General features: G+C 40.9%; 2 protein-coding genes and 1 long non-coding RNA gene across 4 annotated transcripts in view; 1 reads left to right on the forward strand and 2 right to left on the reverse strand.

Annotated features, from left to right (window-relative positions):
* Positions 1-9,177: 9,177 nt before the first annotated feature.
* Positions 9,178-18,155, forward strand: LOC138967158 (uncharacterized). The gene is made up of 3 exons (XR_011455857.1): positions 9,178-9,696; positions 15,089-15,166; positions 17,762-18,155. It is a non-coding gene; the product is annotated as an uncharacterized lncRNA (long non-coding RNA).
* An 11,947-nt stretch (positions 18,156-30,102) lies between these two features.
* LOC138967163 (negative elongation factor D-like) lies at positions 30,103-45,437 on the reverse strand. Its single transcript, XM_070339673.1, has 16 exons — positions 45,301-45,437; positions 43,400-43,530; positions 42,281-42,390; positions 41,657-41,763; positions 41,165-41,272; positions 40,578-40,730; positions 38,886-39,016; positions 38,425-38,545; positions 37,972-38,038; positions 37,524-37,636; positions 36,491-36,627; positions 35,966-36,080; positions 35,305-35,400; positions 34,055-34,195; positions 33,324-33,453; positions 30,103-31,432 (listed from the first exon to the last, which is right to left on the reverse strand). Exons 1-16 carry the CDS (start codon positions 45,343-45,345, stop codon positions 31,401-31,403), a joined length of 1,737 nt encoding a protein of 578 aa, XP_070195774.1. The 5' UTR covers positions 45,346-45,437; the 3' UTR covers positions 30,103-31,400.
* Positions 45,438-55,541: 10,104 nt separating this feature from the next.
* LOC138967171 (transcription initiation factor TFIID subunit 4-like) overlaps positions 55,542-72,089 on the reverse strand; it is a 22,489-nt gene continuing 5,941 nt past the window's right edge. The window contains exons 3-12 of one of the 2 annotated variants that reach the window (XM_070339692.1): positions 72,023-72,089; positions 70,208-70,329; positions 69,342-69,431; positions 68,703-68,876; positions 67,626-67,897; positions 62,838-63,010; positions 62,022-62,278; positions 61,305-61,472; positions 60,629-60,688; positions 55,542-57,181 (exon numbers count right to left, since the gene is read on the reverse strand). The exon at positions 72,023-72,089 is cut by the window's right edge and continues 117 nt beyond it. In XM_070339692.1, coding sequence (XP_070195793.1) covers positions 57,068-57,181; positions 60,629-60,688; positions 61,305-61,472; positions 62,022-62,278; positions 62,838-63,010; positions 67,626-67,897; positions 68,703-68,876; positions 69,342-69,431; positions 70,208-70,329; positions 72,023-72,089 — 1,497 coding nt within the window. In that variant the 3' untranslated portion in view covers positions 55,542-57,067. Of the gene's footprint in view, positions 57,182-60,628; positions 60,689-61,304; positions 61,473-62,021; positions 62,279-62,837; positions 63,011-67,625; positions 68,006-68,702; positions 68,877-69,341; positions 69,432-70,207; positions 70,330-72,022 lie in introns of both variants that reach the window. The other variant, XM_070339685.1, reaches the window with a different exon arrangement.

Here is a 72,089-nt window from a genome sequence, read left to right on the forward strand (position 1 = left end):
ATCAAGTTGTCTTACCTGCCAAAACAAGGCACGCTGTATGTTGGTGTTTTCAATCTAAGCTGTTTTAAAGGCAAAATCCTCTCATTCAGTTGGAACTGTTTTGCCCTACGATCTGTCATCTGTGCTGGCTCAGTTTTACATGGGATAAGACCATCTCCCCACTCGGGAATTTTCCAAACATCTACATATCTCATAAACACAGGGAAGTAAGCGCTCTAATAAAAAAAAAATGCATACGACATGTGCAAGTGAGAAATATGCGTAACCAGTTTCCTGGCACTTGAGAGAATAACAAGCATTGAAATGAACAAGCGACTTTCATCATCATCTTCCAAAATTAATCTACAACCTGGCTGCTTCAAGTGAAGTAAGAATTACATGATGAATCAATTACTAAAAACGGTACTGGCGTCAATCTGTGAAATGAATTCATAAAAAAATTCACAAAGTATGTACAAAAACCAGCTTTGCAGTTTGGTTTTTGGTATGTGTCTGAGTGCAGGGAGGGTGTTAACCCATGCACACTGGACGGGCGCGTAGACTAGTGGTTAGGACGTCGATCTTCCGTGTGTTTAGTTCTGGTTTCGAATCCCTACCGCAGCTGGTCGGTTAAGGGTGGAGATTTTTTTGATCTCCCATGTCATCTTTTGTGCTGACCTGCTATTGCCTTATCCCCCTTCATGTTTACACGCAAGCACAAGACTTATTATAGGCACGAGAAAGATCCTGTAATCCATTTCAGAGTTCGCTAAGTTATGATTATATTCAGGCGAAAACACCCAGCATGCATCCCCCATACTCGATGTATGACTGCCTAAATGGTAGAGAGAAAAAAACGTAATACGCGTAAAAGCCTACTCTGTACTACGAGTGTGCGTGGCAGTCGCAGCCCACGAACACAGAAGAAGAAGATGAAAAATCCAATGTAAACGCCTGGACAGAACCGAATCCTTTACATGGGAAGGACTGTGTCTTTAAAGGATCCATGCTGACTTTACACGTGGCAAGAGCATTACCTTTGACATTACCTTTGACATTTTAAAGGAGCAGTCCTACCCGTTTAAACGTTTCGGCTCATCCCCTCCGATTTGGTCAGGCTTTTACATGGAATAAGACCCTCCCCTCCATTCGGGCACGTATCAAAATTAACGATTTGACTGCCTCCTGTGCAGAGTACATGGTTTTCTTTATGAATTACATTCTTAAACAGCCACAGGGGGCTTTAAAGAAATAAATTCATTAAAAAAAATCATTTATGCACAGTAAGCAGTCAGGATGTCGAGTTTTGATATATGTGTCCAGGTGGAGGGAAGGGTCTTATCCCATGTAAAAGCCTCGCCTGATCTGAGATGGTGTGCAGAGCTGATTTGCGTGGGAAGGACTGTGCCTTTAAAAGTTCAGAAGGACGAAACACAAACAGCGATGTCTGATTAGGTTGTAGGGACATTTCTGGCTGTTGATGTGAAATTGATTTTGTCTGCGAATGCTTTTATATCAGCCCTTTAGCACTTGTATTGTTGTCACGAGCAATCTAAATAAGGGTGTTTAAAGAGAGATGGTGGTAACTGTGGGGGGGGGGGGGGGCAATGCGCGCGTGGGTGTTGTTGTTGTTGTTGTTTTTGTTGCATTGTGCAGGCGTATTTGCGTTTATCCCTGGCAACGAAGAACAGCAGGAAATCAACGACAAAATCACTAGGCTCTCACACTACCTGCCCTATAATCTCACATTTTGCCCTCCGCCTCACTGCGCCGCCAGCCAGGCTTTCAAAACAAACTTCAGCTGTCTGCCAGAAGGAGGCATCTTCTCAGAAACAGCCGGAAAAGTCGTGCTCAGTCGTTGTCGATGGAAGTGGCAATGCAAAGCTAGCCATTTTTTTTTTTATAAACTTCACCAAGACATTAGTGCGACAAATTTCGCACTCAAATTAAAGCATTAATTCCCGTGTCGTTTCATTCAAACTTACTATGCTTGTCACCCCACGCACCGTGAAGACTGGATCTTCGGCGTACTGTGCGCGGAGGAGACTCAACCACCCTGAAAGGACAGAAAGGCGGCGGGCATCCATCAACGTTGCTGTGGGAGGCGTGTGGTACCTCACAGCACAGTGAGACAGGTAGATCGTATTAAGTACGGTACTTCAGCACACAGAGGGTGCAATGACCGAGCCGCGGACGAGCGTCTGTTGTTCGACCTCTGAAGCAGGACCCCCGCCGGCCTCAGTCGGTTTGTCGACTAGGGTCGGGTGAAGACGGTTATGTGTGGGTCACATCTTCTTGCCCCGTCCTCAAGCTGCTTGGGCGACTGAACTGTTATGTTGTTTTACGCCCTCACGGCGCATGTTCCCGTGTGTCACCCCGACTTTTAGATGAGGTACGCAGGTGTATGCGTGTTTAGGTGTAATCAGCCACCTGCACTTATGGCAGAATGACCGAGGTCTTTTACGTGCCACCGTGGTGACACGGGGGTGGGACATGGATACCGTCTCTGAGTCTACACATAAAGTTGACCCGCGTGCGTCCCGGCCTGGATTCGAACCCGTGACCCTTGGGATCACAAGTCCAGTGCCCCATCTACCACCTGCAGCCCACAAGGCCCCCTGCATGTTGAGGCGAGCAAAGCCATCATCCTAACGTACAAGGGCTGTTCGGTCCCTCAAGGGGCTGGCGGACTTCACTGCTGCTTCGGTCCAGTGAAGACGGGTGCAGTGGCGGGGTGGTAAGACGTCGGCCTCCTAATCGGGAGGTCGTGAGTTCGAATCCCGGTCGCTTCCGCCTTGTGGGTTAAGAGTGGAGATTTTTCCGATCTCCCAGGTCAATTTATGTGCAGACCTGCTAGTGACTTAACCCCCTTCGTGTGTACACGCAAGCACAAGACCAAGTGCGCACAGAAAAGATCCTGTAATCCATGTCAGAGTTCGGTGGGTTATGGAAACACGAAAATACCCAGCATGCCTACTCAACGAAAGCGGAGTGAAGCTGACTATGCTCTCAGAGTATAGTGTGGGGAACCCAAATGGGCAAACGAGCTCACACGTAACCAGACAATTCTGGAACGCTGAAGAAGAAGAAGAAGGTCCAGTGAAGAACGACCCTTTGACCTGAGTTACTAGTGCTTACTAGTGCCAAAATCTAGGGTTACCATTTTCACGTGAAAATTAGTAATTAACAGTGTTAATTACTCATTTTGATTTTGGCCTCGTTTTCAGTCACAGTAGTCGGTGTACATGTATCCCCCACCTGGGGGTTTGCTGCACCCCCATCGCCACATGACTTTTGGCTTCTGCGGATTTCCAAGTATCATAAGAGTGAGAGAGGACTGCGCAGGATGATGACCAACATCACTCTCCTGTCCCATCCTGAACTCAGGTCAAAATGAGTTCGGCTCATTCTCTCCCTGACAGGATGCCTTGAGTTTCCTTGTCTGGCAAGGAAACCGATTTTGTTTAACATATTTAGAGCTTTTTGTAATGTATTATTGATATAAGCAGATTCGCGATCGTCGATAATGATTTTTCATGGTGTTTTGTAATTTTTAAATTACAAAGGAATTGATATGTAAGACAGTTTCAAGCGAGCTATTTTTCGCGGCTGTATTTACTGTGCAAACAACTCTAAATATGGCAAAAGTGTCACGGGATATTAAATCAACCGTTTGGTTTCGGCGCTCACTGGAGCAGACGATTTTTTCTGTAACCAGTTGACAGTGATGAAACCATATATTACAGTCTCCTTCCGGCAGCAGTCCCAAAATTTCGACTTGTTTTGACCTTAGAACGATGTCTTTATCATAACTGTGAAGAACAGAACGGAGATCACTGTCGAAGTCGGCCAATCTGCAATCATTTTCGTCTTGCGAACACTGATCTCAAATTTAGATCAGTGCTCGCGAAAAACATATGGGAGATAACTCTGTATTCGTGTTTTGATAGATTCGCGTAGGACTGTAGCGTCCGGTCAGAGAGACAACTGGCAATAGCCGTGGAGCGATGCTTATCAGAATGTCTCCTGTCCCTGGTCTAGTGGTAAGGCCAGGACAACTTGGGTTAGGCAGCGATGCCTTTCTCTGTCCTTCTGTGGTTGGGTCTCCTCCGCACAGTCCGCTGAAGATCCAGTGTTGGTTTAGACAGTATTTTATTCATAAACACACACATGATAATACAACAACATGTTTACAAAGGAGCACAAGTTTAAAACTTATAATAAGTGCTCACATAATCATACCTGTTATTTCATGGCGGGATATGACTAACAAGATATGACGACCGCTCTTTTTCAACAAAAGAGCATATTGAACAGAGGAGTGGATTAAGGAAATAAACAAAAACAAAAAAAGAGAAAAAAAAACAATTAGGAAAACTTAATTTCCATATCGAACAGTAGTAGTAGTAAAATTAATTTTAAAAGTCCTACGGTTTTAAGCCATTAAGGACTTGAGTGTTTGTCCGCTTTTAACCATATCGAACACAATCTGTGTCAATACCAAAAACAAAAACAAATGTATCGATTGGACATTGGATTTCCCTTCTTTGAGCCATGTGACGTCAGAGGCCTACAAAACTTCATATTTGGGCGTTTCAGGTTAACCGAAACTTCAAAGGAACTACTTACTTCATATTTGGGACACGCGGATTAACCCACAGATCAAAACACACGTCTGCAAAACTGTAAAAATGAAGCGATTTGCAGATCTATCTCGGGAAGAAATTGAAAACAAAAGACGACTTTTAACTCCGATCGAATACCAACACACTTCAGCTGAACAAAAGATGAACATGGGAGACACCCTCCATCAGCATATTGCAGGCAACACACAACTCCAAGTTTTGCCGCGACCAAATTCAAACCCCTCGCGAAGTTCACTCAGCTCTGTCGCACACACAGCCACCGGCCGAGTCGATATGCGCGGGGCAAGTAGTTTCGACATGTCCTTTGAAGATATGAATTTCTTCCTCAGTGCAGAAAATGAACCTGACATGCCACCATCCACGACAATGCAAGTTCTGCCTACTTTCCACAACTGTACCATAAACAACTTGAACATCACAATAACAAAATAAGACCAAACGTGTTGATTGTCTCTGCTGTTAACCCCACAAGCTTACTCAATGAACTCGTCCAGTCTTGATCGCGAGACAGGGTGACGACAAGTGTGTACAACAGTTACTGACACTGACAGTGCAAAGAGATGTAGCAATTAAATTTGATGTTTTATTTGATGTTCATGAATTTTCCGTTCCTTTGATTATGTTCTGAAGAAAATGTTGCGATAATCAAATATTCTAATGTTAATTGAAGGAGTTGAATAAACTTTTGAAGTTGCACTATTTTTGTGGCGCATTGAAGTGTATGTGTTTGGTGTAAACAGGTGTTCTTGGTGTGTGTGTTTGATTGCATGTGTGTGTGCTCGTTCAATCGTCAAAACAACAACAAAGTCAGTACCTGAAAGGAATTCGATCGATAAATAAATGTTATTTGCGTTTTTGACCAAAATATGACATTTTACACAGATCTCGACAGTCATTGTTCACCTCGACCGCTATCGCGGTCTCGGAGAACAATGACTGTCTCGATCTGTGTAAAATGTCATATTTTGGTCAAAAACGCAAATAACGTATAATAAAAAACGAAAAAGAAAACACAACATAATGTCAAGAAGTAGATGGGCCCCAAGTAAAAAAAAAAATTTAAACCCATCAAACTAAGGTGTCCCTAAGCGGTTTGATTTCTCAATATAGCTTTGGACAACAACAAAAATAGCATTATTTTCAAATAATTATGGAAATGTTCGAATCACCTTTCAGGAGTGTGTCAATATTTACAAATTCTGGAGATAATGTACCGATTGTTGCGGTTCTTACAAAACTAAACAGGGGACGTGATAACAAGTAATGTAAAACAGTTTCAGCAAAATAACCACTAGAACATTTCGGGTTGTTTACTAGGTGGCGATTAAACATATCATATTTTAAATAATTCATTCCAAGTCTTAACCTGCTATGCAAAACTTCAGTTTTACGATTTGGGGAATAATAATATGGTGGAATTGAAGTATCAGAAGCTGCTAAATGTCGCTTGAACAGACCAACAGAGAACCCGTGTTCACATGTGTAGGGTGACAAGAGCTTTTGGAATATCACTAAGAGTTTGAGACTCGTCGGCTACCTACGTATAACCTAGCATAGCCGGGTTGTCAAGGTGGTGGTGGTGGTGGTGTGTGTGTGTGCTTTGTGTGTGTGTGTGTGTGTGTGTGTGTGTGTGTGTGTGTGTGTGTGTGTGTGTGTTTGGCACAATTTAGCATTTGGTGTCAGTTAAAACAAAAAAGCTCTCTCTACACAGCAAGCAGGCTGTGGGTTTTGGTTATGTGTAGGCCTGCTACAGTACTATTGGTACAACTCGGTGCTTTTATCACATTGTAAAGGCCGCGTGTGAGTGAGTGTGTGTGTGTGTGTGTGTGTGTGTGTGTGTGTGTGTGTGTGTGTGTGTGTGTGTGTGTGTGTGTGTGCTTGCGTGTGTGTGTGTGTGCTTGCGTGTGTGTGTGCTTGCGTGTGTGTGTGTGTGTGTGTGTGTGTGTGCGCGTGCGTGTGTGCTTGCGTGTGTGTGCACTTGGCTGTGCGGCATGCGTGCGTCAGCGCGTCTGTGCTTGTGCGATCTGTAGCTGTCTGAGATGGAGGAAGAAATGAGATGTTGCAACACGGTGTTGTTTAGCCGCCTTTATGTATAAAGCGGCTATTAGGTTTCACTGTGTCTGTTTGGATGTTTGTCCGTTGTCCCACGACAGTTTAGACTTGTATCTCTGGTACTCTGGGGTCAATTGAGCTCAAATTTGGTGAGTAGCTTGAAATTGTGGGTTCCTAATATTAGCTTTACACGCCTTTACGCGCCCAGTCAGGGAACTTTTTTTTAAAAAGGATTTAAAATGAGGATGAGTGTCTCAACGTTACACTTGACGTCGAAGAAATGTGCTAGTGAGACTTTTGACCTTTATTCAAGAAGTAGGGGTGCTTTTACAAAGCATGGGTGTGTACACTAGTCAGATAATATATATTTTTAATTCGTTTCAGTTGTTTTCAAAGACGTTTCCAATTTTATGTGAATGTGTACGTCAACGCGTACGTCTGCGTTTTAAACATCTTAACTGACACCCCGACAAGGCGGTTCAAGGGGTTGAAACTAATGCTACTCTTACACAGTGCCGAATTGCCCTTGCGAATAGCAATGATCGAGACATGGTCGCATGACATTCGTAAATGTTCATAACCATTCGCCACCATTTGTCTCTTGTTTTGAACATAGCAACATGTTCCTAATATTCGCAAGGAAGTCATTTTCTTAACATTTGTGCAACGTATTCGTAAGTATTCGCAAGACATTCATAATCATCGCAATGTATTCGTAACGCTCGCAAGGCATTCGCAACCATTCGTTATGCCTGTCTTACACTGTGCCAAATATCCTTGCGAACATTCGTATTCATTGCAATGTATCCGTAACGCTCGCAAGGCATTTGCAAACATTCGTTATTCCTGACTTACACTGTGCCGAATATCCTTGCGAATATGGATTCGTATGCATTCACAATAACCGGAAGACATTTGCAAGCACTCGCAACCATTTATAAGACATTCGCAAGGATTCGTAAGGCTTCGAATGGTCAATATGTGTCCTGTCCATTAGTCTCTTTTTTTTGCCAAATACAACATGTTCATAATTATACACATTTCTTGCGAATGTCTTACGAATGCTTGCGAGTGCTTGCGAATGTGTACCGATCATTTCGAATGCCTTGCGAGCGCTACGAAAACCTTTACGATGATTACCGGAATGGCTTGCGAATACTGAAGAATATGCCTTCCTTGCGAATTGTAGGAGCCTGTTGCTAATATTCGCAACAAGAGACGAATGATAGCGAATGGTTAAGAACATTTACGAATGTCTTGCGACCATGTCCCGATCATTACGAATTATTGGCGAATTCTATTCGCAAGGAAAATTCGATACAGTGTAAGAGTAGTATTACGAACAATGCGAATTGCAAAATCGCTTTATTCGTAAAATGATTGCAAGCACTCGCAACACTCGCAAGGCCACTCGCAACGTTCCAAATACATCTGCAAGACATTCGTATATGGATTTGTATGCATTCGCAATGATCGGTAAGGCTTCAAATTTTCAATATGTGTTCCTGTCCATTCGTCTCTTTTTTTGCCGAATACAACATGTTCATATTCGCAAGGATATTCGGCACAGTGTAAGACAGGCATGAGAGAGCCTAGTTTTTGAAGAGTACACAATAGCTCAATGGGTAAGAGCGCTCACGTGAAAAGGCAAAGGTGCCGGGTTCGAATCGCGTCATCGCCCAAACATTTGTTAGTTTATTATTTTCATCCGAGCATGCAGGATGCAGCTGACTATATTTGCTCGTTTGCGATCAGCCTGAGACTCTCTCTCTTTGTCTGGACACAAGCGGACCACCATCTGTCTGTCTGTCTGTCTCTTTTTTTTGCACTCTTTACTCTCTCTCTCTCTCTCTCTCTCTCTCTCTCTCTCTCTCTCTCTCTCTCTCTCTCTCTCTCTCTCTCTCTCTCTCTCTTTCTCTCTCTCTCTCTCTCTCTTTTTGTCACTCTCTTCTTTTTTTGCACTGCGTTCTCTCTCTCTCTCTCTCTCTCTCTCTCTCTCTCTCTCGCTGCGTTGTTATTCTGTAGCATTTCTCTCTCTCTCACTGTCTCTTCTTTTTTGGGGGGGTTGCATTCCATTATCTGGGCACAAGCGCATTACCGTGTGTCACTGCTCGAGCTATACATTCGTGCTGTCATTGGTCAAGGTATGTTCCTGCCTTGGAATCGGCGTTGGGATTTTTGTTTCAGATAGACTTGACATTGATATCAAAGTGATCGTGGAGAGTTATTTTTATTCTGCTGTATAAATAGAAAATATACACAGTTAAATGTGCATAATTATTCTCCTTTTTGTAAAACTTATTCTTGTAAGGCAAATGTGCATTAGTACCACTTCTTTGATAAAGTGATGCATGGTTCATACAAGTTATCTTTTGCTAACTAAATGTTTGATTTGCATCACAGATTTCCTTGTGTTGGTGTTCCGGTTGCACAAGTCTGCACACACACACACACACACACACACACACACACACGCGCGCATACGCAAAACAGACTGAAACAGAACTTTATTTTTATGTCTTTTATCTTCCTCTCTCTGTTGCTGACCTCTCTCTCTCTCTTTCTCTCTCTCTCTCTCTCTCTCTCTCTCTCTCTCTCTCTCTCTCTCTCTCTCTCTCTCTCTCTCTCTCTCTCTCTCTCTCTCTCTCGTCTCTCTCAGTATTAGGTTTAAAACAGTTTTGCGTGACGATGATGTTGTTATGGATTACTTTTATCGATCGGAGAACTCTTTCTGCAAGGCTGGATATTCTTGTCAGTGTGAATTTGTGGCTGTAACAGCAGTTTTGTCTAAAAAAAAAATTCAATCTAAAAATGTTAGGTCACCGAGTTTTCGCAGTCGCCTGAAGCCCACAGTTTTTGAACCCGTCTGAAATATCGTGCCGTAAATTCAGCCTCGCGCAGGCGCTTGAAACTATCGACCCAATGGTCTTTATAAAGGACAGACAAATAAAAATAAGTATGAGTCAAAGGAAAGACTTAGTTGCGAGTGCGTTGGATGTGATCTCTGGCAATAATTAAGGTCAGTGACAGTAAGTCATTCATTTGTCTCCTAATTATTTGTTTGTCTGTCCACCTTTGGATCCAATGTCTTGTTTTGTCAAAAATTAAACGTTCCAAAAACTAACCAAAAACCAACCGTTCTTGTTTTTTGGTTAAAGAAAGAGTGAGTGAGTGAGTGAGTGAGTGAGTGAGTAAATGAGCGACGCATTAATACAATTCATTATTTTAAATCTTTGGTTTTTCAAAAATAATGTATACATTTAATATTAAATATGTGTTTTCTGCCTACCTGTTTGTCTGTGTCGGTCTGTCTGTCTGTACTTTTTCCATAGCACTCTTCCCTGTGCAGCACAAACAAGTCGCGTAAGGCGAAAATACAACATTTAGTCAAGTAGCTGTCGAACTCACAGAATGAAACTGAACGCAATGCCATTTTTCAGCAAGACCGTATACTCGTAGCATCGTCAGTCCACCGCTCATGGCAAAGGCAGTGAAATTGACACATTTGTTTACAAATTTACCTGATCCAGACGAACAGTTTATGATGGAGTTAAATAATATTTTTTTCAAATTTCTTTGGGATGGAAAAAGAGATAAAATTAAAAGAAGTACGGTCACCCAACCCTATGAAGATGGAGGATTAAAGATGGTTGACGTGAAAAGTTTTCTGTCATCTCTAAAAATCGTTTGGTTAAAAAGAGTTGATGGCCTTACTGGATTAATATCAAGATTATTTAAAGGTTGTTTAAAGCATGTCCATCTGTTACAACAATTAATATGAGAGGAGAGGAATTTGCAAATGTTTTGATGCAGAGAATGGAAAACCCGTTTTGGACCAATGTTTTTAAACATTATAAGAAACTACATGGAAAATGTGACCCTATAACCTTTAACGATTTTGTATCAGAATGTTTACATTATAATGTTAATATTCGGAGAGATAAAAAGACAGTGTGCATTCAAAATTGGATCGACAATGGAATAGCTCAGATTGGTCATATTTTGGGACAAAATGGATACTTATCCTATAATGCGTTTAAAATCAAATATCCAAATGTGCGAGGCGATTTTGTATTGTATCAAGGTGTAATCCAGGCTGTTAAGAAATATCAGAGAAAAATCGGCTTAGAATTTGATAAACATTTTATTATGACAGAGCCCATTGTGTGGAAATGTATTTGTAAAGGTAAGACACAACTTATTTACAAAAAACTGATTGAACATACTACGGTCCCAAAATGTATCGAAAAATGGTCTGAATCTTTAGACTGTTTGTTAGATAAGAAGGCTATTTTTCAACATGTTTTTAAAACAACAAAAGACACTTGTCTGAGATGGTTTCAGTACCGATTATTGTACAGAATTTTGCCCACAGAAAGGTTTCTATTTTTGCGAAAAATTGTGGATACGTCATTGTGTACATTTTGTGGTAGAAATGAAGAAACCCTTTTACATATGTTTTGGGAGTGTGATAAAGTGCAGACTTTTTGGATAGAATTTGTAAATTGGCTAAAGGCGAACTGCACCCATTGCAACAATTTAAAACTGTCTAAAGAACTGGTTCTTCTTGGAGTGGCGAACAATGTAGTCACCGATAAAGCTTTTGATGTGTTATTAATCTGTGCCAAACACCATGTATATATTTCCAAAATGAACAAAAAGACCCCTCATTTTCAGACATTTAGTAGAAACTTTAAGCAAAGATTTATTTGTGAAAAGTATAACGCAGTTGTGAATAATACAGTAGATAAATTCTACAAGGATTGGCGCCTGTATATGCACGTTTTGATGTAACCCTTAGGTTTTTTCGTTCCTAAAACCTTTTGATAATGCGACCACCAAACCACTGAACATCCCCCCCTCCCCATTCCATCCTCCCACCCCATGTATGTTGTAATTGTCCAAGTGTGTTTTTCTGTTATATGATTCTGTCCTTTCGGTTAGGTGATGTCCCGTAATGTACAGCATATTCATGTAAAAAAAAAATGTACAAAAAGAGAATAAAAAAAATAAAATAAAAAAAAAGAAATTGACAAGAAGAGCGGGGTAGTGGTTGGGCTAAGAAGGATAGCACGCTTTTCTGTACCTCTCTTTGTTTTAACTTTCTGAGCGTGTTTTTAATCCAAACATATCATATCTATATGTTTTTGGAATCAGGAACCGACAAGGAATAAGATGAAAGTGTTTTTAAATTGATTTGGACAATTTAATTTTGATAATAATTTTTATATATTTAATTTTCAGAGCTTGTTTTTAATCCGAATATAACATATTTATATGTTTTTGGAATCAGCAAATGATGGAGAATAAGATAAACGTAAATTTGGATCGTTTTATAAATTTTTATTTTTTTTTACAATTTTCAGATTTTTAATGACCAAAGTCATTAATTAATTTTTAAGCCACCAAGCTGAAATGCAATACCGAACCCCGGGCTTCGTCGAAGATTACTTGACCAAAATTTCAACCAATTTGGTTGAAAAATGAGGGCGTGACAGTGCCGCCTCAACTTTCACGAAAAGCCGGATATGACGTCATCAAAGACATTTATCAAAAAAATGAAAAACAAGTTCGGGGATTTCATACCCAGGAACTCTCATGTCAAATTTCATAAAGATCGGTCCAGTAGTTTAGTCTGAATCGCTCTACACACACACACACACACACACACACACACACACACACACACACACGCACAGACAGACAGACACACATACACCACGACCCTCGTCTCGATTCCCCCTCGATGTTAAAATATTTAGTCAAAACTTGACTAAATATAAAAATGAGCAATATTAAAGGTTAAGAACTAGATTGTAACACGCACTGTCCATACCAGTGTATAGATAATTAATCATGATCCTCACCAGCAACCCAATTTTCTTTATGAAGGAGGGGGGTACAGGTGAAGATGGGTAGGGAGGGATAATATACGATCACTGCACAAACTAGTTCTCCTTTGCGGAAGAAGGGTAGAAGGGGTACTATTCGATGACTGCACAAACTAATTCTCCTTTCAAGAAGGGGAGGGGGGGGCCGGAAGGGGTACTATGCGACGACTAGTACATATAATGTTATCTTCGAAGATGTGATAGGGGAGGCGGTAGGAAGGGGTAATATACGACAACTGGTACCCATTTTTTCACCTTTGAATTTAGAAGAAGCGGATGATGATATCCCTTTACACTACCACGTGCTTTGGGGTCAGGAGTCGACGCGATCATGTGCCGAAGCTGACCTTTCGTTGACCTCCCCTGACCTCATCATACTCAGTATTGGCCTTCCTCAGTTGACCTCACCATATTATTGGTTAAAGTAACGCTTGATGTATATATATAGACTCTATATATGAACTTGATTTCATTCTTAATTTAACTTGCAATTCAGTAGCTATCCTTATCTAGTTAAAGTCAAATAGTCCTTGTATTTGCATGGCAAGAAACGCACTTCAAGTTGTCCTTCAGCTGAAAGGCCATTGGTGGACGTTTGAAACAAAATATTTAAAAAGAAATCAAAGTAATTTTTTTGTAGTGCTCAAGAAAAAACGTTGTGAAGGACGATAAGTATTATCTTCTGTTTAAATGACTTCTTTCCAGCCTTTGCGATGTGAGCCCAGCTGTACAAGTACATTTTAATAAATCAATACAAAAAATTAAAACATGAAAAAACATCAAATTTATATCTGAAAAGAGCCCGCGCTCAAAGTCACCTTTTACTGAATATAATTCTTTGAACGCTTGTGCTTCTTAAAATGATCACACTCATTGGACAAATGAGTCTGCAGTGGCCGGTTCTCAGGCGCACAATGATGACCTGGTCTTTTCTGGAGAGTTGATAGTAACTGTCTCTAGGGTTGTAGTGAGGGTGTTCACCACATGTTCTCAAAATTCCACATTGGGGACACGCCTGTATGCCACTGTGGCATCGCAGACATGACAGTGGAACACCTCCTCCAACACTGTCCAATCCACCAGAAACTACCCTTGTAACAGTACCCTAGTACTAATCGTCCTCTACCGCTTTTCATCTCTATAAAAGTAGCTTTGATTTTTTAATTTTTTTAAGATTTATTTTTAAACGTCCACCACTGGCCCCTCAGCATTGACTATATCTTCACATTTATTAGGAGGGCTTTTACTTTTATTTTCATTTTTACTTTTTTGCGACCCCTCTCTCTCTCTCTCTTTCTCTCTCTTAATCCTGTTTTTGTCTTCTAATCCTGTTTTTGTCTTCACTCTCTTCCCGTCAGTGTCAGTAAACGATTATGCAAATTACCACAGATTGGTCAATAGGTAGGCTTTAACTCGCACTGAGGGAATCTTTCCACTGGAACACACAAAAATACCAACGGCCTGGTTGCTTTCTGTGCAGAGTCAGGGGACATTTTTCGCCACATAAACCTCTTAAAATGACACCCGTGTCACCGATCAGTCTTCAGCTGTGCGCGCGTCGCGCAAAACAGATTTTCACCTTATGTCGGTTACTACAAAAGCTGAATTTATCACACGCTGGTTGTTTTATTGCAGCTAGTTTCGAACTTTAAAACTAAAACTGTGAAAGTATGAAAGCAGGTGACTTTAACCTGTCAGTATTAACTCTTTTTCCAACCGTTTCACGTCTTGGTCCATCCGCAGAAAAAGACCATCGCTTTCTTATCTCCGGTACAAGCACTGGACACAATTTCTTCACCCCAAGATTCAGTTGAAACTTAGATCCTAAATATAACCAGTTATCTCTCTTACGTTTCACCATTTAATAATTATTTGTAGCAACTCTGAGACCAAAGCGTTTTTCGTCCCTTTACGTAGGCCTACTGAAGACATAGTACCGCAGACTTCATTTGGACTCCCTCACATCTGGCTTTGTGATCCTACTATCGTTGCGGTTAACAGCAAGGAATCACGTGGTTTCTCCGAGCTATACTCGGGGTGGGGGGGGGGGGGGAGGGGGCAGAATAGGGACCGAGTTTTTCAGTCAAATTTGTGTCTTCAGGCACGTAATATGGATTCAGCGTATGTCTAAATAAATCCTATCATGTTTCCCGCGTTTTCGTACAATACAGATGAAAGAGCCTTTCTCTGGAGAGCCATTCTATTTTCCGAGTGTGGACTTTGAAACACAAAAGTTGTACATTACGTCCATAGCTGTCAGGGAGTGTACTTAAAACGTTCAAGGTCACAGGGAGGTGGTCGGGGTAGAGGACAGCCAGGCCGCCACCACGTGTAGCTCGACTGAGGGAGCGACTTGAGCTTGTAGCCTGGGGGTGTGAGATCTGCGCACTTGGCCTCGTCACCAGCAGACCTGTAAACTGACAGAACGTGATGGATGCATTCGCATTAAATCTACCACCTATCTCTCTTTTTACTGTTAAACACTTTGCGTTGAATTGCCTTCTTTGTCCCTTTGACCAGAGTTGACAAACCGAGTACAGCCGACCTTGAAAGGGGAAGCATTCAGTGATGGCACAAAACATGTCAACCCATTACATAGTAAGTGCGAATCCTCTCTCTCTCTCTCTCTTTCTCTCTTTTTTTTTTGGGGGGGGGGGTAATAGAATAACATCAGTCTGACAGGCCCAAGTCTTAACAGCCTTTAGAGACTAGGACGGATACAGGGCCGTTGCATAATGCACCTGTACTTGGCGTTGTGTAACGCTGTAACGCTGCAACAAAACAAAACAAAAACCGTGTCACTTTGTAATCAGTCATCGGCTGGATCTGTCGTGGGGCCCTGTCGCCGGAGACTGACTTTGATTATTTTGCATCCTCCCTCTATCTGGTTTACCCTGGCACAGCAGTCAATCTGGACTGTGGTTCCTTTTGACCAGGGCAACGATTCTGGCCCGCGTTTCGAGCTTTCGAACTCGTGGGAAAGATTCTCCTGGACGTTGTTTTGGGCTGTTTTAGAGTACAGTCCTAATTTCCTTATCGGTAATGTCAAATTTGAGACGATTACTATGTGGAAAAGACGATTTCTGGAAACAAATCAGAGAGAGAGACAGGGAGACAGAGAGAGACAGACAGACAGACAGACAGACAGACAGACAGACAGAGACAGAGACAGAAAGAGAGACACAGAGAGAGAAAGACAGAGAGAAACAGAGACAGACGCAGAGACAGAGACAGACAGAGACAGAGAGGCAGGAGTAAAGAAGAATATTATCAACAGCGCCAAATCAACGTGACTTCAGAGGGGCACATCTTTTATCCCCTGTGTTTCATCCCGGGCAAATCCTTTTTAACCTGCGGAATAGTTGCGCCGCTTGGAAACAGTGCGGCAAACACTGACACAAGGCCACCGATCAGTGGAGGCAAGCTATCATGGCGGCAGTGAAGACTGACTGAAACTGAACCTGAAACTGAAACAGAACTTTATTAAAAATGCATAAATCTTAATCTTACAACCTGTTCCTTCTCAGTACAAATGCATACGCACACTTCATTTATACTGAGGGGAAAATCCCTTTCGCATTTTCTTATACAAGACTACGAAAAGGAAAAGTTAAATCCTTCAAAAACTGAGCTCAAATGGGCATACTTTTGAAAGAAAAGGGCATCATAGCGAACGGACACTGCAGGACACGCACAACGGAGCTCATTATTCCTATTGACGCCATGATCGCTGGAGTCCCCTGATCAGCGGCCTGTGTTTGCCTCACTGTTTTGAAGGGACGCAACTCTTCCACAATCGATTAAAAAAAACTAGACTTATCTCCGCACTTCGTCTATCTAGGTGAATCTTTTCTTTACTTGGGATCCATGTGGGGCTAAGCATAGAGTCACCCTTGGTCTGGCTGTTAGCAATGCCTTGGTTGCCCTTCGTTCCCTATGGGTTGCCCGCCCTAAATCAAAATGCAAACAAATAAAAACAAAACAAAACTGAAACAAACAACCAAACCAAGGTAAATGAGACACTTTTCCTATTTTTACTTCAAGACCAAATAAAAAATATATGTTGGTAACCCGACCGACCCTATTTTTTCCCGCCGACCCTAAAACTTTTTTTTTCATTGTTGGCACATTTTGCGAACCATACCGAGACTAAGGGAAGCAACCTCCTTTGAAATCGACTAGAAAAAAAAATAGAAAAAAGCCGACCTACCGACCCTATCTTTTTTGGTCACGTTACCCAAAACCAACATATATTTTTATTTGGCCCAATCAATGAAACCCCAGTTTGAAGACATCGCCACCACCTGACCACCTCACCTCCCCGACCGCCATACACTCACCACCACCACCACTCTCCCTCGCCTAATTGACCACGTCTCCCTTTTTAAGACCTTTCATTTTCAGATTTTCTGTTGGCATAATCTCTTTGAGTTTATATCCATTCTGAGACTCCTTTATTTTTCGAGACCTCAGTCACTCTCTCAGATGTCGAGGTCTTACAAAGGAGGTTCCACTGTATTTGCTCCTGGGTTATTTTAGGCTAGGTTCGATTTATCTTGGTACGAAATGAGGAAGGGGAAAGTGGAGGGGGGGGGGTGAAGTGAGCTGAAACACCAGAATTAGCATGCTCTCGTTAGAGACGGACGTGACTTGAGCCATTGGAAGGCGTTGTCGGCGAGTCAATACAACTACTTTCACCGACATGACCAGCTGTGTGTACAGTGCTCCTGAACTAAATCTGTAAAAAAAATCTATCGTTTCCTGGTTCAAACACGTCCCTAGTTAGTAGCTGAGTTGTTCAAACCACCATTATGAGGCTTTTGAAATGATGCACTCAGTGTTCAAAAGTATTTTGAAAATAAATATTTAACAAATAGTGTACTCATTGTTTAACAATTGAACGAATGAATGAATGAATGAATGAATGAATGGAATAAGCACTACCTTTTCGTGGTGTATTAACCAATCATACAGTATGCTTTGATCCACGTACATTTCAACAAGGCCCTGATGTGGTCACAAAAACCAAATGCCAGTCTTCAGTCAAAATATTCGCTGTGTTCCTGGTTCATCAAACACTGAAAAGTGCCTGTCAACTCATTCACATGTGTAGCCAGTGTGTAGATAACAGGGTCTTGTTTGCCGTTCCCGCTTGAACAGCCCTGCTAATAGCCATTACCCAATGTTTTTCAGACTCCATACTGATGTACTCTAGTTGGGCCTAGTTTTTGACGCCGCCGTTGCCTTCGGCCCAGTGACCCCAATTCTGCGCATCGACCAGTGGGAAGGTCACAATACGGAACTGATATCGGCCTGAGGGTGATATGATTGAACATACTGTATTACCCATGGACGGCATCGGTGACTGCAGACACTGATTTTAGGCATCAATGTTGGTTCATAAGAGTCGACTGGATGATGGCTCCACTTTTTAACCCAATTGACTGAAATTTTGGTCAAGCAATCTTGGACTCACTCAATACGGACTTTGGGATTGCATTTCCGTTCGGAAGCTTAAAAATGTATTAATTAGTTTGCTCATTTCATTTTAAGTTGTCATTAAAAACGAATTTTCCCTTTCAGATTAAAAAAATGCATTATACTTTTCTTTCTTTTTATGGGTGTAATTTCCGACAGACGTAGGGGAAGGGCTCCTAATATGGACCGGCTCCTAATATGGACCAACTCTTGATCTAGAGCGCTAAAAACAATTTCATTCGCTGTATTCACCCTCTCTGGATAAGTTGCACATGTCAAAACAGTTGCAGAAACACAAACCTCAAAACCGTTAGGCTTTTTATCTTTTTTTCACTTTTGGCAGCGTTCACTCTAAATTTGACGCCTAAAACGGACTCGTTTCTGTCCACAGCCAAAGCTTTTATAACACAAAAATTGCTATATATGACAGCTAAGACCGTATTTGTTACATTTTTAGCAATTTTGACCCCGAGTTTCAACTGCAAACAAAACAATTAGCAAAATCTCAAAGTATGTGTGAGTCCCCTAATATGGACCACCTTCAACAAATCGAAGAAAATAAAAGCTAAAGGCTATTTTCATTAATTCATTAAGAAGCTTGCTGAAAATAACCTATAACTAGCCCTCGAGCTTTCAAAAAAATATATCAAATTGTCTTCTTTTTGTGGAAGTTGATAATTTCACTTATTTTCACTCTGTTTTTGATATGCTTCTTTAGTTTCCTGGTGTGCTTCAAATAATGCTCTCATCAACCCGAAACAGATAAATCTAAAGCATATTTGAATTAGTCTGACATGCACAATAAGTTGTATCATAATATTTTGAAGTATAGGGGGCTTTTGACAGTGATTTGTGAAGGCCGCTTCACTGGTCCATATTAGGAGCCTGGGCGCCTAATATGGACCATGTGATTTTTTCTGTATTTAATTTTTGCTGAATGTCTATCAAAGCTATTTCACTCTAATTAGGCCTAACGGTTCACTTAAGAGAGAAGGACTACCAAACACAAAATGAAACTTCTTCGCAAGAAAACAAGCTAGTTATTAGCATGAAACAAAAAGTGGTCCATATTAGGAGCCCTTCCCCTACTAAATGTATTCATTGATTTATTTACGCAACTTGTTGTATAGTAATTTGGGGGGACCTTGTATTCACAGCCACACAGTCGTGGTGTAAACAACTCAACAAGGGAGGTTGTTGCGAGACAACACAACGTCATCAGCAGTGACGCAATTATAATTTATCTCTGCACAGGGAACTGCTAGGCTGTTGATGTTTGGCACATGATCAAGTGGGAGTATGGTGTTATCACTTGTCATATGGGCGGGGATGTAGCTCAGTCGGTAGCGCGCTGGATTTGTATCCAGTTGGCCGCTGTCAGCGTGAGTTCGTCCCCACGTTCGGCGAGATATTTATTTCTCAGAGTCAACTTTGTGTGAAGACTCTCCTCGGTGTCCGAACACCCCCGTGTGTACACGCAAGCACAAGACCAAGTGCGCACGAAAAAGATCCTGTAATCCATGTCAGAGTTCGGTGGGTTATAGAAACACAAAAATACCCAGCATGCTTCCTCCGAAAGCGGCGTATGGCTGCCTAAATGGCGGGGTAAAAACGGTCATACACGTAAAAGCCGTGGGAGTTTCAGCCCATGAACGAACAAACTTGTCATAACCGGAACAGATAATTGGATGGTAAATGATTTTTGACTCACATGCGAAGCAAAAGTGAGTCTATGTACTCACCCGAGTCGTCCGTCCGTCCGTCCGTCCGTCCGTCCGGCCGTCCGGCCGTCCGGCCGTCCGGAAAACTTTAACGTTGGATATTTCTTGGACACTATTCAGTCTATCAGTACCAAATTTGGCAAGATGGTGTATGATGACAAGGCCCCAAAAAACATACATAGCATCTTGACCTTGCTTCAAGGTCAAGGTCGCAGGGGCCATAAATGTTGCCTAAAAAACAGCTATTTTTCACATTTTTCCCATTTTCTCTGAAGTTTTTGAGATTCAATACCTCACCTATATATGATATATAGGGCAAAGTAAGCCCCATCTTTTGATACCAGTTTGGTTTACCTTGCTTGAAGGTCAAGGTCACAGGAGCTCTTCAAAGTTGGATTGTATACATATTTTGAAGTGACCTTGACCCTGAACTATGGAAGATAACTGTTTCAAACTTAAAAATTATGTGGGGCACATGTTATGCTTTCATCATGAGACACATTTGGTCACATATGATCAAGGTCAAGGTCACTTTGACCCTTATGAAATGTGACCAAAATAAGGTAGTGAACCACTAAAAGTGACCATATCTCATGGTAGAAAGAGCCAATAAGCACCATTGTACTTCCTATGTCTTGAATTAACAGCTTTGTGTTGCATGACCTTGGATGACCTTGACCTTGGTCACATGTATTTTGGTAGGAAAAATGTGTAAAGCAGTTCTTAGTGTATGATGTCATTGCTGTAAAGGTCAAGGTCAAGCATGTGAGTCGTATGGGCTTTGCCCTTCTTGTTTATTTTATTTATCTTTCAGTGCTTTGTGCTCATCCCAAACCCCGCCCTCACGGCTCACAGACAGTGTATTGTGCCTAATGTTTGCCTGCACTGAAATATGATGGGTATCCCTCCTTAAAGGGCATAATTAAAGCAACACCGCCTGTACACACCGGGGGCGGGGGCATGCTGCCGCCCCCTCGGGGCTCTGCTTGAAAAGGTTGAACTGGTGTTGGTGAACTAAATTATTACATATACAACAGTCACTGTTTTCAATTACTTGGTGCGTCATTGTTTCTTGACCACTACTCTTTATTTTGGTACATTTGCGTTCCTAAGAATCTGTACTTTTCTTTGATATAAGGCTCTGTGTGTATAACTGGATCAAACACGTGATAATCGCTAATTAAGTAGGGGAAGGGCTCCTAATATGGACCGGCTCCTAATATGGACCACCTCCAGTTCTGACAAACTAGTGGCGCTAGAGCGCTCAAAACAATTTCATTTGCTGTATTCACCCTCTCTGGATAACTTGCACATGTCAAAACTGTTGCAGAAACACAAACCTCAAAACCGTTAGGCTTTTTATCTTTTTTTTTCACTTTTGGCAGCGTTCACTCTAAATTTGCCGCCTAAAACGGACTCGTTTCTGTCCACAGCCAAAGCTTTTATCACACAAAACGTGCTATATATGACAGCTAAGACTGTATTTGTTACATTTTAGCAATGTTGACCCCGAGTTTCTACTGCACACACAAAATAATAGCAAAATCTCAAAGTATGTGTGAGTCCCCTAATATGGACCACCTTCAACAAATCGAAGAAAATAAAAGCTAAAGGCTATTTTCATTAATTCATTAAGAAGCTTGCTGAAAATAACCTATAACTAGCCCTCGAGATATCAAAAATATATAACAAATAGTCTTCTTTTCGTGGAAGTTGATAATTTCACTTATTTTCACAATGTTTTTGATAAGCTTCTTTAGTTTCCTGGTGTGCTTCAAATAATGCTCTCATCAACCCATAACAGATAAATCTAAAGCATATTTAAATTAGTCTGACATGCACACTAAGTTGTATCATGTTATTTTGAAGTATAGGGGGCTTTTTACAGTGATTCGTGAAGGCCTCTCCACTGGTCCATATTAGGCGCCCAGGCTCCTAATATGGACCATTTGTGATTTTTTCTGTATTTAATTTTTGCTGAATGTCTATCAAAGCTATTTTACTCTAATTAAGCCTAACGGTTAACCTAAGAGAGAAGGACTACCAAACACAAAATTAAACTTCTTCGCAAGAAATCAAGCTAGTTATCAACATGAAACAAAAAGCGGTCCATATTAGGAGCCCTTCCCCTAATTCGATAAAGTACATTCTGTGACTAACTGAAACCTGGCAGTGAGGAGGGTATCACCGCAACAGTTGGTCTACGTCCTTAGTCTTATGTACCCGTAAAAGTAGATATTTTGGAAAATATGAAATGCAAATGGCGTAAATAATTAATATTTTGCTAATATTCACTTCCGCGTATAATCAAAACCAAACATACGTACACGGGTACATAAGGACGTAGACCAACTGTTGCGGTGATACCGCCCTCACCATGCTCACTGCCAGGTACCAAAATCAAGAGTATTGAGTGGACAAGAAACAAAGACGCACGAAGCAATGGAAAACGGTTGAAAAGTATGCATTTTTACGATTTTGGCAGCATGTCCTAAGTAACTCCTTGAAATCACGACTGCATCATGTTCGCCCCTGCACCTTACTTACGCAATTTATGAACAAGTAAAACAAGACCACACTTTTAAAAGTATCTCTTTTTGAAAGCACGTAAAAAAATCCTGCATGAATCTTTTTTTCTCGAGATATATTTTCCGGCTCGTACTTCACAAGGGTTTAAAAACAGTAAACAAATTAAGTGCACACCGGTCCCAGTTTTTGACGCCCTGGCATTTGGCCCAGTGACCCTGTACATCGACCATTGGGAAGGTCGGAATACGGAACTGATATCTGCCTGAGGGTGATATATATACATATGCCGAATATTCCCCGCTGAAGGCATCAGCGTCTGCAGACACTGATTTAGGTAACGACTGATTTAGGCAAGAGGCGACTGGGAGACAGCGCCGTTGGGTGTTGAGCTCTCTCTGTCTCTGTCTGTCTGTCTGTCTGTCTGTCTGTCTGTCTGTCTGTCTGTCTGTCTCTCTCTCTCTCTCTCTCTCTCTCTCTCTTTTAAAGCACCATCCTTCTCGTGTAAACAATCGGGTTCGAATCCAGGCAGGGACGGACAGAGATCAACTTCATGTGCAGACTCAGATACGGTATCCATGTCCCACCCCTGTATCACCACAGTGGCACGTAAAAGACCTCGGTCATTCTCCCATAAAAGTGCAAGTGGCTGATACCACCAAAACACGGCGTATACAACTGGGTATGTCATCTAAAGTCGGGGTAACACCCGGGAACATGCCCCTTATTGTTTTACTGTTAGGGTGTAAAACAAGTTATAATCGTGTAAAACATCATTTTTGTGAACACAGACACGCTTGGCTGTTTTCCTTTAAAAGTGGTGGTTTTTTTGGTTTAAACAATGTTTTATTAAATCAAACATGATACAATAATACAACGATAAACAATAGGGACACGAACTCAAGCGAACGCTTATATTACGCGCCCTACGTAGTAGTAAAATAACACAAATATGATGTCGGACAAGCATAACTAAAAAAATTGTGGAACTATCAGATGAAAACCATAGTTAAAGCTAATCAGAAAGAATAAGAAAAAGCTAGCAGGAGGAAGAGGGGGGAGGGGGGAGGTGGGAGGAAAGAACGGTAGGTACATATAAAAGATGAAGGTGGTTAGCGCATACAAAAAAGAATATACATAGTACATTACAAACCATAATCCTGTGGCAAATAAGCAGTAGCTCGCTAAATATATATTTGAAAAATGCATATAAAATAAGGGTTGTTGGCATCTTCTTCTTCTTCTGTGGGCTGAAACTCCCACGTACACTCGTGTTTTTTACACAAGTGGAATTTTACGTGTATGACCGTTTTTTACCCCGCCATTTAGGCAGCCATACGCCGTTTTCGGAGGAAGCATGCTGGGTATTTTAGTGTTTCTATAACCCACCGAACTCTGACATGGATTACAGGATCTTTTTCGTGCGCACTTGGTCTTGTGCTTGCGTGTACACACGGGGGTGTTCGGACACCGAGGAGAGTCTGCACACAAAGTTGACTCTGAGAAATATATCTCTCGCCGAACGTGGGGACGAACTCACGCTGACAGCGGCCAACTGGATACAAATCCAGCGCGCTACCGACTGAGCTACATCCCCGCCCCGGGTTGTTGGCATGACTGAAAATGGGTACTGAGTCAAATCAACAAAAACGACCAGATTCATGGATAAACGATTGGACACTTTCAAAAATAAGCTTGTTGGTGCAAAGAGAAAGGTTTTCGCTACCATTTAACAATATTTCAACATGTCTGTAATTTACAGGAAGTGCGTTTATCGTAGACAGGCGAGCATCTACGTACAAAGGACAATGTGTCAAATAATGGTCAGCTGTTTCGTTCAGGTAGCCGCAAGCGCACTGTGGGTTTCCCTGTAAGTGGCGTTTACACAGGTCAGAATTCAAATTACTCATGTTTAGGCGCATTCTGCAGTGGTGAATCTCTTCCAGTCCGACTTTTACCACAGTAATAATAGGCAGGTACGTTATAATCAGGAGTAGATAAATAGCGTTTGAAATCGCTGGTTGAGTTAGTTGTTTTGATGTTTTCTGGCAAGGTGTTCCACAGGACAGTAGTAGATGGTATAAAAGATCGACGGTATAATTCAGTTTTGCACATGGGGACTCTTCTTTCTAATGGTCTTCTACGATGATAGGGGTTAACATCAGAAGTTAAAGGTGGCAAAAGATGTGATAAGTAATGAGGGCATTTGCCATATACCATCTTGTAATATAAAATCAGTTTGTGTCTGCTCCGTCTTTCTTTTAGGTTACAAAATCCGCTTTCTTTGTACAGTTTTTCGTGGCTGGTGCCGCGCACACCACCGATTGTAGTCCGAATGGCTTCCAAATGTAATTTTTCCAGTGCAGTTGACCAGTACTCGGTGCAGTTGTCCCATAGGATGTCTGCGTAGTCAAAATGTGGAAGAACGAAAGATTTATACATAGTTTCCAGACTTTTACGATTTAATCTATATTTATAATATCTTAAAACAATTAATTAATAAGGTGACCTTTTTTACGATGCTTCTCACTTGGAAGTCCCACTTACAATTATTCTGCAAGATTACGCGGCCAAGATGTTTATGTTGGTTCACGTTTTCCAAAACAATATTATTAAAAATGATTGGTTCGGTTGGTATATTATCACGTTTTATGTCTAACAGTTCCGTTTTTGCTTCGTTAAATTTAACTTTCCACTGTTTTGCCCAGGTATTAATTTTATTTAGGTCTGCGTTCAAAATCTGCGCTCGTCTAGTTGGATCTTCTAAGTACATGGACATGCTCGTGTCATCAGCAAACAACTTTATAACAGATTTAGTATCATTCACAATGTCGTTAATATATATCAGGAATAACAAAGGGCCTAGAACAGAACCTTGTGGAACACCTGCCGGGATACATTTTAATGCAGACTTAGCACCCTTAATAACAACCGCCTGGTGGCGATTTGTTAAATAATCGTGAAACCATTTCAACAATTGTCCTCTAATTCCTACTAGTTCCAGTTTATATAATAACCCTTTGTGCCAGACTTTTTCAAATGCCTTTGACACATCACAAAAAACAGCTTGAGTGGTAATTCCCATATCGTAATTTAAACAGAACTCGTCATAAATAGAAACCAGTTGACAAATGGTAAAGTCACCAGGAATAAATTCTGACTGTGCCGGTGTTAATATATCATTTCGCTGTAAAAAGGTGTAAACATGGCTGTGGACACAGCGCTCCATTACCTTCCCAACACAACTTAGTAATGAGATTGGTCGATAATTGTTACAACAATCTGCTGGGCCGGCTTTGTAAATAGGAGTGACATGAGCCGTCTTCCACAAACTAGGATATATACCTTCTCTAAGGCTTCTATTAAACCAAATATGTCAGGGGTTCTGCTATGGCGTCAACAGCAGCAACTAGAAGTCTATTGTGAATAAGATCCGGACCAGTGGCTTTACCTTTATCAAGGCCTTTAATAACCTCTTTAACCTCGTCGACTGTAAGATAAATCTCATTAAGTTCGCTGTCGAAAAAATCAGCTTGAGGCAAATTGTCGTCTGGCGTTTTAAGAACGGAATTTTGTATGAAAAAATTGTTCAGAACGTTAGCTTTTTCCTGGTTAGACTGGTAAATCTTGCCTTCAAAATTAATCGGAGGAATTTCATCAACACCAAGTCCTTTCTTGTCCACGAATGACTTTACCAACTGCCACCACTTCAAGTTTTAGTACCAAAGGAACCTTGGTCGGAAATGCGTTCGTCTAACTCAATATAAAATTGCTGGACTCTGTCTCGCTTAGCTGCTGTAACACGATTACGCGTCTGACGATAGCTCAGCCAATCTTCTAAAGAGTTACTCGTTTTTGCTCTCAGGTGAGTTTGATCTCTCTCGTCGATTAACTTTAAGATTTCTGGGGTAATCCAGAGTGCGTCTTTAGGGCGTACAATAACTTCTTTAATAGGCATGAACTGCTTTGCAACATTCATAAAAGTTCTACTAAAAACATCAATACTATCATTAAACATTTCATTCGTCACCATACCTGTCCAATCAACTTGTGAAAGAACGTTACAAAACCCTTCTATATTCAATTTATCGTAATTGAAAATAGTTCGTTTAAAGGAGTTACTCACATTCACAGTACTTTTTAATATCGCCCGTGGTACGCTGTGATCGCTGCAAACTGGTGGCAAAACATCTACAGATTTAATTATTTGTGGCGTTTGTGTAATTATAAGGTCTATGCAGGTACTGCTTGTTTCAGTTATACGTGTTGGAACATTGACAAGTTGACAGAGCTGATATGAATGCAACATATTGAAAAACTTGTGAGAGGGAGAACTTATAAAATCAACGTTAAAGTCACCACAGTCGGCACAGATCACAAACTTCAATACTTGACTATTTACTTTTCTTAAACTTTCGTCTACTAATTCCCAAAATTGAACATTTCCATTCGATGGACGGTAAAATGAACCTATCAAAATACTTTCTTTATTCAATTTTATCTCGACCCACACGGCTTCTAGGCCGACGACGTTAAACTCAGGACGGGGTTTATAATACAAATAATTTTTTACATAGATTGCTACTCCGCCATAAGGATGGTCTGGACGGTCAAGTCGAACAGGGGGACTGAAATTTGGAATCAATAATGAGGAGTTATCATCAGAATGCGCTAGCCATGTCTCCGAAAGTGTTAAGACATCGCGCCGTTGAACTTCGGGCTGCAATAAATTAATTTTATTCCTGAGGCTTCTGACATTAATGTGTACGACACTGATTTCATGCTCGTGTTCAGGACCTGGGTTCTTTTCTACATCACCTGATAAATACAACGTCGACTGTGCAAACGGGGTTTCAGAAGGACTTGACTGCGGGTCATTAAAATCAACGTTATTTGTTTTTGACAACTTGGTGTTGGTTAAAAAAGCCGACCAGTTTTTAAAGCTGAAGGTAACACAGCAAAAAACGAACAATGATAACGGAACACGGGCTGGTGATTTAAGGGAAGTTAAAATCAGAAATGGTAACACAGAAGATTCACATAAGAAAGCAAGTTTGCGACAGAGAACTACTGCTTTTCCATAGAAACACCCAATTCTGGCCCTGTACATGCTTAAATTAACTGACATATCCTATCAGGATCAGGAACAAGAAAATGGCCAGGGGGAGGGTGTATCTGCGGGCTGGTCTGGGAAGAATTGCGCTACAAAAAGACAGCAGAAAAAAACAAGGGTAAAGTTTGTAAAGAGGTTTTTTTCTCCAAGATTGTAGTTCGTATCTTGCTACATGTAGCATGCTCTGAGTAGATTTTTTCTCTTGTTCTGGTTCTAGAGGGGAGTTTCAGTGGCCGGAAAGTTAGAATGTATGGAGCCGGGATATCTGTCAAGAAAGATGGAGGCGTGTGACGCCTATTGACCTGTGGGTTAACGGGGAACTGGTCGTCCGCCGGGACAATGGCAGTGTTCCCTGGGCTTAGTTTGTGCATGGTTTGGCTCAAGGTTAGTACCAGTTATAACTGAATTCATGTAGCGGAGTTGCTACCCTTGACATTAACTTTGTTTCTGTGACAGACATCTCGATGATATCCACAATATAACTGATTTCTTGTGAGATTCAGTCGGTTTACTACTGAGCTGGTTTTGTCGAAGCCGAACGATCGCAACACGACTAGAGCAGACTCAATAGATGCTACTAGGTGTACACAAATACGAGCAGTACACCAACGAACTGGGTCACTCCGATCAGTGGCAGAAGTAGAAATAAAATTATTGAAGCGGATGATAAGTGTGCTAAATAGCCACTCAAGCGAGCTGTACTAAGACTATGCGCCATGAAATATTGTTCAAGGCCGCAACTAGCGTGTTACATCAGGTTGGTATGGCATTCAGTGTGTGAAAAGCTTGACTGTCGTTATGTCAACAAAACCTCCCGCGAAACTGAAGGAATGGGGCTTTAAGGTAAAATTACACACACAAGGAAAAGTAGGCTATACACGGTGACAAACATCTGTTCAGCTACGAGCACGCTCTATACTACCCTCACTCTCTCCTTTACCCCCCTCGTTCCCTTCCACACACACCCCCCCCCCCCCCCCCCCCCCATACCGTGACACCTGGATGGACTTTTGACGTCATTTCTAGGCCGCTTGTTCACCTTCACGCACTCAAAGGTGACTGAGCTTCGGTCAGCAGATAAGCGGCAGACTGAAACCTTGAAGTGCCAGGTGCGAATCACCGTAACGGTGTGCGGGCAATCAGCTGTCGGCGTAAACGCCGCCGTGAGCTAAGTTGTTCAGTTGTTCAGTGTATTCGGTGCAACGAATTAGAAGGATGACTGTGTTCTGATCTCTAAGTAATACTAAGCAAGTACGTGTACTGTAATACTCGCAATAAAACCAACGTTGACGTTTCTGCTCATAATGATAGTGCTTGTGGTGGTGATGATGATGATGATGATGATGATGATGATGATGATGATGATGATGATGATGATGATGTTGTTTACAAGAATATACACAGAATATTGAACTATTGCATTAAAGAGAGAGAGAGAAAGAGAGAGAAAGAGAGAGAGAGAGAGAGAGAGAGAGAGAGAGAGAGAGAGAGAGAGAGAGAAAGAGAGAGAATTGAATTGAGTTGCCGAATTGAACTTTACAGAATAAGCAATGTAAACATGTGAGAGAGAGAGAGAGAGAAAGAGAGAGAGAGAGAGAGAGAGAGAGAGAGAGAGAGAGAGAGAGAGAGAGAGACGTATGCATCACACACACACACGAGCGCACACGAGCGCGCGCGTACACACACGCACACACTCCTTACAAAAAGTACTTGACAACATTGTTCACCCATCCAAGCACCACTACAAGCGGGCCGTCAGAATCTCATTATGCAAGACACACACCGACACTTACACAGCCACAGTGTATTTCTCTCTGCGAACTTTAGTTGTATGCGTTTTCTCTATACTTGTTTTTGGTTTTGTTATGCAAATCACTGTCACTGCTTCTTTGTGTCTGTGACCTTGACCGAACGGAACGCGGAAGGTCGAAAAGTGGGACTTGTTTTGTTGACGACACAAGTGAGGCTTCTTACTGCATCACTAGTAATATGGCTTAGATGTTAAAAGTTGCAACGGTCAATTTCTGAACACTGGCGCTTGCATGCATGCAATGATTAAAGCAACTCAATTTGCATATTAGTGTATCATAAAGTGGATCAGTTGGGAAAGATCGATCTCTGATTAACAAAATAGAGGGAGAGATGAGCTGAGAGATGTTCAGTCAAAGAGAAAAGGCTGGAGGGGGGGGGGGGGGGGGGGGGGCAAGAGAGAAAGAGACAGATTGTGTGTATCACTGAGTATGTGTGACTGTGTTTTGTTTGTTCTCTGTCCTGATTAAACTCACACAGTACAAGAGAGAGAGAGAGAGAGGGAGAGAGAGGGAGAGAGAGGGGTTGCATGTGTGTGTTCTCACTTGACTACAAATGTCATGAAAGCAGTACATGTGTTGTGCAGGACATACCTATTCAAAACCATCTTCAAGCCAATTATTCTTTACAGTGAAAACTTTCTGATACATGTATTAGAAAGGTCTAATCCTTGTAAGTACAAAACACTTTTTGTTAACTAAATCACAATAGTGGTACTGTATCATATAAGTTATATGATAGATGGTTGGCAAGAGAGATTCGTAATGAATAAAGTAGCATGCTTGATGTAAATGTGCAAGAAATGAACTAATAGTAATAGTACTGATGTCCATCCCACACTTTTTCCATCACATTCATAAAGAGAAGTTCAGCACATGACACATTGATGTATTTCCAAAAGACTGATATATTCACAAACTTGTATAATACATTCAAATACAAAGGCATCCATGCACGCACAGAGGCTCTCACACACACACGCACACACACACACATACAGGAATGCATGCACACACATACACACACACACACACACACATCCTTCAGCAATCTGCACAAATGCTTCAATGGTCATAAACAAAATTTAAGACACATTCCAGAAATTGAACCGCTAGCCATTAATCCATGGTACAGACCGGAGACTCCATCATAACAAAATGTATGATAAAATACATTTTCAAATATCAGTCCTTACTTCAGTCAACTTGTTTTATGTAATGCAACTGCCTGCTCAGTACAGAGTAAAAGAAGAGGATGTTGAATACAATTGATCTTTTTTAAATTAGTGCTACCTGCCACAAAACCACACTATCAGGAGCAGCCAATGTCAAGATTATAGAAAAAGGAACAACAGAAAGTGTCCTTTATTGGGAGGTGGCTTCTCATCAGAGGGGTCCTACACTGAAGGTACCATTGCATGTACCTGTACATCATTACAAATTTACATGCACATACATGTAGTCTCTTGAACACAAATCCCCAAAACACTCTTTCAAACAAAAAAAACCCACCCCCACTGCCTTTGAATAAAGCTTCATGATGCGCATGAACACAAACCCTGCCATGGAAAACACTCATGTCCCTGCCATCAGAACTTAATCTGTGCCATATTGAACTCCCGGGGGTCTAGGTACAACACCGGACTTGTGATCTGAAGGTTTTTATCCGGGTCTGGACAGACACGGATGAACTTTATGCGCACTCAGAGATGGTATGCATGTTCCTTCTTTGTGTCACCTGTGTGGCACGTAAAAGATCTGGGTCATTCTGCCATAAGTGCAGCTGGCTGATTACATTTAAAAATGCACACACTTGGGTAGCGTGACTCTGTTGCTGCTAGCTTTCTGTTGGGAGGAAACAACCAGAGTTTTTCAGCAATGGGACAATAAAGTCAATAAAAAATGAAATCAAGTTTCTCTGGTCCCACTGCAGCTAAGCAACGAAAGATCATTGTCCTCCATGAGTATACAGTGGAGAGCCCCTTTTCTGACACCAAGCCCTTCACACAACTGCACAGTCTGGAATCAATCCCTGGGCTAGCGGACATCAGCACAGTCTGTTATTCTTCAAGTGATCACTCAGGACTGTGCCGCTTGTGATTGAACAGCCTGTCTTTTCTTTACAGTATGGTGGCTGTTGTGATACAGCATGTAAGGATTCCGTGTCATCATTCTCCACTGTCACCTCACGTCCAGGCAGGTATTGTACCACACTGATCTGTAAAGAAACAAGTAAATGAAGAACCAGTCACAGTTCCAGAAAGAACAAGAAGGGCAAAGCCCATACGACTCACATGCTTGACCTTGATCTTTACATAGCAATGACATCATACACTAAGAACTGCTTTACACATTTTTCCTACCAAAATACATGTGACCTTGACCCAAGGTCAAGGTCATCCAAGGTCATGCAACACAAAGCTGTTAATTCAAGACATAGGAAGTACAATGGTGCTTATTCATATTGGCTCTTTCTACCATGAGATATGGTCACTTTTAGTGGTTCACTACCTTATTTTGGTCACATTTCATAAGGGTCAAAGTGACCTTGACCTTGATCATATGTGACCAAATGTGTCTCATGATGAAAGCATAACATGTGCCCCACATAATTTTTAAGTTTGAAACAGTTATCTTCCATAGTTCAGGGTCAAGGTCACTTCAAAATATGTATACAATCCAACTTTGAAGAGCTCCTGTGACCTTGACCTTGAAGCAAGGTAAACCAAACTGGTATCAAAAGATGGGGCTTACTTTGCCCTATATATCATATATAGGTGAGGTATTGAATCTCAAAAACTTCAGAGACAAGAAGAGCAAACGCTCGATCGAGTCACTTTCGCAGTTCTGAATATTATATGAGGCATCAGATGGACAGGAAGAAATTGCTATTCACAACACAATGCATACCTGAAGCATACCTGTGACCTTGAAAAAGGTCAAAGGTCACCAAAGCAGACGTCAAAGTGTAGAGGTCACTGGGAGTCACGTTCACATAAAATTTGAGCCCGGTCACTTTTATAGTTTCCGAGAAAAGCCCAACGTTAAGTTGTGTGTTGCCGAACAGAAAAGGCTAGTTATCTCCCTTGTTTTTCTGATAACGTTCGTAAAAGGCTACAGATGTAAATACTTTGATGTAAAGAATAATCCTACAAAGTTTCAATCACATCCGATGAACTTTGTCAAAGATATAAAATGTCTAATTTTTCCTTTGACGCTGACCTGTGACCTTGAAAAAGGTCAAAGGTCAACGAAACCATCGTTAAAGTGTAGAGGTCATTGGAGGTCACGACTAAACAAAATATGAGCCCGATCGCTTTGATAGTTTCCGAGAAAAGTCCAACGTTAAGGTGGTGTCTACGGACGGCCGGCCGGACGGCCGGCCGGACGGCCGGCCGGCCGGACAGACTAACACTGACCGATTACATAGAGTCACTTTTTCTCAAGTGACTCAAAAATGGGAAAAATGTGAAAAATAGCTGTTTTTTAGGCAACATTTATGGCCCCTGCGACCTTGACCTTGAAGCAAGGTCAAGATGCTATGTATGTTTTTTGGGGCCTTGTCATCATACACCATCTTGCCAAATTTGGTACTGATAGACTGAATAGTGTCCAAGAAATATCCAACGTTAAAGTTTTCCGGACGGCCGGACGGACGGACGACTCGGGTGAGTACATAGACTCACTTTTGCTTCGCGTGTGAGTCAAAAAAACCTTCGTGAGTTATCTATAAGGAACACCACACGTAAGCAGCAAAAAATGCCAAGGGAGAGAATCCATGACCAATTGGTTGCATTCAAGATTTGCATGTACATAACTTCTATTGACTACCATACTCAATGCATTTTTTGTTTAGAGAAAGAGACGGAGGGGGTCACAGAAGAATCCCTTTAAAACATTAATTCTAATCTGATTTGTTTTTGTGTGTGTTTTTTCCCCAACCTTTTGGATGACCCTTCACTAACTTGGACCATATTAAATCTGACACAAGCAGTCTAAGCTTTAACGTAGTTAGGTGATGGAATATCTAATATGTTGGCAAAAAGCTGCCCTTTCTCATTACTCATCTGCATTACTAGAAACTATTCAGAGGAATCAGGAAGACTTACTCAAGAATTCTGTGACAGGATCAGAACCGTCATCTGTCCGCAGGATACCGGTGATGTCGTGGTTCTCTATCAGCGGCAGGAAGAGTTGCACAAACTCGGGGGTGTAAGGGGGAGCAATCACGTCCAACACCTGCAGACAGTCACATCAGCATTGTACTAAAACACACTGAAAGGTAGTTCTGTTGTAATACCAGCCTCATAGGCGACATAACTGGCAGTTGGAAAGGAAAACGCTGATTTCAAACCTCTGCTGCCTTGCAGCCATATCTGATCACAGGAAAGGCTTCGGGAGTAAACCCTGCGGAATAATCCGGGAGCTGGAGTCCCTAAGCAGATGAACATTCAATAACAATGGCAAGTAAGATATTCAGGTCTGACAAAGACCAAGATGGCCAGCACACAGCTTTGGAATATCTGTGGTAAAGTAGAAAAGAAAGAAAAAAAACACAGAGAAAAATATACATGTCAACCAACATGCAATGCAGGTCAAACATAATGTGAAACAGCAGCAGATACACTGACACACACAAACCTTCCTCAACCACATGCAAGCGCACACACAAACACAATCACACACAAATTCTCTCTCTTACGCACACACACACACACACACACACACACACACACACACACACACACACACACACACTAAAGCTCTATCACTCTCTCTCACACACACACACACACACACTAACAAACACACACTCTCTCTCTCTCTCTCTCTCTCTCACCTCAGTGACAAAGTGTCTGATGAGAGAGATGTCCACGTCCTGCTGTTCGCTACACTTGCGGACGTAGGTGACCACAGGAATGGCTGAACCGCGGCTCAGCAAGTGGACCATGCGGTCAAGCAGCATCTTCTTCAGCTCCAGCTGTAACAAATCACACACAGTTAGGCACTTTAGACAAGGCAGGGATGGCCAAATCGTCCGCCCGATCGCCAGGGGCGAGAAAAAAATCCGCCGGGCTAGTAGAAACCGCCTGGGAAATCTGCCGGTTGGCCAGTGAAAATTCTGGTCAAATGCATCAGTTTTTGTTTTACTATCGAGTTTCATAGGCGTATAAACACTACATGAACTGTAGTATGTACCGGGCGGGCGAAATTTCTGGCGGGCTAGTAACTTTCTTGAAGTTACTTGCCCGGCTGGCGAGTTGAAAATTTGAGATTTGGCCATCCCTGCAAGGGAACTGGGATGCATGATAACGTCTGGAAAGCATCAATGTCTAAAATAAGACAGTGAAACCCCCCTTCCTAAGACCCCTCCCCCCAGACTGAAGACTCCCTTTTAAGACACTGTTTTCTCAGATTTTCTGTGCATAACCTGTAAATTGACCCCCTATTTTAGGACTCCTCCTTTTTAAGACACGATGTTCGCAGATTTTTTTAGGTCTTAAAATGGGGGTTCCACTGTACATGATGGGTAGACATTTATCACAAAACTGCTCTGAAGTTGTACCCCTGGAGCTCATAGAAAAAGTCTGATTTCAGCCAAAAGTCTGAAGATTCTCATGTGTGAGTTCTTCACTCAACAACAAAGCATAAACAACAGCTTGGACAATGTAGAATAACAACACTTCTGTAGACATTTATTTAAAAACTGTTATTTCTGACCAGTTTTAATCTTCTAATTTCACATCCATACAACAGGATTTAAATGTTGCAAAATATCAGCAAAATGAAATAAAGAAATGCGGGCAGTCGCTGAGTACAGCACAATAGTGTATGCAAAGAAAATGTTTGAAGACCATGCTGTGATGTTCTTTTAAAGCAAACCGAGTCTGCAGCACCGTAAAAAAAAAAGTAAACACGTATCACAATTCCTTTCCATATCTGAAACTTCGATACTAGGACTGGTTGGTTTGGATAACAAGTTTTGGTTTTTACACGTCTTATATAATTTTTCTTTATATTCAATCATTTCACAATAACAAGTCTTCTTGCAAATACACTCAATTAGAGGGCAAAACACAGCCAACTCACCCGCACTAACACATCCAGTTCATCATATGTGGACTCAAACAGTCGTATCAACAAATCCAGTGCCTTTGTGTGAAGTAAGGGATGGTTTGTTCCAATCTGACATGACATACAGAACAAAAATAACAATGCAGGACTTCGTCATACAAGGTAACAGAGCATGATTAAGCAAGACTGACAGGGATGTTTTTACTTTAAGCAGACCTCATTATTTTTAAGTGTATGTCAGACCTGTGAACTCCTGTTTTGCACTTGGAGTACATGTATTCTCAAAGAAACTTGGCGTATTTTCAGACAAAAATGAGTGTACTCCACACAGCATTCAAACATCCAAAATGTTGGGTCAGAATCGTATGGGTTCCCAGGTCTGGTATGTGCTCAGTCAAGGCAAGATAAGAAAGACGTATTGTAGGACAGAAGTTTTTTTGGCAGTGAGACTGAGAGTTCATTATCAACAAAGAACATGAGTGTTTAAACATTATTAAGCCAGCTTCTGATACATTATGCCAGTCGGCAGTGGCACATTGACTAAAACTTCAAGGGAGTCAATAACGTACTTCATCCACACAAAAACAGATGAAAAAGTGAGGTGGTTCTGACATAGTCTAACACACACACACACACACACACACACCCTCACACCCTCTATATAGTCATTACCAACCTCATCAACAAGAACCAGATGCAGAGGGGTGTGGTCTGTGTTGAGTTTGAAGTAGCTAGGCTCTGACACAGTGTGATCCACCCATCGCAATACACCCATTGCACATACTGGGAACCTGTGATGAACAATGATAAAAGCTGTGAACTGAGAAGTTAAAAGAAGTGAACCAGTTCAGTACTATTCTAGCTACAAAATCAGCTGGGATTTTTTGATCCGTGCTGAATTTGCCAGTTTATAACATCAGCGGACCTCAGGCTATGAGAGACAAAAAAGAAGAATGTTATTTTACATCGCAAAATCTACCAAACGGAACACAAGTACTTGCAGTGCTATTACTTCATACTAAAAGGCTTGATGTGCTCCTAACAATGTAAACAACAGCTTTTCTGTGAACTAACACGAAACAGTCTCAGCACTGAGATTTAAAACGACAAAAACAAACCCAAAAATACCATTACATTCTAGCAAGACAATAAGTGTAAATAACAACAACAAAACAACAAATGTGACAGAATCATGACTTACTTGAGGCAGCCAAACAGAGTTCCCACATCAGCAATGAGATCTGAAGCACCACGGTGATGCTGACACAGTGACTGTGTTTTGTCCAGCGCCTGTGCTGTCTGCTTCAGCTCTTCTTTGTTCACTCCCTTGCGATTTCCCTGTCAATACGGCAACAAAAGTTTACAATTAATATGTTTGTGTTGTATGTTTTGTCCAGCGCCTGTGCTGTCTGCTTGAGCTCGTCTTTGTTCACGCCCTTGCGATTTCCCTGTAAATACAGTAACTAATTTTACAACTAATGTTTGTGTTGTGTGTTTTTCCAGCGCCTGTGCTGTCTGCTTCAGCTCATCTGTGTTCCCTTCCTTGCAATTTCCCTATCAATACAACAACAACTGTTTTCAATTAATATGTTTGTGTCACAATAAATCTTCCAGCAGAATGTAGCCTCTCTGTAACTATGAACAAACAAGTGTCCATAACATAAAAGGCAGGAGCTTTGGTACAAAGTCTAAAACTACCTCTGAAGATGAGGGGTGGGGTGGGGCACTCTGACGTGTGTGTGTGTGTGTGTGTGGATGTGTTTATGTGCGTTTGTGTGTGTGTGTGTGTGAGAGAGAGAGAGAGAGAGAGAGAGAGAGAGAGAGAGAGAAAGAGAGAGAGAGAGAGAGAATGTGTGTGTGTGTTTGTGTGCATGCATGCATGCGTGTGTGTGAGTGTGTGTCTAGGAGTGGCCAGGGTAGTAGTGTTTGGGGTGTCAGATGATGATGGCTCAGCTACCTTTTTCACAGGGCTGGTTTATTCAATTATTTTAAACATACAGACAGACTCGAGGGCTGTCCACTGCAGGAAGATAAAAGACACAAAGCATGGCTAGATGAGACCCCCCTGCAGGAGAAGCTGTTTGGCGACCTGGCGACTCTGTAGAGGACAGTGACCTTAGTGCGCACCAGATGAGTGGATCTCTGATGGGAAAAAGAAGGACTGACAGAGGTTCTTCAAAGAAATGTGAGATGTGTGGAGATATTACAATTGTGTGTACTGTAACATGACTGACCTTTCTGTGGGCCTCATGGACGGAGACAGCATAAGCCAACAGGTGGATGTACTTGTGTTTGTGGTCAGGGTTCACGTGGCTGCCTGGTTTGAACAACGTCTCTATCAGCAGATCTGGAAGTAGAACGACATCATTATCATCAATTATTATTTCAATGTATGGACCAAGACGTTTTCAAAAGGACTAATAAGCTTGAAACTGCTTTCTGCAACAGACTCAGACATGAGTCTGACCATGCTTTGAAAAAATGCCTAATCTTACGCTGCAATAGTGATATAAACATCAGGAAAATGCTCACAAAGTCTACTTTCTGTAACCTCGACAAATTAAGTAATAAAGCTTCCTTACAAGCCAAGAGCTGAATGTAAGGCAATGAAAAAAAGTGTTCATACGCATGTGCTTTTCACTAAATGTCGGTCATCTCTTGCCCGACAGGAAGACAACTCACCCAGAAACACAGGCACACGGATGAGATCAACAGGCGGTGGATCAGGCTCGCTGTACATCTTGAACAGCTGTCCAACACAAAATATCAACAAGCTTGAACAGCACTGACAACCAACAATGTCTTAACAACACCTCCCTGCAAAAATGTTAATGCATAACATGCACTGATTTAGGAACTGAAGTCAAGCAAGAAAAAGACAAGGTTACCCACCACTCCAAACCCCAAGCCACTTTGTCTTCATATCTAGCACAGGGATCTGTACAGCTTTAAAATATTGCACTGTCTGAACCACCTGGCGTATCACATGAACCATAGCATATCAAAGCAATGAAAATAAAAAATATGAAAATGAATGCATCGTACATCCACACAACTCAAAATCAAAGGGGAACCCTAGAATCAGAAGAAAGACACCAGAGCATCAGCCTTTCTTGACAAAGGGAAGGAACCAACCTGTGTCATGTCTGCAGGGTTGAGAGCCTTGCGGGACAACATTGAGGATAGAGCCTGGCAGGCACGTGGATAGGCAGCGGCACCACTCAGCGACAGTGTGATGGGGGTCACGTCCAGACCTCTGCAATATCAACGCACTTTCTGATAGAAATGGCACTTAAAGAAGCAATACATGTTAACCTCTGTGCGTAGGTGTGTGTGTGTGTGTATCTCACTATCTGTGAGTGTGTCTGTCTCTTTGTCTCTGTATTTTTTATTCATTTTGTGTTTAGCACTTTTATCATGCATGTCTGCATTATACTTTTGCGAATATTAAATGTTTTATTTGTCCAAGGACAGATTGTAACATAAGGCATTCTTCATTAAACCATTTATCCTTATAAAATAAAGCTGTCAGTGAGTAAGTCAGTCTCTCTTTCTCTCTCTCTCTCTACATATATATATCTCGCTCTCTCTCTCACTTTTCTGTGGCACACTTCTGAAGTTCCTGGCAAAGTCGACGCACGTTGGAGCCCCCTTTGAGCTCTCTGGCTAGGTTGTGCATCAAGATCTGACTGTACAGGTAGGTATGCTCCCCGTGACACACCATTTTCTGCACAATCGAATGGACACAAATAAATGTCTGCACAAGACTACCAGGATGCATTTACCTGATTGATTAATTAGTTTTAACGTCCTCTTAGGACCAATTGGCATTACCTTGTTGTGTAGGAGGAAAGAGCTAAATCAAGAGTGAGGTGCATAAGCCATAAACAAAATATGAATGATGCAGTAAAAAGGTGTTTTGCTTTAAGCCTCGGATTTCTTTGTTATACTTCCTACCTCCTCACATGTTTGTCACATGTTGTTGTGTATATATATGTGTTGATTTTTTGCCAACATCCCTACTAACACTGATTATTTACAGATTTCGTATCGTTCACAACATTGTACAGATTTCATAACCTGTGTTGCCGCAATTTAAATAAACCTGTTTGCTGATTCAGTATTTATTACACCCCCCTATATTGGGGAGGTGTATAGGTTTTACTCCATCTGCTTCTTTGTTTTTACGTCTGCTTCTTTGTTTGTCCGCACTGAGATCTCTGGTTAACTTCAAAATCAAATGGCATAAAAAAGAAAAAGAGAACAAACAACTGGAGTGGAACCCCCATTGTAAGACCCCAAAATGTAAGACTCCCTCCTTTTTGGCTCACGTAAGTGTAGCCTATGCGATGCTAACTTTTGTCTGTCTGTGCGTGCGTGCGTGCGTGCGTGCGTGCGTGCGTGCGTATGTATGTATGTCTGTGGTAGAAACTTTAACATTTGAAGACGTCACAACATTTGAAGACGTCACATTATGATGTAAGAGGGTTAGACGTCACGCGAAGAAATTACTGAAAGTCTCGGTCATTTTTATTTTGAGCGGGCCGAGACTAGTTTTTTCTTCGAAATCGGCCATTCAGATCTAGATCTAGTGTCTCGCTTTCTTGCACAGTGTCACCTATGCCGCTTACTGTGTGTGTGTGTGTGTGTGTGTGTGTGTGTGTGTGTGTGTGTGTGTGTGTGTGTGTGATGAAGTGATTGAGTTTGTGTTACTGTTTGTCGATTTCTTATGTGAGCCTTGAAGGCTTCGCCTCTTGTTAAGACCGTGTTTTCTCAAACTTTCTGTTCATAACCTCTGTAAATTTACCCCCATGTTAAAACTCCCTCCTTTTTAGGACCTTGTTTTCTCAAACTTTCTGTTCATAACCTCTGTAAATTTACCCCCACGTTAAAACTCCCTCCTTTTTAAGATCTTGTTTTCTCAGATTTTGGAGGTCTTAAAAGGGGGGTTCCACTGTACAGCATCAGCCAGCATAAAGCACAACGGCTCACTGTACAGCATCAGCCAGCATAAAGCACAACGGCTCACTGTACAGCATCAGCCAGCATAAAGCACAACGGCTCACTGTACAGCATCAGCCAGCATAAAGCACAACGGCTCACTGTACAGCATCAGCCAGCATAAAGCACAACGGCTCACTGTACAGCATCAGCCAGCATAAAGCACAACGGCTCACTGTACAGCATCAGCCAGCATAAAGCACAACGGCTCACTGTACAGCATCAGCCAGCATAAAGCACAACGGCTCACTGTACAGCATCAGCCAGCATAAAGCACAACGGCTCACTGTAAATTCTTGCAGGTGTTTGTCAAGGGCCTCTTCTCCTCCTTCCAAGAAACCTGAGATGGACGTTCTGAGAACACGAGAGAACACCTCAATCTGGTGACATGCTGTGGATACTGACGTGATTTCTCCTTGGAATCCAGCGTCTGAGATCAACTGCAATCAGAAAATGGAAAACTTAGCATGATATAAGAACATTCAAGAACTTACAACTTGAGTGATGTTCGCTGAACACATATCTATTCCCACCGACCTACCAATTGTTAAGGTGAGGCTCCTCACCATAAATTAAAACAGTAAAATGTTATTTGCGTGTTACATACTGAAATAGTTTTTGAATTGATCTGTAGAATATCAACAAGTGCTCCTAAAAAAAAAAAAAATTTTAAATAAAAAAGTGCTCCTGAAAACTAACCAAAACTGTTGTTATATTCAATATGCAAAGGTGATCTCAGTCACTCTCGAGTCAGTGAAGGGAGAGAACTCCCACTCTGGGTTTTTTATGCTGTCGATATGTTGATGCCTTTTTCTCTCCATTCTCTCACAGTACAAATGACACAATGCATATCTGCCATGAACAACTGGCTCACCTTGATGGTAAAATTCAACATCAAGCAATCAGGATAATCCTCAGCCAGCTTGTAAAACAGAGTTCTCCACGTTGGGAAGAGAATCATCTTGGACAACCAGTCTGGAGTCTGAAAGGGAAAGCAAATACTTACATTTAGTGTTCTTGCTTCTGCTTACACTGAAGAAATCTGATTGAAAGACATTACGGGTACTATGTCCATTATCTGTTCACTCTTGTAGCTTTTTATAAGAGATACTGTTTTCCTCTTCTTTGCCCTTTATTGTAAAGTAGAATGTACTGAATCATAAGCTAAACTTCTACCAACTTTTGCTCAGAACAGGCTTCAATGATCTCAGAACAGGTTTGGAGACCTGATCAAAAAAGCTTGGTTAGGTAGTAAGTTAATTTTTAAGTTAAAGTTTAATTAATAAAAATGTTGACCATGCATACACACTCATCTACCAAGAGAGCCACTGAAAACTGATACATGTATCAACATGAACAAGCTTACTCCTCCGTCTGTGAAAATGGAGTCTGCTTTCTTTGGGTCAAAGTTCTTGAGAATCATTTCCTTCAGGTGGGCTTCAACCATGTCCTGCACTTCAGATATCTTCACACCTGAAAAAAAAGTTAATATATATATCATATACATGTATGTATATATAATTTCAACATGTAAATGCATATTTGTATATGTATGACTAGCCTGTTCATAACAGAATGAAAAATTCAGAAAAAGCTTGTTACAAATTCAGCTACATCGGCTCTTTAAGCACATGAGCCTACTTTACAAACCCAAACACACAAAAATCCCAAAATTGTGTTTACTTCAGCAGAAATCTACTCCCCAAGCAAAAGAGTCTAGGAATAAATCTGGAAACATGGAAAAAGTTCTAATTCACCAGAAAGCAACTCCTCAAGTGCAATTGTATTGAAGAGCAAAACATGAGATAACTGAACACAACCAGTTCAACCTGGGGACTACCCACTTTAAACCCTACAGGAAGCATGCAACTGTGATACCATTGATCAGTCTGTTCATTGACCCGGCAAAACAAGCACATGTGAAATTGCATCTATCACATGCTAACTACTGTCACCAATAATGTAGTTGTCCACACGTGCTACAACTGACCGGAATGAATGAGCCACTCAGCCAGGACGTTTATGGTCTGGGCCACAGCATGGTAGTTCTCTGACAGTAGCTCCACCACTTTCTCCGGAGCACCACCCGCTGATAAATATCTGAAAAGTGTACGCGAGAACATGTCACACCATGCGAATTACTCAATAATTCATAATTGCATGCAAACAAGCTGTATCATTAAACCTTCAGTTTCCAGTGTGCCAATTTTCTGTCTCTCCCTATCTGAAGTCTATTATCTACAACTTCATTTGCTATCCAGTATCTGGAATGAGTTATACATTCAAACCTATCTTTTTCTTCTTCTTCTGCGTTCGTGGGCTGAAACTCCCACGTACACTCATGTTTTTTGCACGAGTGGAATTTTACGTGTATGACCGTTTTTTACCCCGCCAATTTAGGCAGCCATACGCCGTTTTCGGAGGAAGCATGCTGGGTATTTTCGTGTTTCTATAACCCACCGAACTCTGACATGGATTACAGGATCTTTTTCGTGCGCACTTGGTCTTGTGCTTGCGTGTACACACGGGGGTGTTCGGACACCGAGGAGAGTCTGCACACAAAGTTGACTCTGAGAAATAAATCTCTCGCCGAACGTGGGGACGAACTCACGCTGACAGCGGCCAACTGGATACAAATCCAGCGCGCTACCGACTGAGCTACATCCCCGTCCAACCTATCTTTTAACACTTCCTCCCTTTTAAGAACTTCTTATTTTCTGTTCATAACTTCTGTAAATTTACCTCCATTTTCAGATACCCTTTTTTAAGACCTGATTTTCTCAGATTTGTGGAGGTCTTTAAAGGCGGTTTCCACTATATGTTATATGTGTGTAAGCTTCTCAAGATAATTCAGGCTGTGGTTCTTGTTAAAACTAAAAGTAAAAGCAAGCAACTATGGTGTTAGACTTTACTCTTCCAAATCTGAAGATTCTCATCTGAGGTAATGTGGCATTTTCTGTTATACCACTGAAATAAGTGTTTAGTCCAAAAACTTCATAACTTGCAATGCACACTTTCTTGAAAACAAATAATATATCCTGAACCAAACACAACAGAAAAGTCAAAACTACTTGTAGTGTACAGCAGAAAACAAGTCAAAAATACGCACTTCTGCAGAACGGGAAACATGGTGGGCTCCATGATGTAGTCTGTGGTGGCAAACTTCTGGCAACACTCGGCTTGCATGGCCTGTTTTTCTTCCTCGTCCTCCTCCTCCTCCATGAGCTCCATGTCTGGCGACTGTTAAGAGATGAAGAAGTTAATTAGAAAAAACACACAGTAAACACCAAGTTCCAAAGACTTTCGGGCCACGCCCTTCTTCAGTGAAATGAATGTAAGCAAACAATGACGTAAAATTCTTCTTTAAAAAAGAAAAAAAATTCGTCATGTAAAACGTCACACTCACAGCCAAACGTCATAAGTTTCTCTCTCTCTCTCTCTCTCTCTCTCTCTCTCTCTCTCTCTCTCTCTCTCTCTCTCTCTCTCTCTCTCTCTCTCTCTCTCTCTCTTTCTCTCTCTCTCACACACACACACACACACACACACACACACACACACACACACACACACACACATATAACTCCTGAAGTAATTTTTCAAGGCAGTGGCTGGAGAACCGACGAGTCGGTTACAAAGCCCCCAGTAACTCGAAGCAGATTACTGTTTTGTCATTACTGGAAAAGTTTGTTTTTTGGTTTTATTTTTGTTCCCCATATAAATGATTTATGCAATGTATTTTGTTGATAAATGCTGCTTCTATTTCTAGCCTTGGGACTTGTGATTCACGCTGTTTGGTTCTTGGATGAATTCAATTTGGTTGAGTGACTCGTGAGCTTTTTTTGCGGTCTATAGTCACCGAGATCTACAATCACTGAAATGTTTTGGAATAAAGAGTTAGAGCAAAATAAAAGAAAGGAGAGTTAAGAAGAAACAAGAAGGGCAAAGCCCATACGACTCACATGCTTTACACATTTTTCCTACCAAAATACATGTGACCTTGACCCAAGGTCAAGGTCATCCAAGGTCATGCAACACAAAGCTGTTAATTCAAGACATAGGAAGTACAATGGTGCTTATTGGCTCTTTCTACCATGAGATATGGTCACTTTTAGTGGTTCACTACCTTATTTTGGTCACATTTCATAAGGGTCAAAGTGACCTTGACCTTGATCATATGTGACCAAATGTGTCTCATGATGAAAGCATAACATGTGCCCCACATAATTTTTAAGTTTGAAACAGTTATCTTCCATAGTTCAGGGTCAAGGTCACTTCAAAATATGTATACAATCCAACTTTGAAGAGCTCCTGTGACCTTGACCTTGAAGCAAGGTAAACCAAACTGGTATCAAAAGATGGGGCTTACTTTGCCCTATATATCATATATAGGTGAGGTATTGAATCTCAAAAACTTCAGAGAAAATGGGAAAAATGTGAAAAATAGCTGTTTTTTAGGCAACATTTATGGCCCCTGCGACCTTGACCTTGAAGCAAGGTCAAGATGCTATGTATGTTTTTTGGGGCCTTGTCATCATACACCATCTTGCCAAATTTGGTACTGATAGACTGAATAGTGTCCAAGAAATATCCAACGTTAAAGTTTTCCGGACGGACGGACGTCCGGACGGACGGACGGACGGACGGACGGACGACTCGGGTGAGTACATAGACTCACTTTTGCTTCGCATGTGAGTCAAAAAAAAAGAATTATGAAGAAACAAAAAATACAAATTAAAAAACAACAGCGATTCTGATGGCATTGGCAGGGCTCGACCATCGACTCCACGATCCAGTGTTCGAAGCACTAGCGGAGGCTATCTACTGTGTCATGGACAAGTACTGACAGTGTGAGCAAAAAAGGGAGGTCTACTGGTGCTTGTGTTTTCCCGAGCCTGGGGGCTCCGTAGTAACCGACTAGCCACTCCGAGTCCGAATTTACAAATTGTTTCAAAGTCTTCGTCTACTTCTTTCATGGGTAGTAAAGCAAAGATTAAAATAAAATCGACTTACACCAGGATACTCATCCGATACGTTGTCATCTTCGTAGTCAGCCATTTTCTGAAGTGTAGGGCGAATTTACAAGTGTATGCTGAAAAACTGTGTCAACGATTTTCAAAGCACAATAAACGACGCCATGTTGTTTTAGCTCAATAACTTCCGGTGGGAGAGTTGCCTACCCTCCCACTATCTTATTGCACCCATACACTGATAAAAGAGAGCCTGAAAACAGAAATGACCATTCTAATTTCCATGAAGGGTTTATACATAAAATCTACCACAATAACAAACCAAAACAAAACTAGAAACAAAATATTGCCACTAGTGGCCCATGCATTCTCCTCCAGTGCAAAAAACAACAGCAACAGAGATAGCTAAATGATGTCTTTGCTACCTGTTTTTGTCATTATTTGTATTTGTCTGTTACTATGTTCATGTAATGTACTTTGCAAAGCAGCAAACGGAGAGGTCTGTTTCTCGTTTGTTATCATGCAATTCCCGAAGTACATTTCCTTCCTAGATCTAACAAGTCTGCAATTTTGGAAGAAATAGATGAATTGTGGAAATAACTCTGTCGAGTTTTTATGGGTAGTGGAAGAGTTGTTTTTCATGGAAACACTGGGTCAAATAATCCCATGTGACATTCTAGGCTAAACGTTAGCCAGCAGCCTGTTGGCAATGATCGAAGCACGTACATGCATGGTCGCATTGGCATTGCATACAGGGGTGGAGCAGTTAAGCCAGAGGGGGGGGGGGGGGGGGGGGGGTTACAACCTGGGGTCCAGGGGTAGATCCCTTGTGGGGTACATGGGCAAGGCCCCGTTGGGAGGTCGCCCCCCAGAAGCTGAAGAGATTTAGCTATTTTATGAACAATTTATGGCTTATCCTTGATTTTAAACAAGATCAACTGGTGTCAGCAGCCACTCATTATTTCTTTTAAAGTTAGTGTTACTTTTATTTTTTTTTGACAGCCGGGGGGGTGTTTCCGGAACCCCCCCCCCCCCCCCCCCCAATCCGCCCCTGGCATAGTCATATCAAACACTGTACATAAGGTTCCCATTGTAGTTTCTTTGGTCATATGCATCCTGAACTCAGGTCAAAAATGAGTTACTTCCCTTCGGGTCTCATTCTAGAAACTGGCGTTAGCCGTGGACCAATGATTATCAGAATGAGTCATATGTGCATACCATACTTTCAAACAAAAAGAACATGGTTTTGAGTGGAAAGTGCATAAAACACAGTGGAGCTAATTTTCACTGGGATGTCAGTCGATCGCTTAATTTTAACTTCAATGTCACATGGGTTATTTGTCCGTGTTTCAAAGGAAAAGTAACTCTTCTACAACCCATTAAACCCTGACAGTATACAGTTATTTCCAACCATCGTCTATGGAACACTTAACGTGTGTGTTTGTTTGTTTCTTATGGATAGATACAGAAGCTATAAACCAGCTAGCTGTGATTCTCCAAACTAGTCCACATACTTTCTCATTAGCTCTGCCTCTTTCCCATCACACACACACACACACACAAACATGTGCACACCCGCTAACATACCCATACATACACACAATGAAGCACACAAAATTCATATTCATATTCATCACATAATTTATTTCCTTTGCTAGAAAGGTGCTGATCAAATAGTCTAAATCCAGTAGAAGCCTCTGATATTTACACTGCTGCTGTACAAAGGATGACAACCACATGACTTCATGTCTCAACATAAAAATGCAAGTTCCTAGTCCTACCATGAATAAATTAATGTGATGTACACACACAAAATATGATTCATGAAACAAAATATACAAATATGTGTGAGGAACCATGATCTTGGTTTTTGACTTTTCGAAAAATATTTAACCACTAGCCACCAAACTAAAGTAGCTGTCTGGCAAAGACTTACTTGCTGACAAAACTAATGCTGCAGATTTTGAACAAAACAAGACCAGTGTGATATATTTCGAATATTTCTCGCAGATATGCAAAAGATGTCTGATGATCACCAAATTCATAATAAATTTCAAATAAGATGTTGTTAATTTTATTACTAATAACCGAAATGTCCAAGGCCAACCGTGTGAGAAGAGGAAATACAGTAATAAACTTTTTTGCACCTACTACTGCAGAACCTTATGTTTTCCAGAAGCATACAGATCATGTTTTAAGGAAAAAAAGAACAATGGTGAAGGTGATACTTTTTCTAAAACTTACAAACATAAATGTGCTCCCTTTTGCCTTTATTCTTCATCTTTGTCTTTTTCTAACCAGACAGCAACCTCATGTTGTGCATATCATTAAGACCTGTTCCATGACCACATGCCTAAGGCCTAATCTTGATGATTATCTGAGTTTTTCTTATTTTCACCTTTCCTCCTTGTTGGCAAAGAGAAACTGATTATTTCAAAACTGCACACATTCCAGGGCCGTAGCACAGCTCCTAAAAGTGGTCCGGCCATAAAAAAAATAAAAAGGTACGGTCCCTGGCCATTATGTTCTCCTCAACTTCAATGGAAAATAAAAGAATTACTTGTTACTTGTTTGAACGGGGAAACGCAAGTTAAAAAATGGTTTCACGAAGAGGCTTTCTTTCGGAAGAATTTTTTGAAGACGATTTTTTTTTTTTTTTTAACAAAAAACTGGTCCGGCCATGGCCGGAGTGGCCGGTAGGGCTGCTACGGCCCTGCATTCACATAAATCAACATAAAATGTTCAGTACTCTAATGTTAAAAAAACAACTCAGAATTAAACTGCTTTGAAATAAATGTTGTGAATGTTCCAGCAAACACCATGCCTTTCATACTGTCAATTATAAGTTCAGATGCCTGGAGTGAAAGAAACAAAACAAAACATGTTATATCTCTCTCTCTCTCTCTCTCTCTCTCTCTCTCTCTCTCTCTCTCTCTCTCTCTCTCTCTACAATTGTCAATTGTCCTTTTATTGTCTTTATCTTTTTATCTTAGTTTAGTCTTAGTTTAGCAGGGACAGATTGTAAGACTAGGCGTGAGCCTAAAATCTCCATCCTTGAGTAATAAAGTTCGTTCGTTCGTTCGTTCGTTCGTTCTCTCTCTCTCTCTCTCTCTCTCTCTCTCTCTCTCTCTCTCTCTATATATATATATATAACTGCTGACCCTTAAAAACTGCTGACCCCCAAAAATATAATGTTTAACATTGCAACAAATAAATTCACCTTCCATACCCTCAGTTATTTGTATCAAACATCTGAAGCCCTTCAGTACAATTAATAAATGTATGGTCAACATTAAGAGATGTTTCAAGAAAAGCTAAAGGCGTTTCTATTGTTATTACAAGCAAAATGTTGAAATTATGCAAGGAAAAAGTACACTAAAGTAGTTGGCAGTGGAGACTGCAAGTGCATCAAGTCACCTGGCAAAGTCTTCGTTCAGGTCAGTCGAATTAAACATTTCATTTAGCTTCGAAACCATACATGTCCATGTATTTCTCTTTTGTTTAGGCTAGAAATGCATTTCACTTATTAATCTTAGTCTTCTTATAAATTCAATATGACCAGTAAGCAACCAGAAGGCGACAACCAAATGGCTACAGCAAGTGTCAACTTTTGTCACCCCTTTCAAGCCTGTGTTCACGAAAATCTTTTCAATCCAGCTGTCAGAGGCAAATCCAGTACCACAAAGGTCAAGGGAAACGAGTGGAAAAGACTTTGTGCAGCATCAAGCGATGAAAGGACCAGCAAGTACTGGATCCACACTGTAGATGGCAATTTTGACTTTCAACATATGATACAGGACTTGTCTGGTAATACATGTAGTAATGAATACACTTTGCCCTGTTGTCATTCAGAGCATTCCTTTTCAGCAGCTTACTGTACACCTTCATGAATCTACATAACTTCCTCTCATGTGTTGTTTGTGCTTATAAACACGCAGAACTACATGTAATCACATACTAGAGCTTGTCTGGAGGGGCAAGTTGGTGCCCTCAACCTTGAAATTTGCACATGAGCCGATAAACAAGATTAAGTTCTAGACGGAGTAGGCAAACATAAGACTGACATTTATCTACACACATGCATACCTTTTTACCCCTTTTTTTTCCAACTGCAAGTTAGACTTGATTTTCAGCAAATTATCTGTTACCCTAAACACTGAGTTTTTTCTACATGTACCATGTTTTGAATTTAAGGCTCCATAAATTACCCTTTTAGTCTCCACTCTTGATTTGAGAACGTTTGCAGTCTCGCGTTCCTATCACCCAAATTCCGCTGATTGGACATGTCTTGTTAGACCTTTGATTATAATACATGACATATCATTCCTGAAAACCTTTTGAAATGCTGTTCAATGCACACATGGCCACTGTAGTGACAACCCAAGGGCAGTGTTGTTCCCAGACCTTGGTCATTGAAGCTTTCATTTATGATCTGACACTGGTCTGACCCCTGGCAGGTCGACCTGTCTGATAGTTTTGACATGTTAGAGGTCTTCTGACCATCAGTTTCCCTACTAAGTGGACAAAGCCAGGACATTTGGACCTATATATATATATTTGCATTCCAGGTTTAACTGACCTTTTGTCTTTTGAGGATTTGGAAGAACACTGCAAGGGTAAGTATGAGGAGTTCAAAACATTCACCTATAATGCTATTCAAACTCCATCCAGCCTAACTACAAAAGCCTTTTGTACAGACACCACTACATATGTCACTCTCTTACTGTTTACGTCATCACTCTGTAAGTTATGCTCCTGAACAAATCCTTGACAAATTATTTATAGGTACTGTATACAAGATGGAAAAAAAGAGAAGAGTACCAAATAATCTATTTACATATCTGTAGAGAATAAACGTCTCAAAATGAAGAAAGAAGAAACTGTTCAACTGCTTTAAGTACATGATCTTAGTTCACATAAAAACAAAAACCACACAGTATTCCACAGATATAATTATTTCTCTTTGGGATAAAAAGGCCACTCTTGGAAATGTATCGAAACAAAAATAGCAGTTTTTCAGTTGTTGTTTTTATTCTGACAAGATTTTAAGTGTCAACATAGGAACATGTTTCAGAATTTAAGGAGATATTATCTGAAGACGGTATGGTGATGAGAAACATTGATTATAATAATGAGACCATGGAATTTTGATTAAATAACCTACTGTTTGAAATTCGTTATCTTCATATACTTTCCTGTGTTCGCTGAAAAAGAAATAATTACTTTTTCCACACTAATATGTACCACAGAAGTTATTAAGACAGGGGTTCAACTAACTGTAAAATTGTGTGTGAATATTGCTTTTATGTACTACCCTAAGCATGTTCATAGCTGCTCTGGACTTCATGACACATTTTCAACTTGTAACTACCATTTTTCTGAAATCATATCTCTTTAAACTCTGCTACAAAAAATAGCAGCAGCGAGTATCAATGTAAAAAGTAAGATGTTAGTGCAACCCCTGCTCGGGTAAATTGCTCACACAATATTCTATTCTAGTAATGGAAAATCTTCAATTCATTGCAGCTTCTAATTCACACCTCCTTAAACCTGTATCACATCAGCATCAAATCCAATCATATCTGGAAAACAGTACCGGGTACTCAAAACTGAAAGCTAAAAATAATGTTTCTACTGTACAACTTTGTTTTCTTTGAAGGCAAGAAAATGTACAGCAATGCTGATATACAGAGTTGATGAATGTGCACACATATATGCAAACATATGATAAGAGTAATGTTATGTCACACAATGATAATGAATTAGTTATGAATAAAGTTAAGGAAGTTAGGTGTACACCATTTCAAACAAAAGATCCATCAAGGAAAAAAATGAAAACGTATGATCAACACCTCTGAAGTAAGAGTGTATGACATACATGTACCAGAAACGATGCATTTTTAATATACATCATGAATTATGTGTTGAAATTGCATTCACACTTCAATTCTTTACACATGTTGATACAATAATCAGCAAATATCATTTTCAGCTTATAAAAACTCTTCTTTTTTTTCTTCAGTTTTATTTTTTATTTTTTACATAGCTTCTACCAGCTTCACTCATTTGCTATATTCCATGCCGTCTAAAATGCTACAAAAATGTACATATATTTACATAAACCAGTGCACTATCACCAATTCTATGATGGCTGCAACAAGTAAGCATGATAATTTGTACCCAGGGTTTGTATACAAACTACGCCAGACTGATCAAAACACAAACCCAGAGATAATGAACAGCTGTGTAACAACCCATATATTCTTACTCTCTTCACATACATACACACACACACACATAACCACACAAACACACACACACACACACACACACACACACACACAAACACACACACACACACACACACACACACACACACACACGCGCGGTCAAGAAAACCCCCACTTAAATGATCATGAAGGAGATATACAATATTAGTTCAAGAACAAGGGTTAAGTCTTCTGGAAGAAAAAAACACTTCTGACTGTGGATCTCCACACTTATTTTTATTTTTATTTAAACATTTAACTCCTGCAAAGCCTATTCGGTTTGAGAGTAAACTAGTGTTTGCCAATCTATCTATGATATTCTGCAATTGTAAAACTTAACCCTTCTTGACCCCAACACCCAACAAGAAGGGCAAAGCCCATACGACTCACATGCTTGACCTTGACATTTACATGACCTTGACCTTCAGGGTCAAGGTCAAATAACTAAACCTAGCAATGACATCATACACTAAGAACTGCTTTACACATTTTTCCTACCAAAATACATCCAAGGTCATGCAACACAAAGCTGTTAATTCAAGACATAGGAAGTACAATGGTGCTTACTGGCTCTTTCTACCATGAGATATGGTCACTTTTAGTGGTTCACTACCTTATTTTGGTCACATTTCATAAGGGTCAAAGTGACCTTGACCTTGATCATATGTGACCAAATGTGTCTCATGATGAAAGCATAACATGTGCCCCACATAATTTTTAAGTTTGAAACAGTTATCTTCCATAGTTCAGGGTCAAGGTCACTTCAAAATATGTATACAATCCAACTTTGAAGAGCTCCTGTGACCTTGACCTTGAAGCAAGGTAAACCAAACTGGTATCAAAAGATGGGGCTTACTTTGCCCTATATATCATATATAGGTGAGGTATTGAATCTCAAAAACTTCAGAGAAAATGGGGAAAATGTGAAAAATAGCTGTTTTTTAGGCAACATTTATGGCCCCTGCGACCTTGACCTTGAAGCAAGGTCAAGATGCTATGTATGTTTTATGGGGCCTTGTCATCATACACCATCTTGCCAAATTTGGTACTGATAGACTGAATAGTGTCCAAGAAATATCCAACGTTAAAGTTTTCCGGACGGACGTCCGGATGGACGGACGGACGGACGGACGGACGACTCGGGTGAGTACATAGACTCACTTTTGCTTCGCATGTGAGTCAAAAATGATGGATTCTTGCCACTACATGAAGGATATTAAGTATTAGTTCAAGAACTCAAGAAGAAAAAAACCAGCTTCTGACTGTGGATCTCCACGCTTATTTTTATTTATATTTTAACATTTAACTCCTTCAAAGCCTATTCTGTTTGAGAGTAAACTAGTGTTTGCCACTGTCTCCAATCACTATCTCCAGTACATTTTCCGTAATAGTAATACTTAACCCTTCTTAACCCCCCCCCCCCCCCCCCCCCCCCCCCAAAAAAAAAAAAAAACACCACGACACTTTTAACTTTTTTTTCTGGTAGGCAGTGGTATTCATTTGTGATAGACGTGTTTCAAAGTGGCCTAACGGTCACAGATCATAAGCGAACTAAAGGATTAAAACGTTCCTTTTTGAATTAATATATTTTTTTGGTAGTGATGTTTGCAATTTCAATGAGGTGTTGTTGTGTGTAATGTGTTTGATTCCGTATCAGCTAAAATTTGTTAATGTCACTGGGACAGGCTGAACTTCTTTAACCCAGTGTTGGATTTTCAGTGGGGCGACCACCCCCAACCCAGCGCGTCCCCGGGTGGCAGATAGGGGAACGGACTTCAGATATGAAGACCAGCCGCTTGCGGCCGCGGACCAAACTGGCGGTGTTTCCTACCAGGGTGGAGTGGGATAGCAGGCGGCACTGCTACTCTCTTCGAAATGCTCCATCGCCCTTCGACGGGACTCATCCAATGCGATTATGGACGCATTAAAACCCTAGCTCCGGGTGGGATCCCAGCAAATCCTCCCCCCTGTGCTCTCAGGGTAGGACGTACAGGCCATGAGCTAAGGGTGAGGTAACCCCAACAGAAACCTCGAGTGCTGAAGACGGAGGTACTGGGCTGCACGGCGCATTCTAACAAACCATGGTACCACGCATCAACGCCAACCATGACACCATCAGATAGAAGCGACACTCATGGCGCTCGCCAACAACAACAAAAAGAAGAGAGAGAAGAAGAAAAAAAGAGAGAGAAGACGGTGAACGCAAGAAGAAGAAGAACTGGCGGCAGAAGACGATTTTCGTGTTTGTGGTTGATCTTTTCAGAGTTGACTCGACAGACAAAGAAGTACCGTGATATCTGCAATGTCTAACAATCACCTAATATGACAGAATATACCAATCATAACGGGCTACCTCTCATGAAGGGACACCTGCAACGTAGGGACACATTTGGCTGGTCCCAAGGGTGTCCTCTCATTGCAGGGACCAGTGTATAACACAAAACCCAGCAATAACCAAGAAAAACAATATACAACCTTACTGTGATGAAAAGGGGTCACACATGATGAAAACATACAGCAGCTGCCTGCGAAGAAAGGCTTACAAGTCAACTTACACATCAGAAAAGAATGCAGTGAACTGATGTCATCCGACGACACACTTAACCTAAGGGGAGACAATCCCTTTACTCTCATACAGTACCATTCTCACAGCATGTGAATGAAGTCTGAAGCAGTCAGTCATTACATTTCTACAAAGGTCTACCACAGCAGATTCTAGAGATGGCATAACTCTGCTCAAGACTTGTAGACACGATGTCATGCTGTGAATAAACAGGTTTGTTGTTTTGGTGTTGACAGATGGCAAAACTTTGAAACTGCTTTCAAATCACCAAAAACTTTACAGTCATTTCGACTGATCTGTCATATCATTTCTCACGGTGGGGTGAAGGGGTGCACCAAGTCCTGCCTTAAATTTTAGAAAATTGCTGAAATGTGTATGACCATTTAAACACTTTGCAAAAAAAAATTAAAAAATGCTTGCAACATCCTTGATGAAGTTCAGCACTGGTTCCCTTTGTTCCCTCACTTTTAACAGGAGATGTAACTTCAGTGAGTTAAAATCAGGAATTAACCAAATACTGTCTTTCACTGTGTAAATGCTTCCCATCCAATGTACTAACTTAAACAACCCGTATAAAGGGGGCCTACATCCTTTTTATCTACTGAACTTTTTAACATTAAATTGTGTCATTCATAAATCAAAAGTGTTATTGCTGTCTGGGGTAAGTCAGTGACATTTTGAGAGTACAGTAGTACACAATCAACTGCATTTGTTTAGTTCAAGCAAAAACTTGAGCGGGAAATAAAACCAAATGTAGAGGCACAGAATAATACTTAACAGTTAATTTCTCTTTCATGAGTGACTGAGTTCTATTTACTGTTCATTTTACTGGGCAAATGCTGCTTGCCTTTATGATTACTACCCTAATGTCACGTTACCCCAGTTACCCTAACAAAATGTAAAACAATTCAAAAGACAACGGGCTACATGGTCTGCTCCTCACCAACCCACACTCAGTTGTCTTTCTGGACAAACTGCTGTCACAGTTAAAAAAAACAAGTCGCGTAAGGCGAAAATACAACATTTAGTCAAGCTGTCGAACTCACAGAATGAAACTGAACGCACTGCAATTTTTCAGCAAGACCGTATACTCGTAGCATCGTCAGTCCACCGCTTGTGGCAAAGGCAGTGAAATTGACAAGAAGAGCAGGGTAGTAGTTGCGCTGAGAAGGATAGCACGCTTTTCTGTACCTCTCTTCGTTTTAACTTTCTGAGCGTGTTTTTAATTCAAACATATCAGGAACCGACAAGGAATAAGATGAAAGTGTTTTTAAATTGATTTCGAAAATTTAATTTTGATCATAATTTATATATTTTTATTTTTCAGAGCTTGTTTTTAATCCAAATATAACATATTCATATGTTTTTGGAATCAGGAAATGATGACGAATAAGACGAACGTAAATTTGGATCGTTTTATAACATGTTTTTTGTTTTTTTACAATTTTCAGATTTTTAATGACCAAAGTCATTAATTAATTTTTAAGCCACCAAGCTGAAATGCAATACCGAAGTCCGGCCTTCGTCGAAGATTGCTTGGCCAAAATTTCAATCAATTTGATTGAAAAATGAGGGTGTGACAGTGCCGCCTCAACTTTTACAAAAAGCCGGATATGACGTCATCAAAGACATTTATCGAAAAAATGAAAAAAACGTCAGGGGATATCATTCCCCGGAACTCTCATGTAAAATTTCATAAAGATCGGTCCAGTAGTTTAGTCTGAATCGCTCTACACACACACACGCACAGACAGACAGACACACACACACACACATACACCACGACCCTCGTCTCGATTCCCCCTCTATGTTAAAACATTTAGTCAAAACTTGACTAAATGTAAAAAGAACAAAATTGAAAGAAAATACTATACATTCATGATTCACAGAATCTACACTCCTTATTCAGCAGTGATCAAGATCCCCTGTATATATCGGCTGTCACTCCGACCAGAATTTTTCCGGACAAACACCTTAGAAAATATTCATTTAGTTTTCAGCTGTGACTGTAGTTGTCTGCCGTTATTTGCATAAAAAAAGGAGAGGGGGGGGGGGGGTTAAAGAAAAAAAAAGTAAGTACAAGGTCTAATGTTTTTACGCAGACAAGCTTGTTGTTGGTGCTCATTAACCTGAGCTGCAGGCAGTTTGCTGCAGTTCTGACTGATGAAGTTGGCATACGCCATCTATAAACAAACACATCCACACATACCAACAGGCTGATATGAATCACTTTCTCCCAGTTGTAGATGGGCAGAAAGGACAATAGCTGATGTGAACATTCTCACAAAACTGTCCAAACCTTGGCCAGCATTCACCGCCTCTCACGCACAAAAATACTGTATAAAACATCAAGGCCTGCCTTTGTGCAGTACAAACTCTCCAAAACATGTCTATTGCTATCTCAGAGTATCAACAACGTCTGACAACAAAACAATGTCACTGGTCCTGACTACAGTCCATGTTGAACGAATCAAACACTTGCTACCATTAGCCTTAAAAACAAAAGAAATACCATCAGACTCTCCTCCCAATTTAGCACACCATCCCCTTAACTGTATGCTTTTCAAGCCATACTTCCTTGTATGTGGTGTAGTATGGGCAAACAACATTCCCATTGGTCACTGTGTCTACCCCACACGCTGCTTTTTCTGTATTCAACATCCTCTTTGAAAACTCGGCGTATATATCAGTCATTTCGTAACCGAATGTCTGACTCAACTACTGAAGTCTTCACTGAAAACTCAGTGTCAAGTGCCAGTCAGTTCACCCTGCCTGTCTCAACGACCGAATTCTTCCACACAAAGAATCTGTTGAATCTTATCGGAGCAATCACCACCACACAGACCAAACGAATCAAGCTTACCAGCGCTATAATAACGCGAACTGAAATCACGGTGCAGACTTCAGTTCCACTGCTATCTTTGCTTCTCACAATCACAAATAGCTTGGCGTCTCTGTAGGCACAACAGTATGTTTTTTCACTTGAGGAATGTTCTGTACAATAAGGGAGACTTGCATAAGTGGCGATCCTGCTCCATAAGAAACTGCATGTCTCTGTTCGTCACACGCTTGATGCGAGGTCGCCCAATCACCTGTGAAATGGACAGAAACATCAGTTGGAAGTTCTTCAAACACACATGCACACACACACATCCTACCTGTTACAAACATTTTTAATTCAAAATATTTTCCCAACATCTGAAAGATACTAAGTACGCAGCGTGGTCTAGAAACTGCACGATCCGTAAAAACAAAGAAAGCGCTTGGAAATCTTCGGCAAATTCCGGAACAAGCATAAAACCACTTGCTCGGCTGTTTCCGACAGCATTCTTATCATCCTTGGGTTCTACTCGGCAAATTTCGTACAAGCAACATTCAGTCCAAATAAGAATACGCCAATTGAGAATAAACTATCGCCGATGAAAGCTGTTACGCGGATGAAAGTATCCCCCCCCCCAATTTTCTCAACGGATTTACACCGATCTCAGAATGACCCTGGGGCTCATCAAAAAGGCGGGCGGGGATGTAGCTCAGTTGGTAGCGCGCTGGATTTGTATCCAGTTGGCCGCTGTCAGCATGAGTTCGTCCCCACGTTCGGCGAGAGATTTATTTCTCAGAGTCAACTTTGTGTGCAGACTCTCCTCGGTGTCCGAACACCCCCGTGTGTACACGCAAGCACAAGAGCAAGTGCGCACGAAAAAGATCCTGTAATCCATGTCAGAGTTCGGTGGGTTATAGAAACACGAAAATACCCAGCATGCTTCCTCCGAAAACGGCGTATGGCTGCCTAAATGGCGGGGTAAAAAACGGTCATACATGTAAAATTCCACTCGTGCAAAAAAACCACGAGTGTACATGGGAGTTTCAGCCCACGAACGCAGAAGAAGAATCAACAAGAAGGGCAAAGCCCATACGACTCACATGCTTGACCTTGACCTTTACATGACCTTGACCTTCAGGCCCTAGCAATGACATCATACACTAAGAACTGCTTTACACATTTTTCCTACCAAAATACATGTGAAGGTCAAGGTCATCCAAGGTCATGCAACACAAAGCTGTTAATTCAAGACATAGGAAGTACAATGGTGCATACAGAATGACTTCCCTTCTTTGTCTCTGTTAATCTAGGGAGAAAATATCCAGCGATATTTCTCCGTAGGCCTAAAGTTCGGCCATGACCTAGGCAAAATAACTTGCGCAGCCGCAGAAACAAGAAAATAAAAATCTTTTATGAAATGATTGGGAGCCACGCAAATTTGACCTCTTGATTCCGACCATGAACCCGCTGTTGATAATCTGGAAGGTCGTACCAGAAATGCAGATCTATCTCTGGCCGATTCATAGATTCAACCTACAAACTGCGACCTCATCTGTGATCAGATGGCCAAGAAATGCGTGAACTCTTTTATTCTAAAGCCTTATGGCTCGTTTCGACAAGCATTAAACGGATGAAATTAACCACATGCAGTTTATTCTTCAGAAAAATGCACACACAACATGGGTTGGGTTCGGTGATTTGTACATAAACGTCTTCCTCACGATAGATTCGCTGATTTGTCTTATGAAGCCGTCATCAACTTGAACACAATGATTGCAGAAGCAAACTCTGTACCTACACGACCGAGACACAAGACTGATTATTTCACAGCTGCAATGTGAATAGAGAACAAAGACGTTTTGGGTAAGCTTACTCACATCATACACTGACAAGCTAGGAACAGACAGAAAATTCCGAACAAAAGTAAATGACGTCAAAGTCTCTTTCGCTTTGCGCAGTGTAACTTTGTCATGACGTCTTTTTGTGACGACAGTATACGCGACAATTTGTTCGCTTCCGGTGTCATTTTAGACTGAAAAGCAACTCAAAAGAAGGAGCTAAGCCTGTGTCTTGAAACAGCTGAAACACTCTTTTGGATTGCCGTTTCAATGTTAATCAAAAAGTTAAAGAAAAAAAACAAGGTTCAGTTGCGAACTGACAGCGGATTGAGCATTTATTCCTGTTGATGAAGGTACGATTGAAGCATTATTCTCTCCGTCAACCAACAAGACTAGATTTGTAGCAGACGAAAAACAAAGTGTGCGTTTTCCTGTCTTGTGAAGGCGATTATGTCGTTATAAGTTATCTGTACGTTGTGAAGACATTTCAAAACAAAATTTAGCTTTGATGCGTCACGGGATATAAGCTTATACGTTTTCATCCATGGAATTGTTTTTTCGTGAATTTATGATGTCTTTTGCGGAACTGGACAAAACTGGCCTTGCCAAGACTGAAACAAAATATAGTTCTACAACTTCTAGGCTTGGGTTGATTGCCCATGGTGAATTTCCAATGATTTGTTTCCACATCCCATGACAAATTTTCTTTACTTTGGTCATGCCATATATACGTTACAGCTCCGTCCATCCATGGTATCGCGTGATATTTTGTCTCGACGGGGTGAAAGAATATAATGACGTCACTCTCGGCAGAGCCTCGAGTGACGTCATCATATTCATTGACCCAGTCTCGACAAAATATCAGGCGATACCATGGATGGACGGAGCTGTAACTTATACTTATTGGCTCTTTCTACCATGAGATATGGTCACTTTTAGTGGTTCACTACCTTATTTTGGTCACATTTCATAAGGGTCAAAGTGACCTTGACCTTGATCATATGTGACCAAATGTGTCTCATGATGAAAGCATAACATGTGCCCCACATAATTTTTAAGTTTGAAACAGTTATCTTCCATAGTTCAGGGTCAAGGTCACTTCAAAATATGTATACAATCCAACTTTAAAGGACCCTTGCGACCTTGACCTTGAAGCAAGGTCAACCAAACTGGTGTCCAAAGATAGGGCTTACATTGCCCTGTATAGCATACATAGCTAAGGTTGCCATTCTCAATAACTTCAGAAAAAAATGCGAAAATGTAAAAAATGGTCGTTTTTAAGACAACAATTACGGCCCCTGTGACCTTGAACTTGAAGTGAGGTCAAGTTGCCGCACATGTTTTTTGAGATCTTGTAACCATACACCATCAGGCCACATCAGGTGTTGATAGACTTAATAGTGTCCAAGAAATATCCAACGTTAAAGTTTTCCGGACGGACGGACGGACGGACGGACGGACGGACGACTCGGGTGAGTACATAGACTCACTTTTGCTTTGCATGTGAGTCAAAAAGGCGGATTTCCGCCAAAAGGCGGAAGATTCCCTCGCCTGATACTTGTATGTTGGGGCAGTGGAACCATGACTTCCACGTCGATGAAGTGCAAATTACAAGTCTAATTCATTCAAGCGATAAAATGAGTACTGAGGGAAAATCCACCCAACTCACATGCAGGCTACTTTCTATAGCGCACATTGAACAGAGGTAACTACTAGTAATAAGTATACTCATTATCAAGGGCAGATAAAGATTTGTTTTTACACTTATATGAAGGCATGAATGCAGGCAGGCACAAAAGGACACACAGGCAGACAGACAGCAACACACAGTGACCCCCCCCCCCCCACACACACACACAGTGTTTGGTTTCTATACTTACAGACTGCCTGTTGGAAGGTGTACCAGGCCCATTGGGTAAACTACTAGGACCGGAACTGCCCTGAAAGTGAAAGTCACAAAGCATATCTCATGAATTCTGCATTTTTCTCAGTGGAACTTTGGAAAAAACTATTTACCAACTGTGTCACTGTTTTTGTCGTGTAAATAATAGTTTCCTTACAAGTTACAAAGCGCTGGCACGTCACTCCTAATTGTACATCAGAACCGTGGAACATATGTATATGATTTCACAATACAAGTCTTCTGAACTGACCTGATGTGATGAATAACTCATCATTTACTGGTAAAAAAAAAAACTACAACAAAAACACCAGAACTCAATCAATAGGTTCAACCAATCAAGTAAAACTAATCCCCAAATACTATTCAAAACTACACATTACACAGAACAGGGTGAAATCCCAGAATAATGACTTGTGGTAATATCCAACGTTGAGTGCATGCAAGCGGGAAAAATGTTCTGAGCAACCAGTTCCATGGAGCGAGCATTACTCTTAGTTTCTGCCTGCAGGAATACTTTCCGCATTGTGGGAATTCCAGCCGCAGAGCCACATGCACCACAAAGATCAGAAAATGAGAAAAAAGAAAATTAATACTCTGTTACCCTACATGCTAGAGGGCATAACAGGCACAAAGTAAGTCTAATGAATACTTACTGGTTGACCCGATTCCTCATCCAGTTTCCGTTTTTTGCGAGGCCCGATAGCTCTGAGGGCTGTCAGGTTGGCTTCTCGCTGCCGAACTTCTTCCGCCTCCGCCTGCTGCAATTCTTTGGCTTTCTGCTTCAGCTTCAACTGTTCTGGGTCTTCATTTTTTGATCGACTCTGTACGGATACAATCATCAAACGTTGGTGTGAATCCTTTGGCTTCATGCTCATGTCAGGGGGAGAGTTACAATGAGGATGTTAAATATCCCTTCAGATCACTTTCTATCAAACTCAAACAAACTACAAAATCTTCTGTGTATCATGAAAGTCATCGGCAAGTCATCAAAATCTATGAATATGCCTATGCAACTGTTATTTAAAGATTACGACACTTTTCAAAAACTCATTATAACAATTCCATTGCACAGACATCTACACCAAATTCCTACAAATGCAAAGGAGTCTGTTTTTGTGTTTATGTGCCTTCTGTGACTGGCAGACGAACAATAGAATTACATTTTGGAACTCATGCCTAAACTTATAAGTGCTCAAAATCAGAAACTGTAAGCTCAGCTACCAGGTTGATCAAGCCACTGAGCAACTCCATCCTTAACAACCATGACATACCTTGGTAGCCCTGAGAAGCATCTCCCTCTCCTGTTGTTTGTGTCAGACTGCAAAAGTTAAAACTTCACTCACAATTCTGCCCTTACAATGATAACATACCTTGATGGCCCTAAGAAGCATCTCCCTCTCCTGCTCTTCGTGTCGCTTCTTCTCTAACTTGTCCAGCTCTTCCAGGAACTTGAGTTTTCCCCGCACGTCTGATGACACCTCGTAGCGCGAGTCCATTTTGTAAATCTCCATCCGATGCTCAGCAATAGTGGACAGCTTGCTGATGAGGTCTCGTAATCGCTCCTGGGTAGCGTGGGAAACGATGCGAGTGACATCAGGAGAAACTCCCTCCAACCCGTGCTTTTTGGCTGCAGAGGGAAAGAACCAGCAAAGTTTGGTCACAGTTTTGTGCTTTTGTCACCAATGGTTAGGGGGAATTTTTTTTTTATAAGGCATTAGAGAATGACCTGACACTTTTATTAGTACTGTGACTGGTCAGCACAACAATTTGCACATTTATCTAGGACAGATATATGAAAGATCAACATTGTATTCATGTTGAGGGAGGAAAATATCCGACTTTGTCCAGTACTGATTGATATTTGGACAAATTTGACATTTTGGCTGTTTGGATTCTAAAATGTTTATGTGAATTCACAAAAACTAAACAGGTTACCGGTAGTTTGCTTACAACTCTGTGTCACGGTGCACAGTTTGTGTAAATTCTGTAACTTCTGAGTGGAATTTCTGTCCATTCAGGAGTGTCAAATTTCCAAACTAAGAGATAAAAATGAATCCGTTTCTTGCCTGTTATTCAGCATCCCTTGCTGTGCTTGACTTTTAAAACTCATTTTGTCAATATCTTTCTTTTCTTTGTGTGCTGTCACATATTGCCATCTCAGAGCGAAAACAAGAGAGCGCACTCACCAACAGCAGCAATGCGAGCCATGAGTAGGTCGTGAGGCAGGAAAGTCTTGTCCTGACACGAACGGATCTGGGAACCAATCAGCTCTGAGTTGGTGGCCAGGATATTCTTGGACTCCTCCGATATGTTGACACCACCCATGGTCGCCACATCGTTGATGTCGTCATTGTCCTCCCTGGGTGTGAGAGATAAATCTTAAGAAACGACCTTAACATAGTAGTCTGTGAATCTTCTCATCTCGGACTTTTGAAGTTAGCAGCAAAAAAACAATTTCGTTTAGGCTGATCATAACATGGCCCCAAAAACCAGTGTCATCTAATCACCTTCAGAGATGTTCTAATATATTTGTACAACAGCACAGGTATATGATCTTACAAGTTCTTCTCATCCTTCATTGGCTCAGTCGTCGCCCGTTTTGAACCGCTTGCTTTCCCTATACATAATAAACCGTCATTGAGCATCATTGTCTCGAATGAAACCTTCAAAATCTCCAAAAACCGTTTGGAATTATGGGTAGGAAAATCCTTGAAGCTGACAACCCTTGGAAATCCTTTTGTGAAAAAAAGTCAATGCATTTCAGAGCTCAAGTGCCAACATAGTGTCAAGTCACATTTGAAATTAATGCTAATTGATTTTGCTTTCCAAACTGATACGCAGTGAACGGGAGCATAGGGTCAGTTATCAACTTAACTTACCTTGAACAGTGAGATTGATAGAACGTACAAAACACAAATACGAACGGAAAGACACAGAAACAGACGACTCTGTACTGATCCCCATGCTCGGGAACAGTCACATGAAATATTCAGTCATAATTTCTCTTTTTTTTACCCCCTGAAAAGAGGTAGCCGGGTTAGCTCAGTTTTTAGAGTGTCCAATCCCAAACTTGTAACCTGGCGGTCATGGGGAGAACTTTGAATATCTTAACAGGTAGGAGCTTTTTTAAGCTTTCTTTTTTTTCTCAACTTTTTTCTTTATTTTCTCAACTCTTACTTTTTGTATCATTATCATTCCAGAGGTTTTGATCGATTTAATCAAAGGGTTGCATAATTATCGAATACTTCCAGTGAATGATGTCTGAGATTTACCCATTCTATTCTCTTAAGTAACATCGGCTTTTGGGAAAAGCCCAATGGGCAATTGTATCCCTGCGCAAAAACCACATGTAATGTTTGTTAACCACTTCTAATAATGTACTTCTGACAACAGCCAATTGGCCACAGTGACACTTCCATGAAAAGATTTGTAATTTCAAGTTACTTGCAAATTGTATAGATCTATAAAGTCACTAAAAATGATATACGCTCCTGGTGAACTTCCATTGGCACATTCAAACGTTCAAACGAGCACTTAAAACGCACCTCTTCAAGAAATACAACCCCTGATTTTGTTTTCTCAGTCCATCAGTAGGCTACATGTAGTGTATTTGTTGTTTTAGTGATAATGTGATAATGTATATAAACATCTAAGGCTGTTTTCAGTATTGTTGATAACATGTTCTGTTTGATTAAAGGTCCTTTCTACATTTTTATACCGAAATCGCCATTTGACCATTAAAATGCAGAGTCTATTATCTACAAATATCAACAATAATATTTTTTTCAAATTTCTTTGGGATGGAAAAAGAGATAAAATTAAAAGAACTACGGTCACCCAACCCTATGAAGATGGAGGATTAAAGATGATTGACGTGAAAAGTTTTCTGTCATCTCTAAAAATTGTTTGGTTAAAAAGAGTTGATGGTCTTACTGGATTAATATCAAGACTATTGTTTAAAGCATGTCCATCTGTTACAACAATTAATATGAGAGGAGAGGAATTTGCAAATGTTTTGATGCAGAGAATGGAAAACCCATTTTGGACCAATGTTTTTAAACATTATAAGAAACTACATGGAAAATGTGACCCTATAACCTTTAACGATTTTGTATCAGAATGTTTACATTATAATGTTAATATTCGGAGAGATAAAAAGACAGTGTACATTCAAAATTGGATCGACAATGGAATAGCTCAGATTGGTCATATTTTGGGACAAAATGGATACTTATCCTATAATGCGTTTAAAATTAAATATCCAAATGTGCGAGGCGATTTTGTATTGTATCAAGGTGTAATCCAGGCTGTTAAGAAATATCAGAGAAAAATCGGCTTAGAATTTGATAAACATTTTATTATGACAGAGCCCATTGTGTGGAAATGTATTTGTAAAGGTAAGACACAACTTATTTACAAAAAACTGATTGAACATACTACGGTCCCAAAATGTATCGAAAAATGGTCTGAATCTTTAGACTGTTTGTTAGATAAGAAGGCTATTTTTCAACATGTTTTTAAAACAACAAATGACACTTGTCTGAGATGGTTCCAGTACCGATTATTGTACAGAATTTTGCCCACAGAAAGGTTTCTATTTTTGCGAAAAATTGTGGATACGTCATTGTGTACATTTTGTGGTAGAAATGAAGAAACCCTTTTACATATGTTTTGGGAGTGTGATAAAGTGCAGACTTTTTGGATAGAATTTGTAAATTGGCTAAAGGCGAACTGCACCCATTGCGACAATTTAAAACTGTCTAAAGAACTGGTTCTTCTTGGAGTGGCGAACAATGTAGTCACCGATAAAGCTTTTGATGTGTTATTAATCTGTGCCAAACACCATGTATATATTTCCAAAATGAACAAAAAGACCCCTCATTTTCAGACATTTAGTAGAAACTTTAAGCAAAGATTTATTTGTGAAAAGTATAACGCAGTTGTGAATAATACAGTAGATAAATTCTACAAGGATTGGCGCCTGTGTATGCACTTTTTGATGTAACCCTTAGGTTTTTTCGTTCTTAAAACCTTTTGATAATGCGACCACCAAACCGCTGAACATCCCCCCCTCCCCATTCCATCTTCCCACCCCATGTATGTTGTAATTGTCCAAGTGTGCTTTTCTGTTATATGATTCTGTCCTTTCGGTTAGGTGATGTCCTGTAATGTACAGCATATTCATGTAAAAAAAAAAAAAAATGTACAATTAGAGAATAAAAAAAAACAATAAAAAAAATTTAAAAAAAAACAATACACCCCCTTTCGATCAGGAAAGACGAAGCCAGTGTAGCCGTTTGAAAATTCATTGTAGTATTCCAGCGTAGTACTCATAGTAGGATATCCATATTTGGAAAATGCCAAGCGCAAAACTCCTCTCAAATCCCGTACATTTCGTGCGTTTAAAAAAAAGCGTGGACAGCGCTCCAGTGTCAAACTGTTGCTGCACTTGTTTGGGCATGGCTATAAGCATAGTGACATGAATTTGATTGGTCAGTATTTTTAGGCAAAGCACATGTTCTCAGCAAACAGAAAACAAAATATTGGAAGCGTGAGTCACGCTACCCAAAAATAAAATCTTTTTATACATATATTTTTTTTTCTATATAACTTTTTTCCCCATGGTTCATTCATCATCTGACATAACTTTTTAGCGAAATCTAACCATAAGATTATTGAAAACAAGAAGGGCAAAGCCCATACGACTCACATGCTTTACACATTTTTCCTACCAAAATACATGTGACCTTGACCCAAGGTCAAGGTCATCCAAGACAAAGCTGTTAATTCAAGACATAGGAAGTACAATGGTGCTTATTGGCTCTTTCTACCATGAGATATGGTCACTTTTAGTGGTTCACTACCTTATTTTGGTCACATTTCACAAGGGTCAAAGTGACCTTGACCTTGATCATATGTGACCAAATGTGTCTCATGATGAAAGCATAACATGTGCCCCACATAATTTTTAAGTTTGAAACAGTTATCTTCCATAGTTCAGGGTCAAGGTCACTTCAAAATATGTATACAATCCAACTTTGAAGAGCTCCTGTGACCTTGACCTTGAAGCAAGGTAAACCAAACTGGTATCAAAAGATGGGGCTTACTTTGCCCTATATATCATATATAGGTGAGGTATTGAATCTCAAAAACTTCAGAGAAAATCGGAAAAAAGTGAAAAATAGCTGTTTTTAGGCAACATTTATGGCCCCTGCGACCTTGACCTTGAAGCAAGGTCAAGATGCTATGTATGTTTTTTGGGGCCTTGTCATCATACACCATCTTGCCAAATTTGGTACTGATAGACTGAATAGTGTCCAAGAAATATCCAACGTTAAAGTTTTCCGGACGGACGGACGGACGGACGGACGACTCGGGTGAGTACATAGACTCACTTTTGCTTCGCATGTGAGTCAAAAAGCAAAAATGTAGACGACCACCTTTAAGGGTATTCAGCTGGTATTTCCTTGTTTTCACTACCTATTTTATTCATGTTTTTATTACTTAGTTAGTGGAAGAATCTTTTGTAATGTATGTTTGATGGTGTATGCTTTTAATTAAGCGTTGCTGACTATGAATGTAGATGTAAATGCTTGTATAACTGTGTTTTAATTTTAAATGTGTCAAGCGCAAAGAGCATAATTGTAAAGTTATGATGTTGCGCTATATAAATGCTCATTTATTATTATTATTATATTATTCCCCTGTGCACACAAGAACATTGACATTTACGATAGTAGTGTAACAGGGATGAATGCTGACAGTTATTGAAATCAAGAAACGTAGGCTTGATGTCTGAATGTTTTTTCCTTTTCTCTTTTTTTAACTGTTTCCTTTTAATTTTCATGGAAATTCAGAAAATCTGTCAGGACAAAAATGTGTTAAAATCAGGAATTTCTAGTTTCCTTATAGGAGCTTTCGTCCCTGATTGAATGATGATTCAACTACTGCCACAACTACAAGTTCTCACTCACTTGAGAGCCTCGAACTTCCTCTTCTCCTTGTGACCCGCGGTGCTGGCAGTATCGACCTTCTGCGCGTGGGCTTGCAACGCTGCCGTCACCGCTGCTGATGCTCCCCCTTTGGCTCGAGGTGGCGCTACTGATGTGGACGGCTTTGCTGCCTGCATGTGAAATTTGCTAGAGGCGGGACCCAGCTGGGAGAGTGGAGGCCGCACCATTGCTTGCTGCTGTACGAGAGGTTTGGTCTGTAGCGGAGAGGCAGCTGCCATCACCACGCCACCTTTCTGTTGGGCCAGAACAGAATTACCGGAAAGGGTCACTTTCTGCGGTAAGGTCAACCGAGGAGAGGCCCCCTGGAAGGATTTGGGCTGCTTCAGCGCAGCCTGCGATGTCTGAATTAGGGCAAAGCAGGACAGAAGAGTTAGGAAGCGGAAGGTATCAAAGCATGTTAAAAAGATCTAACAGAAGTTATGCAAGAGTACGGAGATCTGAGAGCAAACAATGCAAAGAGAGCAAGTTTTGCACACAAAAAAGAATACAAGAGTCATTTCCAGAAATGCAGTTACAATAATTCACAGCACTCTGCTTCCTGAAAATATAACATAGTTTTCGAAACTATAATTATAAAGCAAGAAAGACAAATGAGCAAAAACCATCAACCATCAAAAATGAATGGCATATAATTATCACAACATAAGTAACGTTAGGAGAATATTAGGCAGACAGAATTTGTACAGCACTCGATCCCTTGGCGGTGAATAGTGAGCTGTGATGTGCACATTTTGGGAAGAAAAGGGCGACAGACCAAGTGAACATTGCACACAATGCAGGATGCAGCTCATTTTTTCATGCTGATGCATTAATCATTGGGCTCAACTGATCAGTTGCTTTGTTTTGCCTCGCCTGAAGAGGCCCAATGCTTCCAAAGCACATACAAACACACATTTATTTCTGAACATGGTCCATTGACAAAATCACAACCTAGATCATGACAGAATTAAAATTGTAGATTCGACAAAATGACTACCATGGACAAAAGCAGAATTGACAAAACTTCAAAACAAATGTAAACAGATTCTTTATACTGACCATTGGTGGTCGCACCACAGTTGTTTGCTGTGACATAATCTGCGGCCTCTGAATAGTTGCTTGTGTGGTTTGGGACGAAGGCGTTGCTATGACAACATCATGGGGTGGTGGTCGAATTCCCTCAATGCTCATCTTCCCCAGCTGCATGGATTGACGGAGCATTGGCAAGCTTTTCTGTATTGGTAAAACACAGCAACTGTTCACTACTGTGCTCCACTGTAAATAGCTCACCTTTCTTCTTCCAACAAAGAAGAGAGACACTAGAATTCAAAGAAGGAAGTATCAGTTACTACACACTTGTTAGAAATCTCAAACTAAATCAGCTGACAGACAGACAGACAGACAGACAGAGAGACAGAGGATATGAACCTTCATCTCCGACAAAAATGATCAAGAGATGACAGAAGAAAGCATACTCCTGGGTTATTTTCAAGAATGTTCTGACACTTTCTGACAGCAATAACCCACCATTAGGGGGGGAAATCTTTACGGAAATAACAGGGGGGGGGGGGGGGGGGGGGGGACCATTTGGGCACCTTCTTAGATATATATAAAATATGTTTAAAATATATATCATAAGAGCAACTCCGGAGAGAGAATTCCTAGAAACACATGACAGTTGAGCAAAATGAAAGTTACCTTGAGAAATGGGACGAGGTAAGGCTGCGGAGAGGATTTGAGCTCGTGCTGCAACTTATGAGTGAAGTTCTCCGGCTCCACCTTGGAGTCCTGCAATACAGAAAACCTTTACATCTTCTTCTTCTTCTGTGTTCATGGGCTGAAACTCTTATGTGTATGACCGTTTTTACCCCGCCATTTAGGCAGCCATACAACGCTTTCGAGGAAAGCATGTAGGGTATTTTCGTGTTTCTATAACCCACCGAACTCTGACATGGATTACAAGAACTTTCCCGTGCGCACTTGGTCTTGTTCTTGCATGCACACATAAAGGGGGATAAGGCACTAGCAGGTCTGGACATAAGTTGACCTGAGAGATTGAACAAATCTCCGACCTTAACCCACCAGGCCCGGCCGGGATTCGTACCCCAGACCTTCCGATTGGGAGGTTGATGTTTTATCCACTAGGCCAATGCGCCTGTCAAATCTTTATATGACATACTTTCCCTTTGCTTCATTCTTCATCAACATGAAGCTGACAACCCTTGGACTCTTTTGTGTCATCTGCTGATACATTTGTAAGCAAGAAAACGCTTTTACCCCAGCTAAGCTCCAGGCAAGAAAATATATCAATTACAAAACATGTATGTATATTATATGTTTTCGAGAACTGAAAAAATAATGCAAGAAAGCCTGTGTAACTGCAACTTGTAAGATATGATTCTTACCATGACACTACTTCACAAAAATTAGGATTATGTTCAGCAAATAAAAACATAAAAATATGCATTAATTCTCATGGAAACCAAAAGGACTTTAAACTTCCCTTACAAATAACCCACTTTCTTTTAATTTCTCCTACATCACCACAGCTAACATCAACTTACGATGAGGCCCTGAATGAGGCCCTGAACATTCTTGACAGTACTAGCAGGCTGGTTGGCAGCTAGCTTTAAAAGTGTGGACAGAAAGTTTTTGCACTTTTTGACATTTTCCAGCATCATTTTGTCTGCAAAAGAGAGAAAAAGAAAAATGTTGTATGAACTGAAGACTCCATCAGACGAAGGGTGATACCTGGAGAAACAAGCGTGAATCACAAAGTTTTCGAACACAAAACAGGACGTGTAAACAAACACATACACACATGTACACACACACACACACATAACCACACATACACACAAACAGGGAGAGACAGCACATTGTGATCCCCTCTCTCTAAATAATAAAAGGCATCATTTTATAACCTGATTTTTACCGTCAGCATGACTACAGTAACAGTTGCATAAATTACTACAATAAGAAGATCCGAACATTCACCCACCACTCATCCAACAAAAATAAATATACACAAATGAAAACATGCACAAACACAAAAATTTGACATTCAAATCAAAATATAAAAAAAACCCACACACACACAAACTCAAATTCCAGCTAAAAAATACATTGTACACTCACACAGCACATGTTCGCAGCTCTGATTATATGTATCAGGCATGGGAACAGGAAATCATCAAAAAGGAGGAAAATAATGTGGGGGTGCGGGGGTTGCTATAGGCCCCTGCCAGGGTGTCAGGGGGCAATGCCCCCTGAAGCTGAGGGTTTTTGGCATTTTCCACACCTAAAATGTGCACCAGGAGACACCATAACTTTACAAAACAGTGCACTTGAAGCTGCAGTAATTTCTCACCAATGTGTTCAAAATCGTTAACAGAGAGCTCCACTGTGTGTTCGTTTTAGACTTTGCCTTTTGTCAACCAGATCGAAGTCTTCACTCTCTCCTCAAGCCAACCAAAATTCCATTTGTTTTTCACACTTGAGTCGATTTCGGCCGCAAGGGCCTCATCGCTTTTCGTAATTCGTCGATGCATGGTGACCAAAATGGCGCGTGGTCTAGAAACTGCACGATCCGTAAAAACAAAGAAAGCGCTCGGAAATCTTCGGCAAATTCCGGAACAAGCATAAAACCACTTGCTCGGCTGTTTCCGACAGCATTCTTATCATCCTCGGGTTCTACTCGGCAAATTTCGTACAAGCAACATTCAGTCCAAATAAGAATACGCCAATTGAGAATAAACTATTGCCGATGGAAGCTGTTACGCGGATGAAAGTACCGTACCCCCCTCCCCCCCCAATTTTCTCAACGGATTTACACCGATCTCAGAAATGACCCTGGGGCTCATCAAAAAGGCGGATTTCCGCCAAACGGCGGAAGATTCTCTTGCCTGATGTAAAATATTATATATTCATTTGGACAATTTGATGAAACGCCATGCCAAGGCTACCTGGACAGCGACTGGAGGAATGTGACTGACCATGCAACATCCACTCTTTCTGTGTGCTATGCTGACCAGTTCACTTAAAAAGTGTGCGGTCAAACAAATGAAGAATCAAGTGCAACTGTGTAAATTATTTTGTGTCAAATGCATTTTTGCATCAATTCCTCTCTGTTTGATGTGAATTGTGAATCTGTTTTTCTCCCTAAGCCCAGAAAAGGGAAGCAGTGGAAGTACACCTTCAACATAGTTTGTCGTGTGAGAATGTTTGTGTTAATATTCACGATGTGAGGCAAGTGACTGGCTGCGGCTAGGTCACAAGTGTCTTCTGATTCACAGACCTTATCAGACTAGAGGGGACCATTAGGAACCTAAAGAGAATGCAGGCTAAAAAGAATGTGACCTAAGGCAGTCAACACTCACTCAGTTCAGGAACAGCGGCCGGTTGAGGTTGTGCGATGGACGGAGCTGGCATGGTGGGTGTTGGCTG

Source organism: Littorina saxatilis, linkage group LG1 (assembly GCF_037325665.1).
Source record: "Littorina saxatilis isolate snail1 linkage group LG1, US_GU_Lsax_2.0, whole genome shotgun sequence".
Taxonomy (NCBI): Eukaryota; Metazoa; Mollusca; class Gastropoda; order Littorinimorpha; family Littorinidae; genus Littorina; species Littorina saxatilis.

Bases quoted from the DNA above. Each gene is read 5' to 3' on its own strand.
- LOC138967163 (XM_070339673.1), bottom strand. From the start codon at position 45,345: ATGGCTGACTACGAAGATGACAACGTATCGGATGAGTATCCTGGT. The intron at 41,273-41,656 runs GTAAGCTTGTTC...TTTCCCTTTCAG, and splicing joins CCATTTTCACAGACGGAGGA to ACTCCAGACTGGTTGTCCAA. The intron at 38,039-38,424 runs GTTGGTTCCTTC...TGTGTTGGACAG, and splicing joins ACCCTGCAGACATGACACAG to CTGTTCAAGATGTACAGCGA.